Here is a 65,054-nt window from a genome sequence, read left to right on the forward strand (position 1 = left end):
ACTTCACGATCAAACGGCGTCACTTACTCATGATCATCTTCACCATCAGTTTCCACCACTCGTTCCACAATGCCTTGACATTCTAAGGGCATCAGCTTGGGAAAGCCTGATATCAATGTCGACAAAGTCATCAAGCTCAGATGCAGATGCACAAACCAATCACATCAACGGCGGCCAAAATCACGTTTCTTTTGGTTATCATCATGATGTTCATGAGCATGGCGTTAATATCATAAGTAATTTTGAGGGTCCAACGTCGGATCATCAGTTCTCAAGCATGACGGAATGTGATGATTCACGGGCCATGTCATCAATGACGACTGGATCGCTGGGTTTGAATGAGCTTATAGGCCAATATTGTGGGAAGGAATGCAGTGAATTATTCGAGGCACTCCAGCAATATATGGGGTATGAAGTTGAGGACGGGGATGCTTGGACTAGTTTGGAACAATTGTTGTGATATATAATGGTGGGCATCAAATCATGACAGGCATTTCATGATGAAAATGTGATCGAGCTAGAGAGAGAGGTTAACAAACGTACGGAAGTATATATCTATCTATCTATGGTAGTTCTGATGAATGAATCTCCACCACCTGCATAAAATAATATAAATAATTAGCAGAGCAGGTGGTGGTTTGTTTGGGGTTTATGAAGTATTATGAATTGTGGACCATCGAAACTAATCATGTAAAAGTTTGCTCTCCCGTTTAATTTCTAATTGTTGTGTTTGTTTTATTCTTGTTGTACATTATATATCATTATCATCTAAAGTCACATAATGAAAGAGAGAGACTCGTATAACCAATCACTCTTATTTTCTCGTATAGTACCCAACCAATAAATAAAATCAGAGAATGAAAAATGAGAAATAACCCATAATAAACTCATAAGAAAAACAGGCTATGTTGGTATATATCAATATTGTTGTTTTGGATTCTCTCCCTCCCTATATATGACTATTATTATCTGAAATCGTGCACGTATTTTACTGTGCTCCTGGGCATGGACGACAATCAAATCAAGGATTGTACGTATAAATGTTGTCCTACTTCCCAGATACATATGGAGCTGTGACGTCTGCATTGAGTAACCAACCTACCAATTCCCATTCAAGTTGAGTATTAATTCCTTCAACATTGTGCTTGCGCCGACATGCACTGAAATAGTAAACTGCTTTATTTATTTAATCAAGATTTGCCTTAGCCTTTTTATTTTCTGGCCTGAAAAGGTATCTATAATGGCAGCAGCCCCCGTCACTTTCACACATGTTGAAGGGCTTGATGATGGGATGGGTCCAGACTCTAAGACATTAGGTGGGAGTCAGGTTTTTGGGGTTGATCGATCTGTACTACTTGAAAATCACTTTTAAGACATTAGATACTTACTGCTAGTTTGTGTTGTACTTGTTTTTTACCGCAAACTTGAGTGCCATGTGGGGAGAGAAAATCCACCACCCCTATGGTGAGAACCCATTAGCCTTTTGGTATTGCTTCGTATACATAGGAAGAAGTTCTGTTTATAAACCCTTATTTTTCTTTCAAAGCACGTAGATATTTTTATTCAAAAATCTAAGTGCTTAAGTACTTTTCGGTTCTTCTTTAGAAACCGCTTTTATAGCTCATAAGCACTTATAAGGTTTATTTTTTGTCAAACGCGGTAAAAATCACTTTTTAGCCATTTCAAAAGCAATCCCAACGAAACCCTAAATGAACACTGGGCCAATCATGAATCGAACTTAGACAGTAGTTTTGGGCCGAATAGTGCCCTTGATGGTGAAGTGTGCGTAAATTGCTTTCTTAAACCCATTTGATGGTTGGGTATAGAATGACTACATTGACCCATCTGAGAACATTTGGGCTCTCTCCATAAAACCCAAATCTTAGCGTCTATTGCAAACATTCCAAGCGTATGCTTCAAACCCATCTCCATTGACTTTCCCACAAAAGATCCACTCACCATGTTACACGTGTCACATTTCTTCAAAGCCGATCGCTACGAGCCAATGAGCGTGCCCTCCTTTTAAAAGGAAACAGTGTTTGCTCCCAAGTCTAGCGAGTCTGTTGTTGCCGTTGTCACTTTCTCCTGTCACTTGCGCCAATATTTTCAGTAATATTGGGCTCAACGCCTCCCCCACGCCCAAAGCGACTCTCACACTCACTCACAGACGGCAGACTCATCATCATCCCTCTCTTCTAAGCACCATGGCAACGCCTGCTCCTCCGGCAGCGACGAGCTCGTCAATGGCGTCCACGTTCAGAGCCTACTCGATGCCTCTGATTCTCTTTGCCGCCGCCATGTTCTTCCAGCTCTTCGTCATTCCCAAATCCTTTCCTCCTTCTAATTACGACAGTAACTCTCTCTCTCTCTCTCTCTCTCTCTCTCTCTCTATATATATATATATATATATCTGTTTCTCTCATATATATATATATATATGTATGGGTGAGTGTGTTAATGTATTTGGTTTTCAAACGATTGCTTTGTTTGGTGAATTGTGGTAGTTCTTGGTATAAAGATGTATAGCTCAATTGAAGAAGTGAGAGAGGCCTACGAAAATATTTCTTCCGCTTGGTAAATTTTCTTTTTTTTTCCTTGTCTACTTTCATCGACATGTCGTTTTAGTGATTTGAATCACACAATTCGTTAGTTTTGACAATTTCTAGAAGAAGAAGACTCTGTATATCAAAGTTTTTGAAACACTCAAAGCACTCTGCTGTTCTTACATAGCTGTGACATGTCGTTATTTTCAGGAACTCAGGCGAGCGAGCTCCTGTTACTCTTGATTTTATCAAGGTCAGTGAATTTTGGTTTGTCGTCTGAACCTAATTTTTTAGTTACATGTAGATGAAATAATTTGTTTAGCTTAATTGAGGTCAAATGAAGAAAGAATGGTTGAATTTGGCATTTTGAAAAAGTTGATGATAAGAAAATGATATATGCGAAGAAGGGGTTATAAAACATGGACACAACAACTATTTTTTATTTATTTTAAAAAATATGCTTACAATATTCAAAAGAGACTTGTAGCTTTCTTAGTCAGTAATTGGGCTTGATTTCTGTTATTTAGTTAATACTTTTGCTCTAAGCATGGGATTGGGATATGAATTGCAGATTCAATATGCTTATGAGTTGCTGACGAATCCGTTGTGGAAGAGGAACTATGACATATTTGGCATTGATGAGCAAATAGTGAGTTCTTGCTCCCATTCCAAGACTTGAAGCTTTGAATGTCTAGTTTGTACTGCTCTCCTTGTTCTTTTTCTTTAAGCTTTGCCGAGTGTTACACTGTTTTATTAATTGCCCTATTTGGACCATAGGATGTAATTGAGAAGGTCAAAGAGCAATATGCAGGAGAAAGCTTTTCAAAGATAGAACTTCCTTTACTTGACTCTGTTTCTTCAGGTTGGAACTTAAGCTGTTAATTGTGTTAAAATTACAATTACTTTATTGTTTTACTGTTTGAATTATTATTAAAAGAGTTTGTTGCAGAGTTTCCATTTTTTCTAGGCTGATGAATAATCTTTTCTTTTATTAGATATTCAAGATCATGATCTTACAATCATTACCTCCAAGGATTTCCAGACCATGTTTCAGGGTAACATGCCAGCGCTAATTCAGGTAAAATCACTTTATAAGTCATGCTGCATGTCATGACAAATTTAACCAGCTTATGCTTTTATCTTTTCCTTGATTTCCCTCCCCTTCCACCAATGGTTTACTTAATAGAGCTATTTTCCTCTTTTTCCACCCTTCCGTAACTTAGAGAGTAATATGGATAACATAACATAAAGACATTTTGATATAAATTTCTATAAACACTGAACCAGAATGTGCATATCTTGTGCTTTCTTATTCAGTATAGAGTTTTGAGGCTGTTTCAGATTAAATCATTTGTTTTCATTTTTCAAAACTTCTTGTTATCCCCGTTATATATGTACTGACTATTAATTCATGTTCGTTGTGATTTTGACCAGTTGTGCTCATTTGGGAGCAAAAGCTGTGATAAATTTTCCGATGCGTGGAAAAAAATTGGTATGTTTTCATTTTGGAGTACCTGATTTAGGATTCTTTATCTGAAATGGTTTCTTGACAAGTTTAGATTGTGGCTAATCCTTGCAATTGATTGAGTGAAGCCTTGTGTTTTTTACCACTTACTACCACTTACCACTTGGTTTGTTGGTTTCGATTACACAAGTCCTTTAACCATTTAGTTTCACTGGGGCGTATTGTTTCTATTCTAAATTGTATCGCATGATTGCTTGTTTGTAGGTTGTTTTTTCTTTCTAATAACTAAATTTACATATATTCCAAGCATTGTTGTAGTTACAAGTTTACAACCCATTCTTTTGCCTCGTTAAATTTCAAAGTTTAACTCAATATATTTTTATGAACTAATTTCTCTCTCTCTCTCTCTCTCTCTCTCCCATTTTGTTTCCTTATCTTCTATATCCAGCTGCTCTGTTGGGTGGTGTGGCAAATACTGGTCTTTTGGAACTTGGGGAGCTTCAGCTAGCAACACATCTTGCTGAGAGAAAACCAACTGGACAACCTTTCTTCAGGAATGGTGAGTGGTTTTCCAAATGATCAATTTTTCATTCTGTTGTACAAAGTAGTAGTTGTTTGTGCACATTAATAAGATGTTTTTGCACTTTTCTTCTGCTTCATAATTGATACGGTTCCTATCCATGATCATCATTACTACTGCACCAATTGGTGCCAGGATTAAGGTGCTGCAAAACTACTGGAAATCCTAAATTTGACTATGAATTTTTTGGGTGGAAACTGTTTTTTGTTGGAAGTCTTTTCATTTTCTTTTGTTTCTTGTTTCTGACTGCATATCATTCTCATTTTTATCTTTTAAATGTTTTGTTCCTTTTTTCTGACTACCTATCATTCTCTTACAGGCCTTCCTTCTCTTGTTGCTTTTCCCCCGGGGTGTAAAACTTCCAATTGTCTTGTTAGGTGAGTTTTCAGTTAGCTCTAAGATCATTACTATGCTTGAATCCATGTACTTGGTTTAATGACAGAAGTTTTTAGATGCTCTGCTACAGCTACATAGGCAAGGTTTTTTGTCTTTCCCCTGCTTGCTTGATATGCTCCAACGCATCATATTTCCTAAATTAGTTTGGAATGGTATCTCAGTCTGATCTTTTGTATTAGGTACGAAGGAGAGCTTTCGGTTGATTCAGTTACAGATTGGTTTGCAACAACCATACTTGGTTTACCTCGTATTCTTTACTACTCAAAGGAGTCGCTGGTAATTCTATGGAATAAAATTCTCTTCGTCTCCTCTCTAACTTAATAGTAAATGCAACCTATGTTCAAAAGATAACTCAAGGTTAGATTGTTATGAGAAGGGGCTTTACGGTCATTAGAATTTGTATATGAAGGAAGTTCGGGAGTGGAATTTTGTTTCTATGGTTTAAGGTGTGGTTTAATTGGAATAAGGGTATAACAAATTAGATTGCTTTATGAAGGAAATAAGAATGGAGAATAGATAACCCTGGAAATCACTAAAAGCACTAGCTTAACCTTTTCCTAAGATATTATAAGACAGACAGCTATGTATAGAGACACACACTCACCTCCAGAACCTGGATGGTGTAATAGGCTGTTATTCTTGTTTCAAGTACAGAAATTTAGATGCAGAGGTAATTTTTTTTTCCTCCAAAAAGTTAGTTAATGCATTCAGATGTAAGGTAATTGATGATACTGGAATTTTGTTACACAAACAAATAATGCAGTCTTGACTTGGGAATGGGAAGATTTGGGGGTTATTTCATCTGAAAATTTCTATTTCTCAAAAGAAACAAAGCAATTTGTACTACACTCAATGTATGCTGTTTATTTTCTGTCACCTTTTAACGTACCCTAAACTGATATGAATGTCTACTTCAATTTTCAGGGGCAGAAGTTTCTAGCAAAAGTTAGTCTTCATAAGGTACACTGTAGATACAATACTCAGCATAGAATTCTGCAATGTCCATATGAATCGTTTTTGTTTACTTCCTTCTGAATTTGATTTCTGATCATATTTACAAGAATGCTATATGAAAGAGGGATAATTCATCCATTTATTGTTTAAAAAAATTATCAAAGATGGTTACTCTAAAGCAACAAAGACAATATAACTGACATTGTCATGCATCCTCGTTGGTAGTTCTTTAATGTCACTTCATTACTTGTGCATCTCTTCCTTAGAAAGAAGTTAGGGTCATTCCTAATGCATTTGTATCGCACACTCTCATACAACTCAAGACATTTGCAACTTTTACGTGACTGAAACTTTCAAGTATTTGTACTTTGTACAGTTATTAATATATATTTTTCTAATGCATTTTACTCGATTAATGTATAAATACATGCGTTTGTAACATGCTGTTATCCAATGTTATACTTATGACCTGCCACTTGGATGATTTTGTTGTCCTGGATCACAGGTAAAAGTAATTTTCTTCTCCAAAACAGGGGAGCGTGCTGCTCCTTTCATACGCCAAGCTGCTAAAAATTATTGGACCCATGCTTCTTTTGCATTTGTGCTGTGGCGAGAAGAGGAATCTACCTTTTGGTTTAATTCGTGAGTGGCTAATCCTAATTTTAATCTTCATGAAAGGGGATAGTTTTTCAGAATTTCTAAAATCTTGTGATAACACAGACACTAATACTGTGAGATGAAACCTTTTGAAAGTACACTATTATTAAAAAATGGTGAACAAAGTATGCAGCTTTGATTTCAGAGGAATTTTTTTTATTGACAACAGGTTTGAGGTGGAATCTGCACCTGCTATAGTGTTTCTGAAAGATCCTGGTGTCAAACCTGTTGTGTACCATGGCACGTTTCTCTCTTAACTTCAGTCCTCAAGAACAATTTAATAAACTTGTGTGATAAGCAAAGCTGTACATTTTTGATGCAGGATCTGTTAACAATTCATGGTTCTTAAAGATCATGGAACAGAATAAACAGCAAGGTACTGTTTTCTTACACCATTCTTCATCTTTTTTTTTCTTTCTGTAGTGGTACACCTTGGTGAATCAGGGGGAGCTCCTTTTTGATTTCTGACAGTTTGTTCTTTCAGAGCTTCCACAGTTGAGGAGTACGACATCCATGGAATTGGGTTGTGATCCCCGGGGCTATTCCCGTGCTGGACACCATACCGTTACTTGGTACTGTGCTGTGATAGCAGGAAGGCATAGCCCAGAACTCAGTACTATGCGTGGAGTAAGTGTCTTTCCTGTCATTTTGGTCCACAACATTGCGCTTAGTCTGTGTTCAGAGAATGAATTTATGATTTATATGAGACATCTAGCATTCATATTTTTCAAATTTAGCAATTGATGCGAATGACATAAGTTTGATAGACCATGCGTAGGGTTGATGAAATCTTATCGAATGAAGTTGAGTCAAGATCAGCTGATGAAGAGCAATCTATAGCACCAGCAGCAGGTGCACTTAAAAGCAAACGACTGACATTTGCTTGGCTTGATGGAGAAGCCCAAAAGGTGAACATTTGTGTGTTTGTCTTTTTAAGTGTTATTTCATCATGCATGCACTCGGAAACAATATCGATTCTGCAATCTACTCTGTATGTTACTATGTAGTAGTAAATTTAAAGACATCAAAAATTTCTACAGCGTGGTGAACTTAGAACCAGTTTGGTTCAAGGAGCCATATTATAGCCGAGTTTTGTTCACTTGGCCACCAACCATTAGATCAAAATCCAAAGGTTGTCATTCAAAGTTGGTTTCAATCCCAAGGAAGTGCTTTGCATTATCAGAATTAATGCCAACCATTAGGTTTTGATCCAAGGGTAGTTGACCACCAAATTTTATGATAAATTTCTCTCTCAATGGCAGATTCGGTACATCATTTTGTATCCATATAGGGGATAAAGGAAAATTGTATTAATTTGACACATTTGAATGGATATGCTTGTTTTCTACACCATATTCCTTAGAAGAGCTGATATTCCGTTTCAGAAATATTGTCTCTTCTTCCTCCAATCTGAAACCAGCCATGAAACTTGTGGAGAAAGGACAGATATGACTGATGTACCTCAGTTATATATCGTACGCTACAAAAGGAATGTGACAGAAGAGGGTGACAAACCCAAGGAAAAGCCGAAAAGCATATGGGATGCAGTACAAGATCAGGAATTAGATCCAGCATCACAGCTTGTGGCAAAGTACAATGGTTCAAATGAAATTCCGGAGGTATCTAACTCTATGTTTTGAGAATTTCTTGACTTTGAATGATGCTTTAAACTACAATTAATGCCTTCAAGGGAGCATATGTTCTTAGTTGGTTGCTTCGTTTTCACCTTTTTTTCATCTTCTTCTGCAGATTATGAAATGGATCTCGCAAATAATCAAGGATGGAGACTCCAGAGATCTTCCTCATTATGTAAATATTCTTTGCCTGTTCACACAATCCAGTCTTTCTAGGGAATTAGATGGTTCTAAGCACCATTCAAGACTGACTAGTCCCATTGTCTGATTTTCAAGTGTCAGATTCTCTGCACCTTTTGAGCGCTCCTCTTCTGTACCCTTACATTTAAAGTCTGTTTGCAATGCAGAGAACAAGAACTCCTCATCTGGTTCCTGAGGATTCAGAGCCAATATGGTCCGCAGGTGTCCAAAGCATTCCTTCAACAAATACGATCAAGCAGAGCATCCGTAGCATTTTACGTGGATTCTATGATCGCATCGGAGGAGATCCAAGGATTGGTCCGATTTTGCTTCTGGCGGCATTGATGTCTTTTGGTGCCATCTGGCTTCGGAGAAGCCAAGCAACTCCAGTGTCGAATCAACCAAGTCAACCAAATTCCAAGGTGAACATAAGAAGAAGAAGAAGAAGAAAAGAAATAAGAGCAGACCATTGCTTCAACTTTTAGTCCTTGAGTGATGTGTTAACTTTAATCTGCATCTTACAGGAAGCAGGTAGACCAAGGAGATACCGGCCTCGAAGAGAGACTAACGAACACCTTCCTCCTTCCATCACTGATATGGAACCCAAAGATTCTTATCAATGGTCACTATCAGGTTCTGATTCTGATTAGTGGGTGCTCACTGCTAGGTTTTTGTTTTTGGAGGTTTCAAGCGAAAAAATACCAAATCCTTGGCTCATGTTTCAAAGACCAGTTGCAAACGCATTTGTTGAAGGCATGAACAGTTCCCCAGATATATCCTCAAACTGAAGATGAAAGCTTTGGTCAAATTTCTTAACTCATTATGAGAAAATAGTTAGTTTGTGTTACACCTATTTACTTTTTATATTTTAAGAAAAAGGTTCTTAACCTCGGCCAATCCAAATTTCTGTGTATAATTCAAAACATAGCATGCGAGTTTATGCTGTGTGATGATCACACATGAACATCATAGCCCTTTTCTAATTTTGCCATCTTCCTTGGTGATAGCTTTTGTGAAAACGGCATCGTATGAGAGCAAACACTGCTGCCAACATTCGAATTCATGGGCATTATTGTAAATTAATCAGATTGTAGGCATGCTGCCTGTACACTATTAAGTTTGGGAGCTCAACGGCAATCGAGCTCGTGTTGGAATATAAATTAAACCATGTAAAAAAATAAAAGGTGGATGTAAACAACCAAAAATGTCGATTCAATGGCACGTCTAGGGATTTAACATATGGTGCCTCAAGTCAAGGCTCTCAGAAAGTTTAAACCAATGTTGTTCGAGAAAAAATTATGCTCTTCCTTGCAGAAAAAGAGTTGAACTTGAACATCAAAATGATGGGCTAGCTAGATGAAGATAAACAAACTAGGGCAGTAGCAGCACCCACTCTTCTGAATTTTCAAAAGTTTATTCTCAGCTTCTGCAAACGCAAGTGTGGCATCGGAAATCTTCTTGCTCTCATTCACCCTCCGTAGAACTTTAGATTGCTCTGCCGTATGAACAATCCTCATTTTCTTCAGTTTTTAAGCATGCTCGAGGACATAACTTGCAAACTCAACAGCATTAGATCCAATTAGCATATGAATGTCTACCTCCTCAAGCTTATGAACAAAAGCAAGGTTTAGCGATTTCCAATATCTCGTATCAAACTCGGAACAATTCTATGAAGGCAAGAACAAACGATTAACAATTTTCCAATGAAATATAAATATAGGACATTAAGTTTTTCTTGCTTACATCAAGATCCGGCCAAATTGAAGTTATGGCCAAAGTAGTCAAATTAGGGATTCCTCTAAAAAGAGAGGCCATGGCCGGGACAAGGACATCACACAAGCAATAAATATGCAAGCATAAATAAGAAACATTCTCTAATGCTGGAATGGAACCTCCCTCAAACAGAACCTGCAAGTTATAAACACACAACGTTAATAGAACAAGGAAGAAACCCAAAGTAAGAATATGGTAAGAAATAACTACATGCAACATTTACCCTGCTGGTCTCGTGTTTTAGAGTAAGATGTTTAACCGTGCTTATACCCCGAAGAACCTCAAACAAGACCAGAGCATCATGTTTCTGAGGTTGCAGAAGCAGCTCAACTTTTTCTAAGCGACTACATTTCTCCACATTTTGGAACACAAACATATTGGCCTTCCATGCCACACACTTGAGATTTGGAGCAATAATGTTGAAATCGGAGAGGTCATCATCGTCGTATATGTACCTAAATGATTCCAAGGAGGAGCTCTGGATGGTGATGCTTTCTGCCCTGCAGTTGTCAAGACTTAATTCCTTCAGGCATTTGCAGGATGATGACATCCATTCGAAAAACCCTGTGTATCTCAACGTTTTGCAAGTCCAGGCGTTGGAGATTGGAAGAAAAACTGGAGGAGGTTAAGAACTTTGGGATAATTCATGCCAAAGTCCAACTCTAGAGTCTTCAAAGATCCGCATAGAAAGACGCAGGACGGAACCAAGGGATCCTGGCCGCATTGCTTTCATCTATAAAGATTTCAAGATGAAGCACTTCAACTCCACTCCTTACTGCAATTTCCACCCATCTCACAATCCGAGAATACTCCTTCCGACACTCGCATGCTTCTAGCTTTGTGTCTTATCAACCATCCATTTGATCTTCTTCTCCACGCAATGACACTCCAAACGAACACGAAAGCGCTGTATCTTATTATCCCCATGACGGCTCAAGAAACTGTCCAAATAATTCAACAACTGTATCCGCTTTTCGCAAGTGGATGCGAAAGTGTAGTCACTGGCAGATAGATCAAAATCCAATGATGGAGATGAGAGAGGAAGCTCCTGCGTCTTTTCGACACGCAGCCGAAACGAGTGAGGTCTGTTATGGCGAGGAAGGAAAGAATACGATGGGCAACTTCGTCTGGAACATTTGGGGGGGGGGGAAATGATGATTACAAATCAAATGTAGAGTTATGCTCCTATAAACAAGCTAACAGCATGAGCAAATCGTGGAGAGTTTAAAACTCAAATACAAAACACAACTGAAATCAATTTGAACAAGAAAGAACCGTTCAAACTGATGTATTGGGAAGAGTTTGACCTACGTACGAACCTGGTGTTGGGAAGAGAATGGGGAGAATGGGGTCGTCGTGTTGTCTAGTGTTTTGGGCTAAAGAGATCAATAACAGTTGTTCAATGTCTTGTGCTTGATTCATATAGGAGGCGTGTTACTAACTAAAGGTCATCTCAGACCAAAAAATAAAAAAACTAAAGGTCATCCAAGAAAAAACTATGTATCTATATATATAAAGCAAAAGGCAGAGAATGATGAAACATTCAAAATACCAACAAATGTTATTGGTTAATTCAAATACTAAGAATTGAAATTATTAATTAAATGATGATAATATGGTAAATTCACATTTTTCATATTTAGAAAAAAATTAAAATTAAAAACAAAATCAGATAATAGGTCATACTTTTATGGAACATAACTACCCATATTATATTTTCTTAATTCTAAAACTAAAATAAAAAATAAAAAATAAAACCAATTGGCACATGCTCATGGTAAAACATTCAAAATACCAGAAAATGACATTGGTTAATGCAAATATTAAAAATTGAAATTATTAATTAAATGAAGATAATATAGTAAATTCACACTTTTTTATATTAAAAAAATTAAAAATAAAAGAAAAATCAGATAATATATCCTATTTTTATGAAACACAACTACTCATTATTTTTTTTAATTCTAAAATAAATTAAAATTTTTTATTTAAAAAAAGCCTCCTGCAAGTGCGGAAGCACATGCGAAGAGGCTAGTACTAATTAAGCATCCAATTCCATATTATAGCAAAATCAAATTAAATGTATACTAATTCAATGTCTGAGAATGGTTGATTGAAAACTTTGTTTTCGGGTCTTTGAACGATGCAATAATTACACCCTCAATCAGAAACAATCACAAAAAGGCCTACTTACCAATTACAAATATTAGGGTCAACTATAATCTATTTGTACCAAAAATTGCAATAACTTTTGTCAATTTCTTGCCAAAATACGTGATCTAGAATATTTGTAGAAAATTCGTTATTTTGCATATCAAATAGATAGAAATTTATTCAAATAGATAGAAATTTAAGGCCCAAAATGTGACAAAAGCTCGTGTAGATGAGAAAGACTTCCATGAAACAGGAATAGCACTACTTTGGTATCCCCAATCAATAATGTTTTTACACGCGTGACAACATTTCCACATGACATAGTATTATTGGTCAGTGATGACAAAATAGTGCTATTCCCATTGCAACTAAGTTTTTTCTCTGTATGGAAAGACTAGTTGAAATTGTATATTAGAAGATATTTTAAAGTTACCAAAATTTGTTGACAGAATCAAAAAAATTCAAATGTCAAAATGAATTGAGATTCTTTGTACTGCGAATAAATGGACATTAATTTTTCATAATAGATCTTGTTTCTTCTTTGCACAATTTTTTTTTTTTTCACATCATGGTCTCATTTCAGATGATTTGATGCAAATAAATTAAGGAAAAAAGACTTGCACGACCCAGATTTTTAAATAGTTAGCCAAAGTTTTTAAGTAGAGAAAGCCGAATCACCATGTGAACTTTTCTCTAAATACAATTTAAGGATAGATTATGAACAGAATTATTCGAATCTGGTATATACAGATTAATCTTCTTTTTCTATTGGCAACAGTTCACATCTGTCTATGCAAACTTTCTGTTTTTCTTTCAGAAGCTTTTGTTTTTGTCAAGCGAAATAGTTAGAAATTTTGTTGATTAGGTTATCTTTAGCTAAGGATTAATTTGGCTGGTTAAGTTTTGTTTTTGTCTATGCACCCCTAAATCTTTTTTTTTTTTTTTTTGGCTGGTTAAATTAAAAGATTTATTTGAGTAAAACAGATAAAATGAGTGAGGGTTAAGAGTACAAATTATATGTGCCGGTGGATTAATCAAAGGGCTTTTATTAAAGAGGACCTTACAAGTCCCCATATTTAGCGGGACTGAATAATTATGTGTGTATTTGGATTAATCCAAGGGCTTTTATTAAAGAGTATCTCACATATCCTCAAATTTAGGGGGAGTTAATCTTTAATTATTGTGGAGAACGCATAATATCATAAAAACGAGTAACAAACCCGAATAAGGGGAATGTTAGCAACCTTCTTTTTCGGGCATTCTCCATTTTTCTTATGACATGCGACACTTTTTTTACCCTTAAAACAATGTCATTAATACAACAAACAAGCTAGTTTTTATTTTTCAAGTTTACCCTTCATTAATAAACACATTAACACAAATAGTAAATTTAGGTTTTAGCCACAAATTTTTTTTCACTTTTGGAAAAAGCCAAAACTTTTTCAAAAAAGACAGAAAAACCTCTCAACTTTCAAACCAAAAACATGTAAATGTAAAGGATTCTTCAGGAAATTCAAAAATAAATAATGGCAATTTTGTCCATTTTGGCTTCTTTTAAAAAAATTATCTCTCCTTCGTTTTTTCCAAAGTCTCCCAAGGGAGCTGGGAACTTACACGTCAAAATAACCTAGAGATGCAAGGATGTTGAAGGCATCTTTGTTGTCAACGTATAGAGTCCGATAAGGCACCTTGTACACTCTTATAGTTGCCAACTATGCCAGCCATCTGGAAATTGAGAAAGGTGTACTCTTTGGGTAGCAATTCAAAAGCATTTGGCAATATTTAATGGCCCATATTTAATATGGGTAAATTTGAAAAATAAAAGCTAAATTGTTTTATGTATTAATGATATTATTTTAAGAATAAAAGAAGTGTCACATGTCTTAAGGGAATAAGAGAAGGTCTAAAAGAGAAGGTTGCTAACAACGGGTAACAAAGAACATTGCATGATGAAACAGGTAACCAAAAACATTACATAATAAAACAAGTAGCAAAACACGAAATTTTAAAGGGATATTTTATGAGTTGTGTGGTATAATAAATAACTAGTTGTTTTATATTATTACAAAAAGAGAAGAAAAAAGAATAACAGCCTCTAGAATTTTTACACGAGTTGGAAACTTTCCTCATATCACACCCCCAACCAAGCATAACGAAACTTTCCTCATATCACACCCCCAACCATGCATAATAAAACTCCCCTCTACAGCGGCATCCCCAAACCCTAAATTCCTTGTGCCTCAATTTGCATTCTCAATAGCAAGGCTCTATCATCTGGTATCATGGGGTATCCGCAAAAATCTCAACCTTTCGCCTCCGCCGCTGATCTCACCTCCAGCCAAGATGATCTCCAGGGGAAGTTACAGGATATGGAGAAATCTCCGGGCAATGTAATATTGAAAACCCAAAAGTTCGAATTGCAAACGTCAATATTGGAGCCACTTCCAGTGGTATTCCCTCAACCCGGCCTATGATGTCTTCGCCGGGCCATACTACGACTTGCGCCTTTGGCAGAGTCCATTGCCGGATCGCATCGCCTTTCATGCCTCTATGGTAGGAGGTCATATGAATGGGCAAGTAAATAATAAATTCCTAAATCTATTTACAGTAGGAAATCAAGAATTAAAGTAAATCAATTACAAATAAAATAGGAATCCTTGGTGTGTAAGGAAAGTAAGTCAATATCCACAAGTCACGCCAACAGGAGTTTCGCCTAATACTTGCTATCAACTTTCAATCCAAAAGGAAGAAGACTCCAAATTTCACTGTTCCCGACCGTGAGCCCTTTAATCCTTACCCAAGGTCAGCGCATCATGGCTTAGTGGATTTCATCTTATCTTCTTAATTTTTGCATTCATCTTTAATAATATTCAAAGATTCTTGCTTGGACTATTTTTGTGTGTGGCTATTTTGATGCTACAGGAGGTTTTGTATCTCTTTATTACCAGTCAGTTCACATGTGTTACGTATTCTTGAATTTGAATTGGATTACCAGCTCGGCCTTTATCTATTTTTATGAGGTGTTTTCTTGCAAAAACTGTGTTATATTTTCTGAGGAATCGGATGTTATATTTTACAATTCTGATCATGCATCATATATTCTATAAATTGAATTGAACTTTCCATTTAACTATGATCGATCTATTACTCTGTAATATTTAATGATGATGATCTACTCCAACACTTCCATACTCAGTTTGTAGGAAAATGGAAAAATTTATATATATATATATATATTGCCATTTTCACTGTTTAGTTTGTATTTGTTTCTATGCATATATGCTTACTAAAGTAGTTAGTGCAGCTATGACCTTGCTTCATTCATTAAATCTATCTAGGTAGGACGTTGGTGTTTGAAAATATTAACTTGACTTGTTCTATATAACTCTCTTTTTTGTCCAGCTTTTCTATGGTGGAGGATGCATCGACGGTAAATCAGGGGGAAGATAGATCTGTATATTTATTGGTGTCTTTTTATGATGGCCGATACACTGATTCAATCTATCAAGTTACATTCAAACATGGAGGAGTTACTCATGAACCCCCAGTAGTTGAACTTGAGGAGGAGTTTTATGACGGTTTTTACGTTCAGGGTGCTAGAATTTCCAACCGCTCCAAATTTTACATCCTTCTACAGAATGGTTATAATAACCCTTTCGAGGGATACTCTCGGGTACCATCAGGATATAGTATTGAACCAAAGACTTGGTCATATCATTCCTCTCTTCCTCCTAACATAACATCTAAACCACTAGCAACTCTTGTGTCTGCGTATGACAAGCTTTACTATATTGCATCTCCAATGTGTTTACCACCAATTAAGGAGCCCTCCTTCGAGAGATATGATCCTACTCAAAACCTTTGGGAGCGAATGCCTTCTTTTCCATTTTATCATGATGATGGGACCCGTATAGAAATAATTGGTTATGCCGTTTGTTATGGTGTTATTTTGTTTTCATTGTGGAACTTCGACCTGAATCCCAATGTCATTGCTTTTCATGAGAGAATAAACCAATGGAGTCAAGTGACTTTTGCATCTTATGCTCCTTTTCGAGGAAGGGCCGTGGTTGTAGGTGACACTATCTATGCCGTACATGCACTTATGGTGGAGCATATTATAGCATTCTCCTTTAAGATGGACAAAGGTGAACATGGTCACATTACATATTCCCTAAGCCCATTGTTTATATTGTGTGGCTTGGAAATCGTGTGTCCGCCAGTGCCATTGTGTGAACTTAAGACAGGGTATTTAGTTCATTTGGGTAACCATGACTTTTTTCATGTCATGACTGGCAGTCCCAATAGCGAAGCACGTCCCGAGGTTCAATATCTTTGTATCACCACATTTCAAATTGTTGTTGGAGAAGGAGGAAGACCCATGATCAAGACCATACAGTCAACTGTTCATCCTGTGAATATCAAGGGTCGTGATTGGTTCTTCCTTGAGTTCTGCTTCACGCCGTAAATTTCCTTCATGTTTCTTTTGTTTACATTATTATAATTGTGTTTGTAGGTTGGAATTATGTTACCTTTTGTATGTAATATGGTTTCTCATTACTCAGTGAGTGCGGGGATCATGAACCCATAGAAGGGGACATTATGACTAGTATGAATCAGCCAAAACAAGAAGAAACCATTATGAATGAACATGAAACAACTCAGGATGAGAATGTTTTGACTTGGGAGGTGGCTCGTAGCGAATTCCTTGCTCGCCGGTGTCAAAGGTGAAAGAAATGTGTTTATAATGAAATATTTTTTATTTATTTAATGACATTAAATCAAGAGACTCAATTGTTTGCATGTCTAAGTTTTTTTCAGTCCTTGAGTCTAGTTTCTCAAAATAATTATTTGGTTTTGCAGAAAGAGGCCAAGAAAGAAGCCAAGCTGGAGTAACCGCCATGTAGTATGAGTAGGTGCCAGGCAGTATGAAAAAACCAACAAGAAAAGGCACAGGAAGAAGCTGTAATGTAAGAAGCTGTTACATGCAGAGCTATATGACGAATGATGAGTTCCGCAGAAATTACTTATGTAATTGTCAACTTCGGATTATGGGTTATTGCAATTTTCATGGAGTTAAGCGTTTGTACCAAGCAAGATTATTGGCTTGGCATTTGCTGCATATCTTCCTAACCCAGTGCTATTTTTTTGAGGGCATATGACGAATGATGAGTTGGGATGAAATTACTTATGTAATAATTGCCAATTTTGGATTACGGGTTATTGCAATTTTCATATGGTTAAGCATTTGTATCAAGATTATTGGCTTGGCATTTGCTGCATATCTTCCTAACTCTGAGTTTTTTTCCGACTGTGTCGGATTCGTGGCACTATGTTTTTTACATAAATTTTGACACTATGAATAGATGTGATTAAAGTTTCCACTCTATTTTCTCTATGCTAGCAACTTTCTCTTTAACCTTTTCTTTTGGACTTTTTCCATTCTCTTCATGACATGTGTTACTTTCTCTACACTTAAAATAATGTCATTAATACATTAGACAATGTATGTTTTATTTTTCAAATTTACCCTTATTAAATGCATTGGACAAACTAACTTTTATTTTCACCTTGTTACAAAATTAAAAGAGAATTTTAAAATCTTCCACAGAATTAACATCAGTTTTTTTTTTTAAAATTAATAAAAAAATTCTGTTTACTACTTTTTTTTTTGGTGAGGGTAGGGAGAATGGATTTTGAGGTATGGATTGAAGGAGGAGAGTGAGAAGTAAAGTGCACGGTGGGTTGGGTTTTCATTTTTTTTTTTTCTGTTTCTTTTTATCTTTTAACTTTTTTAATAAATTATAATGTTCATTAATTAAAAAAAATATTTATCTGTATTTTTTTTAAATTCCATAATTTTGAACGGTTTTATTGCAATACTTATTTTTGAAACCAAAAAAAGTTTGTTTTAGGGAAGTATACATCGTTTTTATTTTCAAATATTTATTTAATTGAACTTTTAATGTTTATTTTTTAAATTTAATTGTTTAAGTTAAGTTGTAAATTGAAGGAAATATAAAGTTAATACATTTAATAAGGGTAAATTTGTGAACAAAAGATATATTGTCTAATGCATTAATGTCATTATTTTAAGTGTAAAGAAAATGACACATGTCATGAGGAGGAGGGAGAAGGTCCAAAAGGGAAAATTAGAGAGAAGGTTGCTAGCATTCCCCTTTATATTTTCACATCTCTTTGTAAGTGAACTGTATTTGCTAGATGAAAAAAATCATTACTTCTCATTGTGTTTTTATGGGGAAATGTTATCCTTCCCAAAGCATTGTTTCTTTCTCCATTTTCCTCCCTCTCTCTTCCACTTCATTTGCGAGTCAAACTTGAAACTATCTACCAAAAAAAACTCAAAACTAGAAACGGGAAAGTAGAACAAACTTTTGATCGTGAAAATGACATTTTTTTTATGAGTGTGCTGAAGGTTTTTATGAATCCTATTATTTTTCTTAGAGCCTGAATATGACATTTATTTATTTTATTAATGTGCGTATAGTTTTTTATGCGTTCTATATTTTTATTTAGAGCCCGAAGATGACATTTTATCAAAGAGAGGAGATTTTGACAAGTTCATGCAAGAGAAGATTATTGTAAACAAGATTCCATCAATGGAATTTCAATCGTTTTTTGTTTTTTTGATGAAATAGGTGGTCAAAGTCAAACCCCGGAAAACAACATTCGTTTATTGTCTTTTCGGTTAACAAATTCTATCAATCTTCACATAGATCATGAATTCTTCTATAAGATTTGTCTTCAAATGCTTCGAGATTAAAAGATAATTAAAGTTAAATATTGAAAACTGATTACGAGAAGGCCACATTTTAGAAAATCCACAATGAACTCCATAAACTACTTTCTTATATAAAATTTAGGGAGGAAGTGAGAAAATCCACCTCCAACCATGCTTCCTATCCAACTTTTAAAATAAGGAGACCTTTAGGAGCTCCTAAATTTGAGGAGAGATAAATGACTCATAGCGGTTCACTATAATTAAATGCTTCTTTACTTTAATGCTATTTTAAGTATACAAATTTATAAATAAACCCAATCTTAGACATGTATTTATAAAAAAACCCAAATAATATTTAAACATAGAAACACACCCAAAATCAACCCCAAAGTCAACAATTGTATATTTTTTGGGTGTGTTTATAAATGATTTTGAGTGTGTGTAATGATGGGTTTTGGATGTGTTTATAAAGTGTTTTGGGTGTTGGGGTTTTTTTTTTATAATTTCAGCTCCCATTTTGGGTGTTTTAGTGAAACTCCCTTTTAAGTATTTATTTAATGCTATATATATATATTTTTTAATATGAAGAGATAGCATTTATGCTAAATTAAAAAAAAAATTATTTATGATTCCCTAAATTAGGGAGCATGGTTGGAGTTGAATTTTTTTTAAGAAGCTCACAAAATAGCTGTGTAGTGTTTTTAACTAAATTTTAACTAAAGAATAAGAAGCATTTACAAAACTAAATGCAATTGTGAATCTTTTTAATCTTCCCCCTCCTTGACCCTTCTCTCTTCTCTCTCCTCTTCCCCACACTCTCTCTGTCACTTTGTTTCTCGTCCAGCCCTTTGAATGTCCACAGCTAAATCGTGGCCAATTAAAAACTGGGTATGCAAAAGGGCGTGGCTTGAGCATGAGATTGAAAAGACAAATAAATAAAAATAAAATCCGCATTGTATTATTCATTAATTGGCATGATATGACCCCATCAACTGTTACATAAGGTGGCCAATTAATGTGGTCAATCTTGTGTGTCTAAATAGCATTATTGGTATTTTATTGACGATGATGGCCGAAATAAATACAAAAATCAGATCATTTCCTAGAGAATTAGGCCAGTATCTTTACCAAAAAATGATAGATACAAACACCAGAAAATGTTGGCTGATCAAAATAGTAAGATGACAACTCCCAATAGAGAAATTATAGAGTAGTACGATATCACTACGTCAGCTGGTGATACTTCCACATATAATTTGCCACGTGTACTTTTAAAAAGAAAATTTAAATTATTTTTCAAGCTAGACATTGGGTTTCAATTTTACCCTTCAAAATTAATAAATAAATAAAAGCCAGACTACCTTCAACCTTTATTCAGTTCGCAGTCCCTCTCCACCGTGCCTTCCCTCCCACCTTTATCCAGTTCGTTGTTCCCCTCTGCTGCACCCTCTCTCCGTTCGATTACTTCCCCCAATACTTCAACCTCCTCATCCAGGTTGCTTTCATATACCTCAAAACCTCCAAATCCAAGTGCTCTTTATCCAATTTTGCTCTCAATCCCGTATGGGCCTGACAAGAGAAGATCCGAGAAATGCATTCACAAAAATGTGTAAAGCAAACTTAACTAAAAAGCCCTCAGAAATTCTTGATAGATAACTTTTTGGGCCCCATGAAATGTGATGATAAAAGCCAACTATTAAATAAAGTGATTCTTTATTGAGAGAGATGGAGGAAGATAAACATTGATGAAGGAAAAGAGTGGGAGGGGTAGAGGCATTGCAGATCTTGGTTGCAATCGTCTTCCTATTTTATAAAGGGTAAATTGGAACCCAATATCTAGCTAGAAAAACCGTTCAAATTTTCTTTTTAAAAAAGACATGTGGCAATATTTTAATGGAAGTATCACTTAACATGGTGATACCGCACCAATCTGCCCAGTAATCCTATCAAGTTCTTCGATCAAATCAACCCTGTTCTCTGAATCCTACCACGCCTACATCCCAAAATTAATATCAGAAAATCCCCAGAACAAAGAAAAAGGGAGGGAACCAAAATTGATCATATATGGGTCAAATTTTCTGCAAAATCAAATGAGGTGCAAAAGAGAAGAGAGCAGAGAACAAACTGGCCAGCAACATGGAGACCAAGCATTGGAATCCCGGATTGGGAAACACGTTCAAAAATTTGATTACGCATGAATTACAACAATGGATCGATATTAAATTGAAATTTAGGGTTAGAAAAAAATAACAATTGGGGAAAAAGAAGAGAGTTGACATAGAATTAGGATACGTACTTCTTCAGCTGATACGGCGATCTCGTTGGCCTTTTCGTCGGCTTCTTGGCGAATGAACTTCACCATGTGCTGGATCTCCTTTGAGACATCCGCGTCGCTGGGATTTAAGGGCTGGTAAGAGAGGAAAAGAGAAATCTATGACCAAAACGAGAGAGAGAGAGAGAGAGAGAGAGAGAGAGTGAAATCGTGAGAAAATAAGGTGAAGGAAGAGGTGGTTGAGAGGGATATGGTGAAAACCAGAGAGAGGGAGAGATCCTTACCCATTCGTTCGATTTGCTGAGAAGGGAGAGCATGATTCATCGATTTGCTGGGCAGGGAGAGAATGAGGCTCAGAATCGATTGTCTAGGGTTCCAACGTTATCCCTGCAGTAGTCGACGGCGTAGCTGCATTGATGGTGTCGCTACCTCGCAGTGATATGAAGATAGGTAGTTGAAGACTTCAGAGAGGGGAGAGAGAGGGTTTGAACGCAGATTGGGAGTGAGGGTTTCATTGAGAGGGAAGGGACTTTTCGGTCTCGTTTGGGACTGCTTTTCTGGGAAGTATTTCTGCTCAGAAGCGCTTCTAACAAAAGCGCTTTTATTATAAAAATCTTGAATGTGCTTCTCCAGGAAACATTTCTATGACTCAAAAGCGCTTCTAAACTTTTCTGCCAAACGCTGTCAGAAACGCTTTTAGTTATCAGAAAGCGCTTTTGACCCTTCCAAAAGCACTTCTAAACATGCCCGAATTCGTCTAGTGGGGCTGAAAAATTAGGTTGAGAGAGAACTTAAGTTTAGCGTGTTTTTGAACCACGTCGTTTTTTTTAAACCGACGTGCTTTTGACAACTTAAGTTCAGCGTGTTTTTGATTGACATCGTTTTTTCTTGAGAATCAACGTGCTTTGATACCCTATCACGTCGTTCGTATATATAACTACCGACATGGTTTATAGCATATTTTACAATCACGTCACTTATATGAAATTCTGACGTCTTTTAAGTAACGTTGTATTCATTTAATATTCTAACTGCTCAATCTTCTTCAGAACATAATTAAGCTGGCTTGCATGCCTCGTGTCGTGGGTAAACAGCCCTTGACAATTCTCGACAAGAAATTTTTCACCTTTTGCACCAACTTTGCACCCAAATTAAATTAGCTTCTGTCATCACTCATCATCCTTTAGCTTGATTGACGGAAGTAGGTAATGGAATGCTCCGAAACTAAGTCAAATGAAACCCGACGGCAATATTTTTGATAAGTAACCGTACAAGGCGTACGTCATAGTACTATAAATCATAAGAGAGATGGAAACCCCAACGGCAAAATGCTCAGAAACTATATGAAGCCTAGGACAACTGTTCATCAAGCTGAAAATAGCTTTTTTAAAGGTAATAGATTAAGAAAATCTAATATGATCCAACATAAAGTCATTATCTTTTAAACAAAAAATTAAAAACCAACCACATATTTCCCACACAAAATCATTATCTCTCTAACATAAAACCTAAACCAAGATAAACAACCGCAAAACGAAAGATGAGCAACATTAGCATATTTTTGATGTTGAGAACAGGACGTGAACGCGATCCAAAAAACCCCCTCAATGCTTTCTAACAGCAGCTTCCACTTGCACAATATCCACTTCCTCAATGTCCTTTTTTGAACGATCCATACAATGCTCATAGACATTTCGTAGGAACCTTAGAAGGTCTGATGGCTGACGTTTATACGGTTTAACTTCCTCATAATTAAAAACTTTAATAAAAAACGATTCCAAAGAATTGATGGCTACTGGTTCGTTCCAATCGAAGAACTCTAGAAAATCATCTGAGTTCAATTTTTCGCGCAATTCGCTATGCGTGCTTTTAAGTTTATGATGAAGTTCACCAATGTACTGCATCCTCTGACTAGGAGCCATAAAAAATGGGTGTTCCAACAATTTCTTAACGTACCTTGGGTAACTGAAAAGAGAAAAAACAAAATTCATAAACGCATGTAATGACATATCATATTCCACAAAAATAAAAAATTAAAAAATTCAATCGCTCACTCTTGTAATTTAGTGTTGAAACAACCAAGAAAGCTAGTAAGTTCTGGCCATTGAGTATCGCAACTCAAAAACGGTTCAAATAGAGATCGCAGCATCCGACTAAAATCCTTGAAGTCTTGGAAAGCAACTTTGTCTTGTTCCTTAAGTCCTCCTCCTATGTTCATCACCTTGAGTGTGTCACCCACAAAAACATAACTTGTCATTGTCCTCAAGGAACCATGGAAAATCCCCTCAGCATGGATGTGAGAGATCAAATCAATTAATTGTCTGTCAAACCATGAAATACATAAGTTAACCATAATACAAATTAATATATCAAAAACATAAATTATTATTAAACTCACCGTATTGTACGACACCAGTAATCACAAAGGCAGCGAAACCCAATCTTCAAATCTACCTTGTTTGGATCAGAAAGTTCTTCTGATATTACCTTAACTTTCCAATCAGAAAGTGAAATGTCGAATCTATCATAACAGAGACTCCACCATCCGCTCGTACCCTCCTTATTCTGTTTGCAATATGCAATCATCCATGGACGGATAAGTATTCTGTCGGATACCTTTGCGTGTAAATGAAAAATTTGCTCAGCTATTTGTTCTTGTTCATCTCCATCACCGATATTCAAGAAGGAAACATCTATCGCTTTACCGTTCCTTTTAAATATGAGCTCACCATGATCATACAAACTTTTATTCCTTGAATAGTTACTGGAAAGTTTATAAAAGATCACATGTGCACCCTTAACCATGTCACTTGAATCATCACTGTCGAAATATTGGTCATTGATGTACTGGAAAAAGTCAATTGGAATTTCCATTTCCTGGAAACATTAGAATTAGAATCAGGACCCCAAATACTAGAGAAAAAAGAACCCTAAGCAAATGAATGTAAATTTTCAAATTATTCTAAGAAATCTGCATGCCGCAAAGAGTAAAAATCTTAATTTTATCACCGTTAAAAAAAAAAGTTTATAAATATAAAATCTCTAATTATAATAGGAAACATAAAATTTCAATTAAAAAAAAGACTCGTTTTAACAATTTAATAATTTTCCAACAAAAGAAAAATAAATATAATAATTTGCATAGTCCAAATCACCAAAAATAAAAGCCCTTGGATCTTTCTTTTGACTCAATTTGGCAGACGCTCCAATTCAAAGAAATCTAACATAAAAAAAATAATCCACAAAAACTCGAATGGGTTAGATTAGAAACTAGGGAAGAAGAGAACAACATCAGCAACAAGCGATGAAACTGAGAAAACAAAAGACTACAGTCAGTCAATCTGGACGAAGAGCCCCACAACAGCATACTGTACCAGACCCGAAACAACAGACAAAAATAGATAAAACGACTCATTAGAAGCCTTAAGGCCATGAGAGATCTCCAAGCTTGAGAACTCTTGGCAGGACGCAATTTAATTTAATTTTTTTGATAACACAGACAGCTATTATTCCCAAAATAAAATACTTTGTCCCTCATGAGATCTCCAAGCTTGAGAACCCTTGGTTTCAAATTTTCTTGTCGGAATAAGGATTATGAAGGCACATGTTTATTTTATTGGACAACGTCTCCGATTTGCATGGCAAATTGCAGTAAGTGCTCAATTTAAATAGTTTAAATTTAATGCTTGACATGAGCCAAGTTATTTGAGACTCAAATAACTTGTGTCCCTAGTATATATTATTGGTGTGATAAACAAGTATTGTCGGTCAATCAATGTTCAATAGACAAAAACTACTCATACTTCAAAAGAAAACAGATAAAGATGTATCGTTGGTCAACCAATGTTTCAAAAGACAACACAAAAGCTATTCAAATGTTCAAGAGAAAATATAACATAAACTAGATTATAAATGAGAAAGCATAATGTGACCTTTTAATTATCTTGGACAATGAAGCAACGATATGTAGTCAGAGAGAGATCATTGATTAAGGAGAGCGATATTGAGTCAAAGAAAGATGATAGATTATATATAGAGTTTGAACAGCCCCAATCTCATAAAACGAGTAACAAACTCAAAAAACGGGTAACATAAAACATTGCATGATAAAGCAGGTAACAAAAACACAAATTTAAGAAAGGGAAACTAAATAGGATAAAAAATGACTAGTTTTTTTTATTTTATATTATTAAAAATATAATAAAAAGAATAGCAGCAGCCTTTGGAATTTTACACGAGTTGGAAACTTTCCTCATATCACACCGCCCGCTTATTAAAAAATAAAATAAATAAAATCACACCGCCCCAAGTATAGAAACTTTCCTCATATCACACCCCCAACCAAGCATAACGAAACTTTCCTCATATCACCCCCCCAGCCAAGCATAATAAAACTCCCCTCTACAGCGGCATCCAAACCCTAAATTCCCTTTGCATCAATTTGCATTTCAATAGCGAAGCCCTATCATCTGGTATCATGGTGCATTGGCAAAAATCTCAACCTTCCGACGCCGCCGCTGATCTCATCTCGGGTGAGGCCATGTCTTGACCATGAGTTCCCGCCAATATGATCCACAGGGGAAGTTACTGGAGATGGAGAAATCTCCGGTCAATATATCGGAGATAGGGAAAACCCAAAAGTTCGAATTGCAAACGTCAATACTGGAGCTGCTTGGCCTACTAAGCGCCAATGGTGGTATTCCCGTTCAACCCGACAGTCCCAGGCTGACGATGGCTTCCGCGGCCGCTGATTTCACCCCTGCTCAATACCGTGCCTTGACGAAGTTATCGGAGGTGCTTTCCGCCCAGCTTTCTGCACAACTATCGGCCCAGCTTTCTGCACAACTATCGGCCCAGCTTTCTGGCCCAGCAACTCCAACTGGCCGATTCGCAGAAATCAATACTGGAGGAGCTTCGTTTAATACGCTCCAGTAATGCTACCCCGAGTCAATCCACGACGACTCCAAATTTCACGGTGGTTGACGACAGTCCCAACCGTGAGCCCTTTAATCCTCACCCAAGGTCAGTGCATTATGACTTAGTGGATTTCATCTTATCTTCATGATTTTGTTTCTCCGTAAAATTGTTGATGTTCTTCTTTCGCATTGCTGCAGTCGTTTTTTTTTTCTCTTAAAAAAATTCGATCAATTTTCTTTTGTTTAGTTTTTCGGAGAATTTTGCATGCATCTTAGTTATATTTAACGATTCTTAGTTGGACTATCTTTTCGGCTATCTTGATGCTACAAGAGGTTTTATATCTCTTTACTACCATTCAGTTCACTTGTGTTACATATTGAAATTGAATTGGATTACCAGCTCCTATTTCGAGCGCCTTTATCTGTTCCTTTGAGGTGTTTTCTTGCAAAAACTGTGTTATATTTTCTGAGGAATCCGATGTTATATATTCTATGAATTGAACTTTGCATTTAACTGTGATCGATCTATTACTCTTTAATATTTACTGTTTTGTTTGTATTTGTTTCTGTGTATATATATGCTTACTAAAGTAAATGGTGCAGCTTTACGTTGCTTCATTCATTAAATCTCTTTAGGCAGGTAGGTCTTTGAAAATATTAATTTGACTTGTTATATATATCTCTCTTCTCTGTCCAGCTTTTCCGTGGAGCCAGAGCATGCATCGATGACGATAAATCAAGGGGAAGATAGATCGGTATATTTATTTGTGTCTTTTTATGATGGCGAATACACTGATTCAATCTATAAAGTGACATTCAAACACGGAGGAGTCAGTCATGAACCCCCAGTAGTTGGACTTGTGGCGGAGTACTATGACAGTTTTCACATCAAGGGTGCAAGGATTTTCAACCGCTCCAAATTATATATCATTCCACAGGATGGTTATAATAAAACTCCTGGGGCCAAATCTTGCAGGCCATTAGGATATAGTATTGACACAAAGACTGGGTCATATTGTTCATCTCTTCCTCCTAGCATAGCCTCTAAACCAGTAGGAACTCTTGTGTCTGCTTATGACAAGCTTTATTATGTTGCATCTCCAGCGTGCTCACCACCAATTAAGGAGCCCTCGTTCGAGAGATATGATCCTGATCAAGACCTTTGGGAGCGAATGACTTCTTTTCCATTTTATCATGACTATGGGAGCCATACGAAAATAATTGGTTATGCCGTTTGTTATGGCATTATTTTGTTTTCATTGTCAGACTCCTACTTGAATCCCTATGTCGTTGCTTTTCATGAGAGTAGAAATCAATGGAATCGCGTGACTTCTGCTTCTTATGCTTCTTTCCGAGGGAGAGCCGTGGTTGTAGGCGACACTATCTATGCCTTACATGCGCTTATGGAGGAGGTGATTATAGCATTCTCATTTAGGATGGACAAAGGTGAAGACGGTGGCATTGCATTTTCCCTAAACCCACAATTTATATTGCGTGGCCTGAAGATTGCTCATCCACCAGTGCCATTTCGTGAGCTTAAGACAGGGTATTTGGTCCATTTGGGTAACAAAGACTTTTTTCATGTCAGGACTGGCAGTCCTGATGGTGAAGCATGTCCCATGGTTCAATATCTTTGTATCACCACGTTTCAAATTATTGTTGGAGAAGGAGGAAGACACATGATCAAGACCATACATTCAACTGTTCATCCTATGGATATCAAGGGTCGTGAATGGTTCTCACTTGAGTTCTGCTTCACACCGTAAGTTTTCTTCACATTTCTTGTGTTTTCATCAATAAAATTACATTTGAATGTTGGAATTATTTTACATTTGGTATGTAATAAGGTTTCTCGTTATTATGCTCAGTGAGTGCGGGGATTACGAACCCATAGAAGAGGAGAGTGTGAATCAGCCAAAACAAGAAGAAACCACTTTGGATGAACATGATAAGCAGTTTTTGATCCATGAGGGGACTCATCGTAAGCTTCTTGCTTACCCATGGCTAAGGTGAAAGAAATGCGTTTACAATAAAATCTTTTTATTTATTTAATGACATGAATCAAGAGAATCAATTGTGTGCATTTCCAAGTATTTTTATAGCCTTTGAGTTTAGTTTATCGTAATATATTATTGGGTTTTGCAGAGAGTAGCTAAGCTGGGGTAGCCGCTGTGTATCATGAAATAGGCGCCATCGCCGCCATGCATCATGAAAGGCCAAGCACAAACAAAAAAATAAAAATAAAACCCAATTAGGACCGCAAACCGAAAACATGGAGGAGGGAGTGATTACGAGTGGAAGACAATAAAAAACCCTGTAATGTAAGAAGGTGTGGCATTTGCTGCATATCTTCCTAACTCAGTGCTATCTTTTCCCCCACATATATATAAATATATATTTGTTTATTGAATTACGATATGGGAGGGTTATTTAATCTATGGATTGGTGATAATTGATTTCAGGTAAGAATTTATATGTTTGCTTATATTCTTAGGTCTCTAACGGCAAAGTAAATTTTTTGGCTTTCAATGTGATCCAATGTGACAGAGCTGTAGAGCCTAAAACTTGTATATGCTTCTTGAGAGCATATAAAATTAAATTTTAAATTTTATTTAAAAAAATTATCTTCTTTTGTTGATAATTTAATACTTTTTTTCTTTCTAACAAGTGAATTATTTTTTACTTTTATTTATTTACTGTGTTCAGGGTTTTGATTTTGAGCTGTGCCTTAGGTGATTGTACTTGGAGTTGGTAGGTACATAGTTACAGCAAAACCAAATCAAATGTGTACCAATTCAATTTCTGAGAATGGTTGATTGAGAAGTTTGTTTCGGGTCATTGAACAATGGCATAATTACAGGAGACATCGAAAGCAATGATGTCTTCGTTCTTATCGGACCCTTATTCTCGCTTGCTATTGTTGTTGTTGAATCATAAAAGGGTTGAATATACTGCCAATGATAAGCTTATTTAAGGGATCGTTAAATATTTTGTAGGCTTCATTCCGCATTATATTTCACTAATCTAAATCATCTATTTTGTAGATATTCATTCAAAGATTATCTACAAATATATATATATATATATATATATATCACTTGAATTCGATATCATTTGACCACTTAATTAAATTATTGAAATTCTGGTACTTTTTTGAAGCATTGTGTTCATTGATTTTGTAGAAAACAATTAGATGTCTAAACGGTTTTCAATTTATCTAATTTAAAAGGATGATCCATCAATGAAAAAATGCTTAGGAAGAGAGTCATACATGAAGTGTGTACAATGTAAATACACAAACACACATGGACCACGGTGGTGTACCTAAAAATATGCAAATATTATTTACAAATTTATAAATAAACCTGATCCTAGACATGTATTTATAAAAAAATCCAAGCACTATTTAAACATAGAAACACACCCAAAATCAACCCCAAAGTCAACTTTTTGGGTGTGTTTATAAATGAGTTTTGAGTGTGTGTAATAATGGATTTTGGGTATGTTTATAAAGTGTTTTGGGTGTTGGGTTTTTTTATAATTTCAACCTCCATTTTGGATGTTTTAGTGAAACTCCCAATATTATTCATGATCGAAGCTTGACAGAAGTAGACAGACCAGGAACTTTACATATATGCATCACTCAGAAGTAGATTATCAGAACCTACGAATACCTACCTATTATGTTTTCTAGTTAAATCGATGCACTAGATACTAAGATATAACAAATTTTGATAAGAGTTTAAATTAGGTTACACCTTGAGGCCTAAACCTAGTGGAATAAGAAAAGATTTTGAAGCCTATTAAGGGGTCCTATTTATTTCTTCTTTTGTGTGAACCGTTGTTGGGTGGGCTTGGAAGATTAGTCAAGTCACCCATCGGTGATGAGTAGAGACGACTTGACCTAGCCCTGTATAAGCTTAAGGCCTTGCTCTCGTCAGACACATTCTCTAAACCTAATCTCATCATAAAGAGAGAGCTGAAACATATTCTGAGAGAGAGCTGAAGTCTTGAGCCGTTCTTATTTTTGCTGGAATTGTTGCTGCTGTAGTTGAATGAGTTCAGATGGTCATGTACTCAAGAAAGATGGCGCTATGTATGTCTTTACGTATTTCAGATTGTTTGAAGGATCATGAACACGCATATAAAGAAATCTAATGGTTGGTATCATAGCACATGATTATTCACACACACTGAAATCGTTTTTTTTTAAAGCATGCCTATTACGATTTCTTATGTGATTATGCCATGATGAGTTTTGGTTATGTTTAAAATTTGAAGATGGATTAAACATGTTTTTTTTTCTAAATATCAAGAATATTAAAGAATCTAGAAAAATATGTTGTTAATTTGATTTTTCATATATTCAAAACTTTAAACTCAAAACTTTAAACATGTTTTTGACCTAGCAGATGACCTTAATACCCTAAAAATTCTCATATGCCATAGCAAAGCAATGAGTTGTGTTAATTAGGTTATTCTCTATTCATAAAGGTATTTTGCGTAAAAAACAGACACAAAAATCCCTAAAACACTGTACACGACAGAAATTACTATTCACTGCAATTTAGGGTTTTCTCTCTTGAACTGTGCAATTTTGCGTCAAAAATAGACACCAAAAACCCCTAAAACACTGTACATGACAGAAATTACTATTCACTGCAATTTAGGGTTTTCTATCTTGAACTGTGTTTGTTTGGTTATTTTCTGAGCTAGATAGGTGCTTGTCTAGGTGCTTGTCCTATAAGCTCGAGCCTAAAACGATTAGCTTGTCATTTTATAGGTTATCCCACAAGGTTAATGTGTCACATCCGGGATCGGCTTCGCCGTAATACGATATTGTTCGCTTTGGGCCCTCTTTTTGCTCTCATGATTTTGTTTATGGGAACTCATGAGCAACTTCCCAGTGTGTCACCCATCCCAGGATTGCTCTAGCCCCAACTCGCTTAACTTGAGTTCCTATGACTCAAGTCGTGAGCTCCTAAAAGACCTCGTGCTAGATGGAGGTGGGCATGCACATATAAGGCACATCACCCCCTCTCTGTTGGTCGATGTGAGATGTTACAATCCACCCACCTTAGGGACCCGACGTCCTCGTCACACTCGCACCACACGATAGAATGGCTCGATACCAAGTTGACAGGACCCGAATTCTTCTGAACCCGAGACTAAATCTTGTGAAAAATTCTTACATCACCCTAATGCCAGGGCCACTTACTAATACTAAAGCCTTTTTTTTTCCAAATTAAGGAAAAAGCGGAGACTTTGCGAAATTTAGGTGAGTCTCCTGTAAATTGGACTTTACCAAATTTTCCAACCTGTTAAAACAAACACAGTTTATTCACAACTAGCAAAATGCATAAGATAAATCATGTGGTTTACATATAGGGCTATGGCCTTCAAATAATTCGAAGCCGAACCACCAACAATGCTCTTAAATCAAATAATGAAATTAAATGATGCAATTAGTGAATCAAACTAATTATGCATTCTAATTGTAATCTACTTAATATAACTTCCCGATTTCCATCATCTGATATTTAGCAACCACAATCGCAAGTAGATTAAGGACTCGGTTTAAATTGTACAACGATCCAAAATGGGTTCCAAAAATGTATTAACCACAACCACATTTTAACAACACTCACTTAGCCGCACGGGAAAATGTAAAATCAATCAATCAAGCCTCATTTTGAAACGAGTTTAATGACCATCGACAAAGTCGAAACCAAATTCATCCAAAGACCAAAATAACTTTAGTTCGCGGCTGCACCCGGGTGGGACCCCAGACTACCTACGTACCCTTACTGAGAGATCAAGCCACACGTAGTTCTTCCATCCATAATCATGAACTAGATGATATACAACCGTTTTCAGTAATACAAATAAGTTATTTCTAGAATTATATTTCCCCTTTAATTTAAATCACAACACACTAAACATAATTCTTTTCTAATATTAATCTATCCCCGACATAGTAAAATAATCCCTTTTTCCTCTCTCTGTTACTTTACTACATGCCGAAGAGTCCAACGCCATGCGTAGTAAAGTAACAGTAACCCAAGTATACAGATCCTCTATCACACGCCAGATAATCTAACATCATGTGTAATAAGCTAATAACATAACAATACATGCCCATACGTCTGATAATCCAACACCACGTGTGGCAAGGTAACTAATATTTCAATAAGCCCACACGCCGGAAGATCCAACGCAACGTGTGGCCCAACCAAATCATGTTTTATGCGCGCAGACAACTTCATCACACGCCGGATCATTCCAACGTCACGTGTGAGTACAACAACTATCCATATATGCCCCCACACGCTGGAATCATCCAACACCACGTGTGGGTATAACAACCAAAGAAAGGTACGTAACATGGTATAATTGCATTCACGAATTCCAACACGATCCTAAGAATGCCTAAATTCACATATAATAAAATGGAGTCGATCCAACGGTCCGAACATATCAAACCCAGATAACGCCTAATATGCGATGTCCGATCAACGATCAAAAGGTAACCAAATTCCTATCCGAACATACCATTGTGCTCAGGACGATATGATGATTATTTTAGGACTCAAAGACCGGCCAAAAAGTGGACCACACGCCGACAGCGCGTATGACTCAAAGGCAGAACTATAGAGGGGCTCATAGGCTTTGGCCCAAGGCTGATTTTCCAACTTAATCTTAAAGGTATATAAAAAAATACCCTACAATTAAATATTAGCCCACCGTTTAACACACACAACACCTTTTCTTTTTAGGGAGATTCACGATTATACCCAATATAAGGACCCAAATTATAAAAATACCATATATGAAATGAATTTTAGAATCACATTCAAATTACATTTACAACATAACAAAGGCTTTTAACTTCTTATAAATTACAAAACTGTCATCGATTTCTTAAAACAAGCCCATCCTCAAAAGCTCATAAAAAAAACTCAAAACACTCAATAGGGCATCAGAGTAATTTAATAATCAAAATTAAATTAAATAGAGCCAACTATTATTTTTTGAATTTGTTTATAAAAATTAAATGAGTAGGGTTTGCTTATATTTTTTGTGCTAAGAATGAGTATATTACTAAATATCTCTTCTTTTTATCAGCCCACGGAAAGGATAAGGCTAGACAGCAACTAGTCTTTGAGGGAGAACATGACCTCATTCTTTTATTCAGGTAGCCTTGCCTTGGAGGTAGGCGTGGCAATGGGTTGGGTCGTGTCGAGTTCGTGTCGTGTCGAGATAATAAACATGTCAAAAGTATTCAACCCGAACCCGACTCATTTAATAAACGTATCATGTCGGGTTCGACTCGTGTCGAGATAATAAATGTGTCAAAAATACTCAACCCGAACCCGACTCATTTAATAAATGTATCATGTCGGGTTCGAGTCGTCTTAAACAGGTGACTTGGTTGATAACATGTTTACTCACTCCTAATTTCCAATTTTAAAAGGGGAAACATAAAAATAAAAAAAAATAAAAAAAAAGAGGAAACATGAGATTACATTAAATTTAAAAAATATTTATTTAAAAAAAAAAAAAAATCAGGGCGTGCTTCCTGATTCCACAATAGGAGCCTTTAGTTTGGCCCTCTGGATCTCTTCACTTGGATTTCATGCACAGTTTCTTAGGGCTCATCACTTGAGCTCCCAAGAATCACAGCCTTATCTTAAGCATAACTTGTGTCGTGATCTTGATGGTTGCGTTTACCTAGTAGATCCAGGGCCTCTAGTTGCTTGTGTCGTGATTTATAGACTTACAATGATAGGAAGGTAACCCACAAATTATGAGTTAAAGACTACTAATTATATAGGTTACAATATATCGAAAGGTGAAGGTAATGAATATAATGGTGGTCATCCACATACATATAATGTATTGTATTGTATTGTATTGTATTCATTTCATATTTTAACTTCAGAACATAATTTAATTAAGCTGGCATGCATGCCTCGTGTCATGGGAAACAGCCCTTGACAATTCTTCTTCACCTTTGGCACCAACTGCGCACCCCAAATTAAATTAGCTTCCATCATCACTCATCATCATCTACGATTCTATTCCCCTTGAGCTGGTTGACGGGAGTAGGTAATGCTCAGAAAACTATGTCAAATAAAACCCAAAGGCAATATTTTCGTTAAGTAACCGTACAAGGCCTACGTCATAGTAGTAGTATATCATAAGACAGACGGACAAAACCAAAGGCAAAATGCTAAAAAACTACATGAATTATTAAGCCTAGGACAACCGTTCATTAAGCTGAAAGTAGCTTTTTAAAGGTAATATATTAAGAAAATCCAAACCAACATAAAGTCATTATCTTTTAAACAAAAAATCATTATCTCTAATATAAAACCTAAACCAAGCTAAACAAACGCAAACAAAACTTGAGCAACATTAATTTGTTGAGAACAGGAAGTGAATGCGATCCAGAAAACCCTCCCAATGTCTTCTAACAGCAGCGTCCACTTCCTTCATGTCTACTTCCTCAATGTCCATTTCCTCATTGTCCACTGTTGAACGATCCATAAAATGCTCATAGACATTTCGCAGGAACTTTAGAAGGTCTGACGGCCGACCTTTATATGGTTTAGCTCGCTCATAATTAAAAACTTTAATGAAAAACGATTCCAAAGAATTGATGGCTGCCGTTGTGTTCCAATTGAAGAACTCACCAAAATCTTTTGAGTTCAAGTCAGAGCGCAATTCTTTATGCGTGGTTTTAAGTTTATGATGAAGTTCACCAAAGTACTTCATAACAAAGAGAAAGTGAAATGTCGAATCTATCATAACAAAGAGTCCACCATCCGCTCGTACCCTCATTATGTTTGCAATATGCAACCATCCAGGGGCGGAGAAGTACTCTGTCGGATACCGTTGAGGTTAAATTAAAAATTTGCTCAGCTATTTGCTCTTGTTCATCCCCATCACCGATACTCAAGAAGGAAACATCTTTCGCATGATAATACTGGAAATATTGTTCATTGATGTACTGGAAAAACTGAATTTGAATTTCCATTTCCTGGAAATATTAGAATTAGAATCAGGACCCCAAATATTAGAGAAAAAAGAACCCTAAGCGCATGAAAGTAAATTTTCAAATTATTCTAAGAATTTTGCATGCCGTTTAAAAGCAAATTAAATTTATTACCGCTAAAAATCTCTAATTATATTAGAAACATAAAATGTCAATAAATAAAAAAGACTCGTTTTAACAATATAATAATTTTCCAACAAAATAAAAACGAATACAAGAATTTGCAAGTCCAAATCGCCAAAAGGAAAAAGGCCATTCTTCGGCAACCAAATTACATAAAATGTATAGAGTTGAACTAAAGCTCCAATCTCATAAAATGAGTAACAAACTCAAATTTCATAAAACGGGTAATAAAAAACATTGCATGATAAAACAGGTAACAAAAACACAAATTTTAAAAAGGGAAACTAAATAGGTTAAATAAATAATATTTTATGAGTTGTGTGTGTTTTTTATTATTATAAATATAATTAAAAAGAATAGCAGCCTAGTTGACTCTAGAATTTTGCACGAGTTAGAAACTTTCCTCATATCACAGCGCCCCCTTATAAAAAAAATAAAAAAAATCACACCGCCCCAACCAAGCATAACGAAACTTTCCTCATATCACACCCCCAGCCAAGCATAATAAAACTCCCCTCTACAGCGGCATCCCCAAACCCTAAATTCCCTTTGCCTTTGCATTTCAATAGCAAAGCCCTTATCATCTGGTATCATGGTGCATTGGCAAAATTCTCAGCCATCTGCCGCCGCCGCTGTTCTCATCTCGGGTAAAGGCCATGACTTCCCGCCAATATGATCTAAAGGGGAAGTTACAGGAGATGGAGAAATCTCCGGTCAATATATCGGAGATGGAGAAAACCCAAAAGTTCGAATCGCAAACATCAATACTGGAGCTGCTTCGCCGACTGAGCGGCAGTAATGATATTCCCGTTCAACCCTGCAGTCCCAGCCTGACGATGCCTTCCGCGGCCGCTGATCTCACCCCTGCTGAATACCGTGCCCTGATGAAGTTATCGGAGGTGCTTTCCGCCCAGCTTTCTGCACGGCTATCCGCCCAGCTTTCTGCCCAGCAACTCCAACTGGCCGATACGCAGAAATCAATACTGGAGGAGCTTCGTCTAATACGCTCCAGTAATGCTAGCCTCAGTCAATCCACGACGACTCCAAATTTCACGGTGGTTGACGACAGTCCCAACCGTGAGCCCTTTAATCCTCACCCAAGGTCAGTGCATTATGGCTTAGTGGATTTCATCTTATCTTCATAATTTTGTTTCTCTGTAAAATTGTTGATGTTCTTAATTCGCAAAAAAAAAAAGAAAAAAAAAAGAAAGGATCAATTTTCTTTTTGTTTAGTTTCTCGGAAAATTTTCCATGCATCTTTAATTATATTCAAAGATATTGGCATTTTTACTGTTTTGTTTGTATTCGTCTCTATGTATACATGCTTACTAAAGTAGATGGTGCGGCTTTGACCTTGCTTCATTCATTGAATCTCTCTAGGTAGGTAGGTGTTTTGAAAATATTAATTTGACTTATTCTATCTCTCTCCTCTCTGTCCAGCCCAGAGCATGCATCGATGACTACACATCAGGGGGAAGATAGATCTGTATATTTATTGGTGTCTTTTGATGATCGCAAATACACAAATTCAATCTATAAAGTGACATTCAAACATGGAGGGGTCACTCATGAACCCCCAGTAGTTGGACTTGTGGCAGAGTACTATGACGGTTTTAACATCAAGGGTGCAAGAATTTTCAATCGCTCCAAATTATACATCATTCCAGAGGAAGTTTATGATAAAACTCGCGGGGACAAATCTTGCAGGCCATTAGGATACAGCATTGACACCAAGACTGGGTCATATTGCTCATCTCTTCCTCCTAGCATAGCCTCTAAACGAACAGGAACTCTTGTATCTGCTTATGACAAGCTTTACTGTGTTGCACTTCCAGGGTCCTCACCATCAATTAAGGAGCCCTCCTTCGAGAGATATGATCCTGATCAAGATGTTTGGGAGCGAATGACTTCTTTTCCATTTTATCGTGACTATGGGAGCCATACGGAAATAATTGGTTATGCCGTTTGTTATGGCGTTATTTTATTTTCATTATCGGACTCTTACATGAATCCATATGTCGTTGCTTTTCATGAGAGTAGAAACCAATGGAATCGAGTGACTTCTGCTTCTTATGCTTCTTTCCGAGGGAGGGCCGTGGTTGTCGGCGACACTATCTATGCCTTACATGCGCTTATAGAGGAGGTGATTATAACATTCTCATTAAGGATGGACAAAGGTGAAGACGGTGGCATTGCATATTCCCTAAGCCCACTGTTTGTATTGCGTGGCCTGAAGATTGCACGTCCGCCAGTGCGATTTAATGAGCTTAAGACAGGGTATTTGGTTCATTTGGGTAACAAAGACTTTTTTCATGTCAAGACTGGCAGTCCCAATGAAGAAGCACTTCCCGTGGTTCAATATCTTTGTGTCACCACATTTCAAATTACTGTTGGAGAAGGAGGAAAACCTATTATCAGAACCATACATTCAACTGTTCATCCTGTGGATATTAAGGGCCGTGAATGGTTCTCACTTGAATTCTGCTTCACGCCGTAAGTTTTCTTCACGTTTATTGTGCTTTCATCAATAAAGTTACATTTGTACGTTGGAATTATTTTACGTTTTATTTGTAATAAGGTTTCTGATTATTATGTCTCAGTGAGTTCGGGGATTATGAACCCATAGAAGTAGAGAGTGTGACTAGTATGAATCAGCCAAAACAAGAAGAAACCACTTTGGATGAACATGATAAGGAGTTTTTGATCCGTAAGGGGACTCGTAGTAAGCTTCGAGCTTGCCCATGGCTAAGGTGAAAGAAATGTGTTTACAATGAAATGTTTTTATTTATTTAACTGATCATGAATCAAGAGATTCAATTGTATACGTTTCTTCAAGTGTTTTTATAGCCCTTGGGTTTACTTTCTCGTAATATTATTGAGTTTTGCAGTGGGAAGCTTGAAGTATAAGGCGCCATGCATCGTCAAAGGGCCAAGAACAAAAACACCCAATTAGGACCGCAAACCGAAAACATGGCGGGAGGGAGGGATTACGAGTGGAAGGAATTTGACTTGTAATGTAAGAAGGTGCTTCATGCATCTATATGACGAATGATGAGTTGGGAAGAAACTGCTTATATAGTTGTAAATTTTGGATTATGGGTTATTGCAAATTTTCTTGTGAGGAGTGAGTTAAGCATATGTACCAAGATTATTGGCATGACATTTGCTGCATATCCTCCTAAGTTCTCAGTGCTATTTCCCCCCCATATATATATATATATATATATATATATATATGTAAATTTAATATATATTTGTTGATTGAATTACGATATGGGAGGGTTAGTTAATCTATGGATTGGTGATAATTGATTTCTGGTAAGAATTTATATTTTTGCATATATTCTTAGGTCTCTAGTGGCAAAGTAAATTTGTTGACTTTCAATTTGATCCAATGTGCTAGAGCTGTAGAGCCTAAAACTTGTATATGCTTCTTGATAGCATATAAAATTAAATGAAAAAAATAAAGGAAAATACTATAGAGTGCTGCTATTTCACCCATGGTCTTATTTTTCCATTCACTTTATCTTTCCACCCACCATGTAAATTTGAAATAACACAATCCTGTTTTACTACCCACCATTATTCCTAAATTACCTTTTAATTATTAATTCAAGCAAATTATTTAATTATTCATCCATCGATCTTCATGACCAATCACTAGCATGGGAAAATCCCACACAATTTATCTGTGTTTTTTTTTTTCCTTTCTTATGGGCATAAAAATTCCAGTCATATATGTGATTACCCATACTCAGACAGTACAAAGAGCATCGTGTACTGGAGTCGGTGAGGGAAGAATCAAGAAGATACAAAATAACATGATGAGTACGAAAAAAAAGGTTCAGTGGGTAATTATTTTGCATTTTTCGGAAGTGATTGCGTGTAATTTTCAATAACTTTTTCTTTTCCAAATTTTCTTTGTTATTTTATAATCCAAAAATCAAACCATCTATGATTTGCTAGGAGTTACTAGAACTCGTCTAGTTTCTGCTGATATGCTGGTGTAGGTTGTTCTTTGGGATTTATCTCCCCTTTTTCATTAAAAAAATTAAAAAAAAAAATCTCTTCCTAATGCCATACAAACGAAGTTCTTGTTCCAAACGGGTATAAATATTGGCAAACATTTTTGAAGGGGTACCTGCAACTGATAATGTCAAAGGGGTTGGGTTAAGTGAAATTCCTAACAAAGGCAATTGCTAGAAGTGAGAAAGGGAGCTTAGAAGTTGGGATTTCATTTTGCCAAAGGGGAAAAAATGGATAAGAAAAAATAAAGAAAAACAAATGGATGGAATTGTGGGCTTCTTTTTTCGGTGACTATTGATAGCCACTGGCGGACCAAAGAATTTTTTAGCGGAGGTGCAATTTTGAAAGGTTAAAAACTCTTTGTGGATTGAACATCTAAGGCTTTTTACCTAGATTGACCTTAGGTCCATTTATTCATTCATATCATACATGAAAAATTGTTCTATGTAAAAATATTAACTAAATATGAAAAATGGTTTTTCGGAATAATCATTTTCTCAATATAATTTTTGGCGGCTTTTATTCCTTACACATCAAATAAGAAAACTTGATTTTATGGGATTTTATTATGAAGTATATATTGACTTAATGAGCTATCATTTTTAGCACTAAAATCGATTTTTCAAATTTTGATTTGGGGGGAATTTGATTTTCTAGTATTTTTATTTGAATCTAAATGGGGGGTACTTCCTTATTTACATTGTAAACTTAAGTAAATAGAGTAATATAAAAATAAATGAAAGTAAAAAGACAAAGACATTTACTTAAATGTTGAAGATGGAATTAAGGAGCAAAGGGGCAATTTCAAGTACCAACAATAGTTTTTCTGGCGAGGAGAGGTGCAGCTGCACCTCTTTGCTCCTTAACAGATCCGCCAGTGTTGACAGCGAACAAATCACTAAATTTGTAGAGGCAATGAGAAGAAGATGAAACGACAGAAAGAGTATTAACATGTGTTGAGGTTTTTTCTTTATGTCCTTAGAAGTCATTTTATAAAAGGGTAAATTTGTCTTCAAAAATTTGAAAATAAGGTGGGTGGAGAATTAAGACAAGAGAGTGAAAATAGCAACACTCATACTATAATGTCTTATCTTTGTTTTGATAATTTAATACTCTTTTTCTTTAGGCTTTTTATCACAAATGGTCCTTCAGGTTTACAAAATTATCACGAATAGTCCCTCAGGTTTTTTTGTGACACTAATAGTCATTTAGGTTATCATTCACCCATCAAAATGGTCATTCTGTTAGTTTCTGTCAAAACTTCCGTTAAAATAACATGCTCAGCTTGCTTTTTGAAATAATAATATCATCATTCCACTCAACCTTCGACCAAACCCAACCGTCAGAACCCTTTCCCTCTATTTCCACATGGTCCTTCCATTTTAGCGCCCCTGTAGTATATAACCAATCAAAAAAGTAAACTTCTGAAGAAATTGAAACAATCCAAGCTCAAGAGAAAGACCAACAATGGAGAACTCCAGAGAAAGACCAAAATCATGGATCAATTTGAAAAATAGAAGTCCTACAAATTCATTATCAATGGCATATCAAATACAGAGTCCTAAAAAATTTATTGAACCACATCAGTACTCAAAGAACCAGTGCACCACATCAAAGACATCAATCTTGAGCAAGTCCTAACACAATATATCAAAATGAACTTCCCAAATCCTAACACAATACATCAAAATGAACTTCCCATACAATACATCAAAATGAACTTCCCATACAATACATCAAAATGAACTTCCCATACAATACATCAAAATGAACTTCCAAGTCCTAACTCAAACTCTCCATGGACTTCCTCTTTTTGCTGGAGACTCAAGTCTTTTTTGCTGGGTTTGTAGTGTCGTGCCTTGGTTTGATGAAGAAGGTTGTGAAAGAGGAGGCTGTGAACCCACTGTTGGTATCGATGTATGAGATTGTGCAGTTGTTGTCCTGTTATGGCCTCCTCTTGCCACCTAAACATATTAATGTACTAGTAAAACGCCAAAGAAAATGATATTATATTTTGACCATAGAAAATGACATATGAAAGTGAAAGAACCTTTAACTTTTGTTTCCTTTGCCTAACTAGCTTATCTTTGGGGTCCTTTCTGCCAATTTGAGGCTGCAAATCAAATCTGAACATTATTATGAATTATATAAGGTCCCACATATTTATACCTTTTTATATTGAAATGAAATGTGCAAAAGAATTTTATACCTATTTGGTAGCTGCATTTGTGCTAGAGGTCTCACATGTTTTCTTATTGTGTCCATCCTTGCCACATTTGATGCATTTGAATTTATCATAAACCCATTTTCTTAGTCTATTTCTTGATGTTGCAGCTGGTGGCTCTCCTTGTTCTCTGACACGTTTCTTTTTAGATATCCAAACTTGCTTCTTATATAAAGGAGGCAACAATGGGTTAGGATCATGTCTTTGCCATTGATCTATGCTGGGCATTGGTGATATAATAGGGTTATAAGACTTCAGATAAGCAGCCTTTTTGCAACATTCATCTACATAGTCAAAAAGGTCTTGCCTTCTTCTACTAATGCAAGCGATTGCATGAGAACATGGGATCCCACAAAGATCCCATCTCATACAAGAGCATGATCTTTTTCCAAGATCTACAGCATATTGTCCCCCTTCCATATTTGTCACTTGGTACTTCATATCCCCATATAATATTGGAATGCAATACCCAAACTCAACCTTGTTTTTTTCAATCCTTGGTCCCACTGACTTTTTCCATTTAAATGCAGCAACCCTCCTATTTGCCATTCTCACCATGAGATTGGTCCTTATACTCTCAAGCATTTGAAGAATTGGCTTGTCCCGTGCCTTCACTATGGAAGAATTAAAGGCCTCACACAGGTTGTTTAACAACATATCACACTTATAATGGGTTTTAAAGTGAGATCTACTCCAATGTTGGGTTGGCTTTGGATGCAGCCACTGCCAAGCTGCTTCACTTTCCATCTTCATCCTTTCCATTTGACATTTTCACCAAGGGATTGTTGTTGCTCTAGTTGCATCCCACAAAATTTGCTTCAATGTTAATCCAGGATGTGATCCCTTAAAGTTGTTGTAGAAATCCCTCACGCAATGTCTATGTTCTGCATTGGGTATCAACTCAGCAATTGCAATGCTGAAACCTTTTTGTTTGTCTGATATAAAAGCGTAAGCATGGCCATTTTCAATCCTCAAATCCCTTATCAAATGTTGGATGAACCATACCCAAGTTTCCTTATTCTCAATCTCCACAATTGCATAAGCTATAGGAAATATTCCATTGTTCCCATCTGATCCAACTGCTGCCAATAATTGTCCAGGATGTGGTCCCTTAATAAAAGCTTCATCCATACCTATTAGAGGCCTACATCCTTCTATAAACCCTCTCTTGCAAGCATCCAAACATATGTATAGCCTATGAAATCTTCTTTGATCACCATCCATCTTTGTTTTAAGCACCACTGTGCTTCTTGGATTTGCTTTCTTTAATTCCTCACAGTAGTCATGCAATTTGTGGAATTGATCCACAAAATCACACTTGTTCAATGTACATGCCTTCTTTCTAGCTCTATAGATTTGCTAGGAAGAAGGTTCCAACCTAAAATCCCTTTGAATTGTAGCTGTAAATCCCTTTACAAACCAGTCTGGATCTGCCCTTAACTCATTGGAATATTTCTCAACCATAAAGGTTGAATTCATCCAAAACAACTTCTAATCAACTGAACAATCATGCTCCAAATTCATTGTTTTAATCACCACGGTTGGTGACTCATCAATTCTTGATGCATATATTACAAATGGACATCCTTCCTCACATGCAGCCGTCAACCTATTCTTGTCATTCTTCTTAAACCAAATTTTCTTCCTAACTTGCAACCATAATGAATCACAACCTCTTTGAACTGACTTTTGTTGGGAAAGTGCATACCAATATCAAAGCTTTGATTCCTCAACATAGACTCTCTCTTCCATTGTCGATAGTTAGGAACTACTTTGGTTTTTTTCTTCTTGCTACTAACTTCATCATCCACATACCCATGTTGCTATGAAAATCCTCAGAGTTTGCCAAATGATCTGAAATCTCCCCTGCAAAACCCATCTCTTCAGGCTCATCTTCAATCGGATTATCTATATTTTCCTCAAACATATTATTATCGATCTCAATCTCTTCAGCTTCTCCTATTTGCTCATAGTCACTGTCTATGAATTCCATATCCAATGGGTCTTCCTCATCTTCATCTTGTTCCTCTTCAACCTCACTGTCGTTTTGCCCCTCATATTGTACCTCAAAAGCCTCATTTCCCCCCTCAGTAGGTAGGTCCCCAAGCTGCCATTGATTTCTGCTTGAATTCTCTTCTTGTCTTTTAAAGGTATCAAGGTTGTCATCATTCCAATCAATAAACAAACCATCCCAATTCAAAGATTGGGCCACATGAATCTCTTGCACAAATGGTATTTCGTTATCAACAATGTTCATAGGCATACAAGGTTGACTTACTGGTTGTTGTCTAACTACATATAAAGGCATATTTCTACTCTTAGGCATGGCTGCAACCATCTTCAACACATGCTCATCATTTTCTAAGATTTTAAAATCCTCATTGTCCACCTTGCAAAAAAAACTAACTCATTCCTTTCATATCCTAATTGTTCTACAATCCTCACAAGCTCAATACATGACATTTTATCTCCATCTACGTGGTTAAGAACAAGCTAATAACATGAGCAAATCGGGGAGAGTTGAAAACTCAAATACAAAACACAACTGAAACCAATTTGAATAAGAAAGAACCGTTCAAACTGATGTATTGGGAAGAGTTTGACCTACGTACGTACCTGGTGTTGGAAAGAGAATGGGGAGAATGGGGTCGTCGTCTTGTCTAGTGTTTTGGGCTAAAGAGATCAATAACAGTTGTTCAATGTCTTGTGCTTGATTCATATAGGAGGCGTGTTACTAACTAGAGTAATGCTACACTTACCACATTTATATCCCACATTTTCATACCACCTTATGTGGCGGATAAAGTGGACAATCACATCAATTAAAAAGTGTCAATAAATCATAAAAGATAAGAAAACTTTAAATTAATTTTAATTGATGTGTTGTCCACTTCATCTGCCACATAAGGTGGTATGAGAATGTGGTATACAAATGTGGTAAGAGTAGCATTATTCTACTAACTAAAAGTCATCCAGGAAAAAACTATGTATATATATATATATCTATATATATAAAGCAAAAGGCAGAGAATAGTGAAACATTCAAAATACCAGAAAATGCCCTTGGTTAATTCAAATATTAAGAATTTCCTTTATTAATTAAATGAGGATAATATGGTAAATTCATTTTTTTAATATTTAAACAAAATAAAAATAAAAACAAAATCAGATAAGAAGTCCTATTTTTATGGAACATAACTACCCATGTTATCTTTTCTTCATTCTAAAAATAAAATAAAAAATTAAAAGTATTAAAAAAAATTAAAATTAAAAGAAAAATTAGACAATGGATCATATTTTTATGGAACACAACTATCCATTATTTCTTTAATTCTAAAAATAAAATAAAAAATAAAAAAAGAAAGCCAATTGGCACATGCGTGAGCATGTGCAAATGGGCTAATATATATAAAGCAAAAGGCAGAGAATGGTGAAACATTCAAAATACCAAAAAATGTCATTAATTAATGAAAATATTAAGAATTGAAAATATTAATTAAGTTAGGATAATGTGGTAAATTCACATTTTTTTCATATTAAAAAAAATAAAAAGAAAAATCAGATAGTTGATCTTATACTACCCATTATCTTTTTTAATTCTAAAATAAATTTAAATTTTTTCCAAAAAAATCCTCTTGCAAGCGCAGAGAGGCTAGTAAAGCAAAATGTAGAGAATGGTGAAACATTCAAAATACCAAAAAATGCCCTTGGTTAATTCAAACATTTAGAATTGAAATTATTAATTAAATGAGGATAATACGGTAAATTCATATTTTTTATATTAAAAAAATTAAAATTAAAAACAAAATAAGATAACATGTCCTATTTTTATGGAATATAACTACCCATGTTACTTTTTTTAATTCTAAAAAGAAAAGAAAAAAAAAAAAAAAGGAAAACGAATTGGCACATGTGTGAGCATGTGCGAAAGGGCTAGTATATATATATAAAGTAAAAGGCAGAGAATGGTGAAACATTCAAAATACCAAAAAAAGCCATTGGTTAATTAAAATATTAAGAATTAAAATTATTAATTAAATGAGGATAATATGGTAAATTCATATTCTTCATATTTTAAAAAATTAAAATTAAAAACAAAATCAGATAATAGGTCCTACTTTTATGGAACATAACTACCTACATTATCTTTTCTTAATTCTAAAAATAAAATAAAAAAGAAAACTAATTGGCACATGCGTGGGGCTAGTAAAGCAAAAGGCAGAGAATGGTAAAACATTCAAAATACCAAAAAATGCCATTGGTTAATGCAAACATTAAAAATTGAAATTATTAATTAAATAAAGATAATATAGTAAATTTACACTTTTTTATATTAAAAAAAATTAAAATTAAAAGAAAAATCAGATAATGGATCCTATTTTTATGGAACACAACTACTCATTATTTTTTTTTAATTCTAAAATTAATTATTATTTCTTTTTTAAAAAGCCTCCCGCAAGTGCGGAAGCACATGCGAAGAGGCTAGTACTAATTAAGCTTCCAATTCCATAATTACAGCAAATCAAATTAAATGTATACTAATTCAATGTCTGAGAATGGTTGATTGAAAACTTTGTTTTCGGGTCTTTGAACGATGCAATAATTATACCCTCAATCAGAAACAATCACAAAAGGTCTACTTACCAATTACATAGCAAAATATTAGGGTAAACTATAATCTATTTGTACCAAAAATTGCAATAACTTTTGTCAATTTCTTGCCAAAATACGTGATCTAGAAGATTTGTAGAAAATTCGTTATTTTGCATATCAAATAGATAGAAATTTAAGGCTCAAAATGTGACAAAAGCTCGTGTAGATGAGAAAGACTTCCATGAAACATGAATAACACTATTTTGGTATCCCTGATCAATAACGTTTTTACACGTGTGACAACACTTCCATATGACATAGTATTATTGGTCAGCGATGACAAAATAGTGTTATTCCTGTTGCAATTAAGTTTTTTCTCCGTATGGAAAGACTAGTTGAAATTGTATATTAGAAGATATTTTAAAGTTAACAAAATGTGTTGACGGAATCAAAAAAATTCAAATGTCAAAATGAATTGAGATTCTTTGTACTGCGAATAAATGGACATTAATTTTTCATAATAGATCTTGTTTCAAATCATGGTCTCATTTAAGATTTGATGCAGGAAAGACTTGCGACCCATATTTTTAAATAGTTAGCACCAATCACCATATGTACTTTTCTCTAAATACAATTTAAGGATAGATTATGAACAAAATTATTCGAATCTAGTATATACAGATTAATCTTCTTTTTATATTGTCAACAGTTCACATCTGTCTATGCAAACTTTCTGTTTTTCTTTCAGAAGCTTTTGTTTTTGTCAAACGAAATAGTTAGAAATTTTGTTAATTAGGTTATCTTTAGCTAAGGATTAATTTGGCTGGTTAAGTTTTGTTTTTGTCTATGCACCCGTAAATCTTTTTTTTTTTTTTTGGCTGGTTAAATTAAAAGATTCATTTGAGTAAAACGGATAACATGAGTGAGGACCTTACAAGTCCCCATATTTAGCTGGACTGAATAATTATGTGTGTATTTGGATTAATCCAAGGGCTTTTATTAAAGAGGATATCACATATCCTCAAATTTAGGGGGAGTTAATCTTTAATTATTGTGGAGAATGCATAATATCATAAAAATGAGTAACAAACCCGAATAAGGGGAATGTTAGCAACCTTCTTTTTTGGGCCTTCTCTCTTTTCCTCATGACATTTGACACTTTTTCTACCCGTAAAACAAGGTCATTAATACAACAAACAAACTAGTTTTTATTTTCCAAGTTTACCCTTCATTAATAAACACATTAACAAATTATGACTTTTCCTCTTCCTAGCTCCCTTACACGTCAAAATAAACTAGAGATGCAAGGATGTCGAAGGCATCTTTTTGTCAACGTATAGAGTCCGATAAGGCAGCTTGTACACTCTTAGAGCAACTCCACTCATTTGCTCTTAGCCATGGCAAGGGGGGAGCTATGGTAGCCACTATTCACGTGAATAGTAGTTGCCCTTGCAAATAGTATTTTCCGTTTTCACCTGTTGCCATGGCAAATGGCAATTACTATTCTTTTTTTTATTATTTTTTTCACAACTTTTTTTACCTCAATAATTAATTTCAATAATATTTTTGGATAAGATTTTCAGGTTCCTACGTGTCAATACTATTCATATCTCATAATCGGATAAAATTTTCAATTTCAAATTTCAGAGAATTTTTTTTTAAAAAGGCTGGTATTTATAAAAAAAAAATTCATTAATTTTTGGGTATTTTTAAAAAATTTCTGAATTTTTTATAGTATTTTATTGCAAAAAAATTGGCTACCGTTGGATTGGAGGAAAAAACCAAATCGGAGAACCCAGGATGACGCCAAGTGGCAATGAAAAAAATCAAATGAGTGGGTGACACCACTGGCGTCAAGACTAGCGTGCGTTTGGACCTCGGCTGAACTAGCCTTCGGCCAGAGTTGCGTGGGACCCACTCCACCCGTGCTTGGGCTCACCGCTGAAACCAATTTTGCAAAACTCCCCAGCCCGAGGCAAGGGTCCTCGTGGAACTGCTTTATACTTGCGATATGCCAGCCATCTGGAAATTGAGAAAGGTGTACTCTTTGGGTAGCAATTCAAAAGCATTTGACAATATTTAATGGCCCATATTTAATATGGGTAAATTTGAAAAATAAAAGCTAAATTGTTTTATGTATTAATGATATTATTTTAAGAATAAAAAAAGTGTCACATGTCCTAAGAGAAAAAGAGAAGATTAGAGAGAAAGTTGCTAACAATGGTAACAAAGAACATTGCATGATGAAACAGGTAACAAAAACATTACATGATAAAACAGGTAGCAAAACACGAAATTTTAAAGGGATATTTTATGAGTTGTGTGGTATAATAAATAACTAGTTATTTTATATTATTACAAAAAGAGAAGAAAAAAGAATAACAGCCTCTAGAATTTTTACACGAGTTGGAAACTTTCCTCATATCACATCCCCCAACCATGCATAATAAAACTCCCCTCTACAGCGGCATCCCCAAACCCTAAATTCCTTGTGCCTCAATTTGCATTCTCAATAGCGAAGGCCCTATCATCTGGTATCATGGGGGATTCGCAAAAATCTCAACCTTCCGCCGCCGCAGCTGATCTCACCTCCAGCCGAGATGATCCCCAGGGGAAGTTACAGGATATGGAGGAATCTCTGGGCAATGTAATAGAGAAAACCCAAAAGTTCGAATTGCAAACATCAATATTGGAGCCACTTCGCGCCAGTAGTGGTATTCCAGTTCAACCCGGCAGTCCCCGGCTTACGATGGCTTCTTCAGCCGTTGAACTCACCACTGCTCAATACCGTGCCTTGACGAAGTTATCGGAGGTGCTTTCCGCCCAGCTTTCTGCACAGCTATCCGCCCAGCTATCCGCCCGCTCGATTCGCAGAAATCAATACTGGAGGAGCTTCGCCTTATACGCGCCAGTAATGCTATCAACTTTCAATCCGAAAGGAAGAAGACTCCAAATTTCACTGTTCCCGACCGTGAGCCCTTTAATCCTTACCCAAGGTCAGCGCATCATGGCTTAGTGGATTTCATCTTATCTTCTTAATTTTTGCATTCATCTTTAATAATATTCAAAGATTCTTGCTTGGACTATTTTTGTGTGTGGCTATTTTGATGCTACAGGAGGTTTTGTATCTCTTTATTACCAGTCAGTTCACATGTGTTACGTATTCTTGAATTTGAATTGGATTACCAGCTCGGCCTTTATCTATTTTTATGAGGTGTTTTCTTGCAAAAACTGTGTTATATTTTCTGAGGAATCGGATGTTATATTTTGCAATTCTGATCATGCATCATATATTCTATAAATTGAATTGAACTTTCCATTTAACTATGATCGATCTATTACTCTGTAATATTTAATGATGATGATCTACTCCTACACTTCCATACTCAGTTCGTAGGAAAATGGAGAAATTTATTTTTGTATATTGCCAGTTTTACTGTTTTGTTTGTATTTGTTTCTACGCATATATGCTTACTAAAGTAGATAGTGCAGCTTTGACCTTGCTTCATTCATTAAATCTCTCTAGGTTGGTTGGTGTTTGAAAATATTAACTTGACTTGTTCTATACATCTCTCTCTTTTTTGTCCAGCTTTTCTATGGTGGAGGATGCATCGGGGGAAGACAGATCTGTATATTTATTGATGTCTTATTATGATGGCCGATACACTGATTCAATCTATCAAGTTACATTCAAGCATGGAGGAGTCACCCATGAACCCCCAGTAGTTGAACTTGACCAAGAGTTTTATGACGGTTTTTACATTCAGGGTGCCAGGATTTCCAACCGCTCCAAATTATACATCCTTCTACAAAACGGTTATAATGACCCTTTCAAGGGACACTCTCGGCAGGTGCCATCAGGATATAGTATTGAAACGAAGACTTGGTCATATCATTCATATCTTCCTCCTAACATAACATCTAAACCACTAGCAACTCTTGTATCTGCGTATGACAAGCTTTACTATATTGCATCTCCAGTGTGCTTACCACCAATTAAGGAGCCCTCCTTCGAGAGATACAATCCTGCTCAAAACCTTTGGGAGCGAATGCCTTCTTTTCCATTTTATCATGATGATGGGACCCGTATGGAAATAATTGGTTATGCCGTTTGTTATGGCGTTATTTTGTTTTCATTGTGGGACTCCGACCTGAATTCCAATGTCGTTGCTTTTCATGAGAGTATAAACCAATGGAGTCAAGTGGCTTCTGCATCTTATGCTCCTTTTCGAGGGAGGGCTGTAGTTATAGGTGACACTATCTATGCCGTACACGCGCTTATGGTGGAGCAAATTATAGCATTCTCCTTCAAGATGGACAAAGATGAACATGGTTGCATTACATATTCCCTAAGCCCACTGTTTACATTGCGTGGCTTGGAAATCGCGTGTCCACCAGTGCCATTTTGTGAGCTTAAGACAGGGTATTTAGTTCATTTGGGCAACCATGACTTTTTTCATGTCATGACTGGCAGTCCCAATAGCGAACCACGTCCCGAAGTTCAATATCTTTGTATCACCACGTTTCAAATTGTCGTTGGAGAAGGAGGAAGACCCATGATCAAGACCATACAGTCAACTATTCATCCTGTGAATATCAAGGGTCGTGATTGGTTCTTCCTTGAGTTTTGCTTCACGCCGTAAGTTTCCTTCACGTTTCTTGTGTTTACATTATTATAATTGTGTTTGTATGTTGGAATTATATTACCTTCTGTATGTAATAAGGTTTCTCATTACTCAGTGAGTGCGGGGATCATGAACCCATAGAAGGGGAAATTATGACTAATATGAATCAGCCAAAACAAGAAGAAACCACTCTGAATGAACATGAGACAACTCAGGATGAGAATGTTTTGACGTGGGAGGTGGCTCGTAGCGAGTTTCTTGCTCGCCGGTGTCAAAGGTGAAATAAATATGTTTACAATGAGATCTTTTTATTTATTTAATGACATTAAACCAAGAGACTCAATTATTTGCATGTCTATAAGTGTTTTTTACTTTGAGTCTAGTTTCTCGAAATAATTATTTGGTTTTGCAGAAAGAGGCCAAGAAAGAAGCCAAGCTGGAGTGACCGCCATGTAGTATGAATAGGTGCCAGGCAGCATGAAAAAACCAACATGAAAAAGCCCAGAAGATTTATATTAAAAAAAAAAACCTGTAATGTAAGAAGCTGTTGCATGCAGAGCTATATGATGAATGATGAGTTCCGCAGAAATTAATTACTTATGTAATTGTCAATTTTGGATTATGGGTTATTGTAATTTTCATATAGTTAAGCATTTGTATCAAGATTATTGGCTTGGCATTTGCTGCATATCTTCCTAACTCAGTGCCAGTATTTTCCCGGCACACGGGCGCGGATCCATGAAAACTACGTTTTTTACACAAATTTTAATACAGTTTTCACAGTTTTGACACTATGAATAGATGTGATTAAATATCACATGACAAATTAATTCTTATTTTTAAAAAATCATTATGTACTGAAAATAATCTTTAATTAAAATTTCCACTCTATTTTCTCTCTCTTACATTTATATTTCCACTCTTTATATTTTCTCTCTCTGCAATTGCTAGATGAAAAAAATCATTATTTCTCATTGTGTCTTTACGGGGAAAATTTTTCCTCCCTTCTCTTCCTCTTCAACTGCAAGTCAAACTTGAAACTAACTGCTTAAAAAATTAACTCAAACTGAAAACAGGAAAGTAGAACAAACTTTTGATCCTGAAGATGACACTTTTTATGCGTGTGTATGAAGCTTTTTGTGGATCCTATTATTTTTCTTAGAGCGTGAATATGACATCTTTTATTAATATGCATGAAGTTTTTTATGCGTCTCAAAGGCAAAACTACAGAGGGACTCAACTAGGCTATGTCCCAGGGCTGATTTTCCAACTTAATCTTAAAGGTATATAAAAAAATACCCTACAATTAAATATTAGCCCACCGTTTAATACACATAACACCTTTTCTTTTTAAGGGAGATTCACTATTATACCAAATAGAGGGACCCAAATTATAAAAATACTCCACATGAAATGGAATTTAGAATCACACCCAAATTCCATTTACAACATAACAAGAGGCTTTTAACTTTTTATAAATTACAAAACTGCCATCGATTTCTTAAAACAAGCCCAACCTCAAAAGCTCATAAAAAAAACACAAAACTTTCAATAGGGTATCAACGTAATTTAATAATCAAAATTAAATTAAATAGAGCCAGCTGTTATTTTTTGGATTTGTTTATAGAAATTAAATGAGTAGAGTTTGCTTATATTTTTCGTGCTAATAATAGATATATGACTAAATATCTCTTCTTTTTATCAGCCCACGGAAAGGATAAGGCTAGACAGCAACTGGTCTTTGAGGGAGAACATGACCTCATTCTTTTATTCAGGTAGCCTTGCCTTGGAGGTAGGCATGACAATGGGTTGGGTCGTATCGAGTTCGTGTCGTGTCAAGATAATAAACGTGTCAAAAATACTCAACCCGAACCTGACTTATTTAATAAACGTATCATGTCGCGGGTTTGAGTCGTGTCGAGATAATAAACGTGTCAAAAATACTCAACCCGAACCCGACTCATTTAATAAATGTATCATGTCGGGTTCGAGTCGTCTTAAACCGGTTATTAAATAGGTTACTTGGTTGATAACATGTTTACTCATTCCTAATTTCCAATTTAAAAAAGGGAAACATTAAATAAAAATAAAATAAATAAATAAATAAGGGAAACATGGGACTACATCAGGTTAATAAATGGGTTATTTCACATTTTAAAAAAAAGGAAAAAAAAAAGGAAACATGAGATTACATTAAATTTAAAAAATATTTTAAATAAAAAAAATCAGACGCGCTTCCTGATTCCACAATAGGAGCCTTTAGTTTGGCCCTCTAGATATCTTCACTTGGATTTTCATGCACAGTTTCTTAGGACTCATCACTTGAGCTACCAAGAATCACACCCTTATCTTAAGCATAACTTGTGTCGTGATCTCGATGGTTGCGTTTACTTGGTAGATCCAGGGCCTCTAACTGCTTGTGTCGTGATTTATAGACTTACAATAATAGGAAGCTAACCCACAAATTATGAGTTAAAGACTACTAATTATATAGGTTACAATATATCAAAAGGTGAAGGTAATGAATATAATGGTGGTCATCCACATACATATAATGTATTGTGTTGTATTCATTTCATATTTTAACTTCAGAACATAATTTAATTAAGCTGGCATGCATGCCTCGTGTCGTGGGAAACAGCCCTTGACAATTCTCCACAAGAAATTCTTCACCTTTGGCACCAACTGCGCACCCCAAATTAAATTAGCTTCCATCATCACTCATCATCATCTACGATTCTATTCCCCTTGAGCTTGGTTGACGGGAGTAGGTAATGCTCAGAAAACTATGTCAAATAAAACCCAAAGGCAATATTTTCGTTAAGTAACCGTACAAGGCCTACGTCATAGTAGTAGTATATCATAAGACAGACGGACAAAACCAAAGGCAAAATGCTAAAAACTACATGAATTATTAAGCCTAGGACAACCGTTCGTTAAGCTGAAAGTAGCTTTTTAAAGGTAATATATTAAGAAAATCCAAACCAACATAAAGTCATTATCTCTAATATAAAACCTAAACCAAGCTAAACAAACGCAAACAAAACTCGAGCAACATTAATTTGTTGAGAACAGGAAGTGAATGCGATCCAAAAAACCCTCCCAATGTCTTCGAACAGCAGCGTCCACTTCCTTCATGTCTACTTCCTCAATGTCCACTTCCTCATTGTCCGCTGTTGAACTATCCATAAAATGCTCATAGACATTTCGCAGGAACTTTAGAAGGTCTGACGGCAGACCTTTATATGGTTTAGCTCGCTCATAATTAAAAACTTGAATGAAAAACGATTCCAAAGAATTGATGGCTGCCGTTGTGTTCCAATCGAAGAACTCATCAAATTTTTTTGAGTTCAAGTCAGAGCGCAATTTTTCATGCGTGGTTTTAAGTTTATGATGAAGTTCACCAAAGTACTTCATCCTCCGATGAGGAGCCATCAAAAATGGGTGTTTTAGCATCTTAACGTACTTTTTGTAGCAGAAAAGAGACAAAAAAACAAAATTCATAAACACATGTAATAACATACCATATTTCACAAAAATTAAGAATTAAAAAAATTCAAAAGTACTTACTCTTGTACTCTAGTGTTAAAACAACAAAGAAAACTAGTGAGTTCCGGCCATTCAGTATCGGAACTCAAAACCGGTCGAAATAGAGATTGCAGCATCCAACTTAAATCCTTGAAGTCTTGGAAAGCAACCTTGTCTCCTTCAGTAAGTCCTCCTCCTATGTTCATTATCTTGAGTGTATCACCCGCAAAAACATAACTCGTCATTGCCCGCAAGGAGCCATGGAAAATCCCCTCATCATGAATGTGAGAGATCGCTTTAATTAATTGTCTGTCAAATCATGAAATACATAAGTTAACCATAATACAAATTAATATATCAAAAACACAGATTATTATTACACTCACCGTATTGTACGACACCAGTAATCACAAAGGCAGCGAAACCCAATCTTCATATCTACCTTGTTTGGATCAGAAAGGCTTTTTGAATTTACCTTATCTTTCCAATCAGAAAGTGAAATGTCGAATCTATCATAACAAAGAGTCCACCATCCTCTCGTACCCTCATTATGTTTGCAATATGCAACCATCCATGGGCGGAGAAGTACTCTGTCGGATACCGTTGAGGTTAAATGAAAAATTTGCTCAGCTATTTGCTCTTGTTCATCCCCATCACCGATATTCAAGAAGGAAACATCTTTCGCTTTACCGTTCCTCTTAAATATAAGCTCACCATGATCATACAAGCTTCCATTCCTTGAATAGTTACTGGAAAGTTTATAAAAGCACACATGTGCACCCTTAACCATGTCACTTGAATCATCACTATCGAAATATTGTTCATTGATGTACTGGAAAAACTGAATTTGAATTTCCATTTCCTGGAAATATTAGAATTAGAATCAGGACCCCAAATATTAGAGAAAAAAGAACCCTAAGCGCATGAAAGTAAATTTTCAAATTATTCTAAGAATTTTGCATGCCGTTTAAAAGCAAATTAAATTTATTACCGCTAAAAATCTCTAATTATATTAGAAACATAAAATGTCAATAAATAAAAAAGACTCGTTTTAACAATATAATAATTTTCCAACAAAATAAAAACGAATACAAGAATTTGCAAGTCCAAATCGCCAAAAGGAAAAAGGCCATTCTTCGGCAACCAAATTACATAAAATGTATAGAGTTGAACTAAAGCCCCAATCTCATAAAATGAGTAACAAACTCAAATTTCATAAAACGGATAATAAAAAACATTGCATGATAAAACAGGTAACAAAAACACAAATTTTAAAAAGGGAAACTAAATAGGTTAAATAAATAATATTTTATGAGTTGTGTGTGTTTTTTATTATTATAAATATAATTAAAAAGAATAGCAGCCAGCCTCTAGAATTTTGCACGAGTTAGAAACTTTCCTCATATCACAGCGCCCCCTTATAAAAAAAATAAAAAAAATCACACCGCCCCAACCAAGCATAACGAAACTTTCCTCATATCACACCCCCAGCCAAGCATAATAAAACTCCCCTCTACAGCGGCATCCCCAAACCCTAAATTCCCTTTGCCTTTGCATTTCAATAGCAAAGCCCTTATCATCTGGTATCATGGTGCATTGGCAAAATTCTCAGCCATCTGCCGCCGCCGCTGTTCTCATCTCGGGTAAAGGCCATGACTTCCCGCCAATATGATCTAAAGGGGAAGTTACAGGAGATGGAGAAATCTCCGGTCAATATATCGGAGATGGAGAAAACCCAAAAGTTCGAATCGCAAACATCAATACTGGAGCTGCTTCGCCGACTGAGCGGCAGTAATGATATTCCCGTTCAACCCTGCAGTCCCAGCCTAACGATGCCTTCCGCGGCCGCTGATCTCACCCCTGCTGAATACCGTGCCCTGATGAAGTTATCGGAGGTGCTTTCCGCCCAGCTTTCTGCACGGCTATCCGCCCAGCTTTCTGCCCAGCAACTCCAACTGGCCGATACGAAGAAATCAATACTGGAGGAGCTTCGTCTAATACGCTCCAGTAATGCTAGCCTCAGTCAATCCACGACGACTCCAAATTTCACGGTGATTGACGACAGTCCCAACCGTGAGCCCTTTAATCCCCACCCAAGGTCAGTGCATTATGGCTTAGTGGATTTCATCTTATCTTCATAATTTTGTTTCTCTGTAAAATTGTTGATGTTGTTGATTCGCAAAAAAAAAAAAAAAAAGAAAGGATCAATTTTCTTTTTGTTTAGTTTCTCGGAGAATTTTTCATGCATCTTTAATTATATTCAAAGATATTGGCATTTTTACTGTTTTGTTTGTATTCGTCTCTATGTATGTATGCTTACTAAAGTAGATGGTGCAGCTTTGACCTTGCTTCATTCATTGAATCTCTCTAGGTAGGTAGGTGTTTTGAAAATATTAATTTGACATATTCTATCTCTCTCCTCTCTGTCCAGCCCAGAGCATGCATCGATGACTACACATCAGGGGGAAGATAGATCTGTATATTTATTGGTGTCTTTTGATGATATCAAATACACAAATTCAATCTATAAAGTGACATTCAAACATGGAGGAGTCACTCATGAACCCCCAGTAGTTGGACTTGTGGCAGAGTACTATGACGGTTTTCGCATCAAGGGTGCAAGAATTTTCAATCGCTCCAAATTATACATCATTCCAGAGGAATTTTACAATAAAACTCGCGGGGCCAAATCTTTCAGGCCATTAGGATACAGCATTGACACCAACACTGGGTCATATTGTTCATCTCTTCCTCCTAGCATAGCCTCTAAACGAACAGGAACTCTTGTATCTGCTTATGACAAGCTTTACTATGTTGCACTTCCAGCTTCCTCACCATCAATTGAGGAGCCCTCCTTCGAGAGATATGATCCTGATCAAGATGTTTGGGAGCGAATGACTTCTTTTCCATTTTATCGTGACTATGGGAGCCATACGAAAATAATTGGTTATGCCGTTTGTTATGGCGTTATTTTATTTTCATTATCGGACTCTTCAAAGAATGCATATGTCGTTGCTTTTCATGAGAGTAGAAACCAATGGAATCCAGTGACTTCTGCTTCTTATGCTTCTTTCCGAGGGAGGGCCGTGGTTGTAGGCGAAACTATCTATGCCTTACATGCACTTATAGAGGAGGTGATTATAACATTCTCATTAAGGATGGACAAAGGTGAAGACGGTGGCATTGCATATTCCCTAAGCCCACTGTTTGTATTGCGTGGCCTGAAGATTGCACGTCCGCCAGTGCGATTTAATGAGCTTAAGACAGGGTATTTGGTTCATTTGGGTAACAAAGACTTTTTCCATGTCAAGACTGGCAGTCCCGATGAAGAAGCACTTCCCGTGGTTCAATATCTTTGTATCACCACATTTCAAATTACTGTTGGAGAAGGAGGAAAACCTATTATCAGAACCATACATTCAACTGTTCATCCTGTGGATATCAAGGGCCGTGAATGGTTCTCGCTTGAATTCTGCTTCACGCCGTAAGTTTCCTTCACGATATTGTGCTTTCATCAATAAAGTTACATTTGTACGTTGGAGTTATTTTACATTTTATTTGTAATAAAGTTTCTGATTATTATGGCTCAGTGAGTTCAAGGATTATGAACCCATAGAAGTGGAGAGTGTGACTAGTATGAATCAGCCAAAACAAGAAGAAACCACTTTGGATGAACATGATAAGGAGTTTTTGATCCGTAATTGGACTCGTAGTAAGCTTCGTGCTTGCCCATGACTAAGGTGAAAGAAATGTGTTTACAATGAAATCTTTTTATTTATTTAAATGATCATGAATCAAGAGATTCAATTGTATACGTTTCTTCAAGTGCTTTTATAGCCCTAGGGTTTACTTTCTCGTAATATTATTGAGTTTTGCAGTGGGAAGCTTGAAGTATAAGGCGCCATGCATCGTGAAAGGGCCAAGCACAAAAACACCCAATTAGGACCGCAAACCGAAAACATGGCGGGAGGCAGGGATTACGAGTGGAAGGAATTTAACTTGTAATGTAAGAAGGTGCGTTTCATGCGTCTATATGACGAATGATGAGTTGGGAAGAAACTGCTTATATAGTTGTCAATTTTGGATTATGGGTTATTGCAAATTTTCTTGTGAGGAGTGAGTTAAGCATATGTACCAAGATTATTGGCATGGCATTTGCTGCATATCTTCCTAAGTTCTCAGTGCTATTTCCCCCCCATATATATGTAAATTTAATATATATTTGTTCATTGAATTACGATATGGGAGGGTTCGTTAATCTATGGATTGGTGATAATTGAATTCTGGTAAGAATTTATATTTTTGCATATATTCTTAGGTCTCTAGTGGCAAAGTAAATTTGTTGACTTTCAATTTGATCCAATGTGCCAGAGCTGTAGAGCCTAAAACTTGTATAAGCTTCTTGATAGCATGTAAAATTAAATGAAAAAATAAAGGAAAATACTATAGAGTGCTGCTATTTCCACCCCTGGTCCTATTTTTCCATTCACTTTATCTTTCCACCCACCATATAAATTTGAAAAAACACAATCTTGTTTTTGTACCCACCATTACCCTTTAATTATTAATTCAAGCAAATTCTTTAATTATTAATCCATCGATCTTCATGACCAATCACTAGAATGGGAAAATCCCACACAATTTATCTGTGCTTTTTTCTTTCTTATGGGCATAAAAATTCCAGTAATATATGTGATTACCCATACTCAGACAGTACAAAGAGCATCGTGTACTGCAGTCGGTGATGGAAGAATCAAGAAGATACAAAATAACATGATAAGTATGAAAAACAAGGTTCAGTGGGTAATTATTTTGCATTTTTCGGAAGTGATTGCGTGTAATTTTCAACCACTTCTTCTTTTCAAATTTTCTTTGTTATTTTATAATCCAAAAATCAAACCATATATGATTTGCAGAGGCAATGCGAAGAAGATGAAAGGAGAGAGTATTAACATGTGTTGAGGCTTTAAGTCCTTAGAAGTCATTTTATAAAGGAGTAAATTTGTCTTTAAAATTTTGAAAATAAGGTGGATGAGGAAATAAGACAAGGGGGTGAAAATAGCAACACTCATACTATAATGTCTTATCTTTGTTTTGATAATTTAATACTCTTTTTCTTTATAACAAGTGCCTTATTTTCGACTTTAATTTATTTACTCGTTACAAAATCATTGAAGAAAAAACTTAATTACAAAATCATTTAAGTATCCAGTTACATAAAACCAAATCAAATGTATACGAATTCAATGTCTGAGAATGGTTGATTGAGAAGTTTGTTTGGGTCTTTGAACAATGGCATAATTACAAGAGACATAAATATTATCCATAAACCCTAAATTCCTTGTGCCTCATCTGGTATCATGGAGTATTCGAAAAAATCTCAACCTTCCACCGCCGCCGCTGGTCTCACCTCGGATCAAGGCCATGCCTTGACGATGGCTTCACGCCAACATGATGTCCAGGGGAACTTACCGGAGATTGAGAAATCTCTCGACAAGATATCAGAGATCTAAAAGTTTGAATTGCAAACATTAATATTGGAGCTGCTTCGCTTACTAAGCATCAGTAGTGGTGGCCCCGTTCAACCAGTCAGTCACATGCCGGCAATCACCTTGACGATGGCTTCCACCGTTGAGCCCACCCCTAGTCAATCGGAAGTGGAGAAATCTCTAGCCGAGCTTTCCGCCCAGCAGAAATCCATAATGGAGGAGCTTCGCCTGATACGCGCCAGTATTGCTAGCCTCAGTCAATCCCAAAGGACAACGACTCCAAATTTCACGAAGATTTACGAAAGTCCCACCCGTGAACCCTTTAATCCTTACCCAAGGTCAGTGCATTATAGCTTAGTGGATTTCATCTTATCTTCTTAATTTTTGTTTCTCTATAAAATTGTTGATGTTCTTCATTCACATTGTTGTTGTTACTTTTTTTATTTTTATTTTTTAAAACTTTCTATTTTTAAATCTCTCTAGCTTTGACCTTGCTTCATTCATTAAATCTCTCAAGTTTAATTTTGATACTATGGGAGGGAATAGTAACAAAAGTTTAAGGAAAAACTAAAAACTGAAATCTATTTGAAGTTGTTTTCACTTTCAAGTTTTTGTTTTCACTTTTGTTACTCCTCCCTCCCATCCTCCCTCTCACATCCTCTCTCTCAATCTCATATTCACTCACATTCTCACTCTCATCTTCCTCTATAATCTATCACAAAAAATAAAAAATAAAAACTAAAATTGAAATGACAATATGTCATTTTAAAAAAAGATACGTGGCAATATTTCAATATTTCATGATCACACATGAACATCATAGCCCTTCTCTAATTTTGCCATCTTCCTTGGTGATAGCTTTTGTGAAAACGACATCGTATGAGAGCAAACACTGCTGCCAACATTCGAATTCATGGGCATTATTGTCCCCGCTTTCTGTTTAGTTTACTGCCATCAGAATAGGAGGAAATATGAACAACGAGACTCCTTCCCTCTTGGCATTCCCGATCTCTCTTTTGCATTAGTAACTCGGTGTGCCATCAAAATGGATTTGAAGAAAGCCTACGACTCAGTGCATTGGGATTTCATTGGCGCGTGCGTGTAGGAAGGTCGACCACTACATAAGCTAAAAGACTACGACTACAAGCCAAGCCGGAAGCGACTCGCTTCTATTCTCGTTGGGATTGAATATAGAAGGGGAATCTATAGATCGTAGTAGTTCGCCAAATCATTTGGACAGGCCAAGGCTATATGTGCTTAGGCCTTTTGATGGCTGTCATTTTCTAGGCTATTTGGAAGGAATCCTTTTGTGAAACAAATATTTTGTTACAAATTTAGTTTATAACTTATATATATAATTATCTTGGTACGTGTTATATTTTCAGAAATTTATATTATTAGTTATTAAAAATAGTAATATTTATATGTATTGTTTTTGACAGCTTTCTCTCTTTGTTTCTTGCCGACCAAGTTCAATAGCTTAGTTGTTATCCAAAACATACTTTAGACTCTAAGTGTCATTGTACCTAGATGAGTAAGCTCTATTTGAGCATGAGGTGTTGGCACTCCAATAACAACTATCTAAACTTGGAGCCAAACCTTATCAACTGTCATACATTGGACCAATTGAAGGAAAGTAGTTGCCGCCTATGTAGTAGCATGAATAGGAGCCATTTCCTATTATTGTTTTCATGGCATGCGTAGTAGTACATGAAGATAGATGGACAGGCTATCTTGCCAATTTATTTTAAGGGCTCTCATTATCGAGGTGAATGATTTATGTAATATGTTCTAAAAGTTCTTATTTTGTGATAAAATATGAAAATCATGAATTATCGTGAATATTTACAAATATCTCTCTATTTTAAGTCAAGCATGTCTAATTTGGTGCAATCTTTCACACTATATATATATATATATATATTAATTGGAATATTTGTGAAGTATGTATTGTTCATGGAACATGAGAACTTAAATGTTGGGGTATCCGAGGGATAGATGTACCACACGGGGACATAGGGCAGTAATGCCAATAGGGGTCTCGTGGTTGGTTACATGCTATGAAGGATAACCGAGATATGAAAGGATGATGTGATATGATTTGGATTGGTGTGTCTTTTCATGATATTTTATAGAGTGTGTAAAACGGCATTGCTTGATTGGTATATTACATAATCTACTCACTGAGCAGTGGTTGCTCATCCATCACCCTATTTAATTTTTCAGATGATTAGTGGGCAAGACAATGACTAAATCGGTTGAGGCTGAATTAGATGAGAGTAATAGAGCTTTATTTATTTCTTGTAAATTTGTAAGATTTTGGGAGCTATATTTTATAAGAGAAGTTTACTTTAAACCCATATTTCGGCATCTTTTTATTTTATTTTAGTTTTTATTTTATTACGCACTGGGTGGGGTTTCCACCGACCCCCGAGTCCGTGGTGTGACACCTTTTCCTTCTTCTTGTTGCTAGATATCTCGTTCGTACACATCTTCTCTTTGTTTCTTGAGCCTAACTTCGTTACTAAACCCCGGTCTCGCTCCGACAGTGTCAGATTGTAGGCATGCCGCATGTACACTAATTAGGCTTTTCTTTTTATTTTTATCAATAAAGAACTCTTATTTCTTTTTTATCTTTTAATTATTCACATTTTAATAGTTTATTGTTTTGACCTATTTGTCCCAATAAAATGAAGTAATTGTATTTTGAAATTTTTTCTTAAATGAGGGAAATTTTGGGTAATTTGAAAATCTAGTCATAAAGTTTGCTTTATATGGTAGATGTAAATTAGAAGACAAAAGATTTGTTGGAATGTAAATTAAACCGTGTAAAATAAATAAATAAATAAAAAGGTGGATGTAAACAACCATAAATGTCGATACAATCGCACGTCTAGGGATTTAACATATGGTGCCTCAAGGATCTCAGAAAGTTTAAATCAAAGTTATTGGAGAAAAAATTATGCTCTTCCTTGCAGAAAAAGAGTTGAACTTGAACATCAAAATGATGGGCTAGCTAGATGAAGATAAACAAACTAGGGCAGTAGCAGCACCCACTCTTCTGACATTGTCAGTGTTCATGCTGAACAATCGTCCACCATCCATTTACATCGTACAGTTAATCAGGTAAGATTTCCCTCTTATCCTTGTCATTGAGGTAGTGTACAAAAACTCTTCTGCTTGGAATAAAGGAAGAACATTACCTAAATTCCAGAGAGGAAGTAGGTAAAGCTTAGAAACTATGTCAAGTCATAGTACTTATAAATCAGAAGAGAGACAGACAATCCCAACAGCAAAATGCTCAGAAACTAGGTAAATTAAGCTTACGACAATTGTTTATTAAACCACCCTCATCTAGCTGAAAATAGCTTTTTAAAGGTAATAGATTAAGAAAATTCAACATAAAATCCAATCCAACATAAAGTCAATTTATTATTTTAAACCGGCGGTGAAGGTAATCCACAAATTCCCCCCAATGGCTTCTAACAGCGTCGTCCACCTGCTCAATGTCCACTTCTTTACTATCCATATAATGCTCATAGACATTTCGCAGGAACTTTAGAAGGTCTGACGGCCGATTTTTATATGGTTTGTCATGCGTGTAAACTTTCATCAAAAACGGCTCCATAGAACTGAAGACTTGAGGTCTGTTCCAATTGACGAACTTATCAAATTGTTTTGAGTTCAACTCGGTGCGGAAAGATTTATGAGTGGTTTTGAGTTTATGATGAAGTTGAGCAATGTACTGCATCCTCTGATCAGGAGTCATCAAAAATGGATGATTCCGCAATTTGTTAACATAGGTGGGGTAACTGAAGAGAAAAAACAAAATTCATAAACACATGTAATAGCATACTATATTTCACCAAAAAAGAATTCAAAAGTACTTACTCTAGTTTAGTGTTAAAACAACTAAGAAATCTAGTAACTTCCGGCCATGTAGTGAGGGGTCCCAAAATCGACTGAAACAGAATTTGCAGCATCAACCTGAATTGCTTGAAGTCTCTAGTTTGGAAAGCAACGATATTTGCTTCAATAAGGTCCTCAATACGTCCTCCTTCTATGTTAATTATCTTGAGTGTATCTCCCACAAAAACATAACTCATCGTTGTCCCCAAGGAACCATGGAAAATCCCCTGAGCATGGATGTGAGAGATCACATCAATTAATTGTCTGTCAAATCATGAATACATAAGTTACCCACAATACACATTAATATATAAAAAATAAAAATAAAAACATAAATTATTATTACACTCACTGTATTGTACAACGCCAATAATCACAAAGGCGGCGAAACCCAATCTTCAAATTGACCTTATTTGGATCAGAAAGTTCATTTGTCGACAGCTTCTTTGCCCAATCAAAAAGTGATATGTCGAATCTATCATAGCAAAGACCCCACCATCCGCTCTCACCCGTACTCTGTTTGAAATGCTTAAACATCCATGGACGGAGAACTCCTTCATCGGATACGCCTAAGGATGAATGATAAATTCGCTCAACCATTTGTTCTTCAACCGCCTCGCCCATATTCAAGAAGGACACATCTATTACTTCACCGTTGGTTTTATATATAAGCTCACCATCATACGAACTTTTATTCTTCGAATAGGTAAAGGAATAAAAGAACACATGTGCACCCATAACCACGTCACTTGAAGGATTATCGTAATATTTTCCAGTGATGTACTGAAAAAACTCAATTTGAGTTTCCATTTCCTGAGAGTTATAGAATTAGAATCAGCAAAGCGAATGGAAAGTACAAGATGATGACTGTATCATTTTTCTTCCACGCCAAAGCGAATCAAAGAAAATTTTCAAATTATTCTCTGAAATATGCATGCCATTTAAAAGCGCAAAAGGTACAAATCTTAAATTTATCACCGTTCAAAAAGTTTAAGTTTATAACTATAAGATCTTTAATAATTATATAAGAAACTAAAAATTTCAATTAAAAAATATAAAAGACCAGTTTTAACAATATAATAATTAACACAATAAAAAGGAAAATGTTTTAAAAAAAATCGAAAAACAACCAAGCTTCTTTCTTTCTTTCTTTCTTTTTTCTTTGGGTATATCAGTTATTCCCAAAATAAAACACTTTGTATAACAATAAAAGTAA

At 35.8% G+C, this 65,054-nt stretch overlaps 8 protein-coding genes and 1 long non-coding RNA gene across 9 annotated transcripts in view; 7 read left to right on the forward strand and 2 right to left on the reverse strand.

Moving 5' to 3' along the window:
• The window catches only part of LOC103338486 (transcription factor MYB16-like), a 1,573-nt gene extending 968 nt beyond the window's left edge, over positions 1–605 (forward strand). The window contains exon 3 of the mRNA XM_008241697.2: positions 1–605. This exon is cut by the window's left edge and continues 267 nt beyond it. Coding sequence (XP_008239919.2) covers positions 1–460 — 460 coding nt within the window. The 3' untranslated portion in view covers positions 461–605.
• A 1,454-nt stretch (positions 606–2,059) lies between these two features.
• LOC103338485 (DNAJ heat shock N-terminal domain-containing protein) lies at positions 2,060–9,312 on the forward strand. Its single transcript, XM_008241696.2, has 20 exons — positions 2,060–2,352; positions 2,505–2,574; positions 2,754–2,796; positions 3,115–3,192; positions 3,321–3,405; positions 3,539–3,621; positions 3,978–4,035; positions 4,457–4,567; positions 4,908–4,965; positions 5,164–5,260; positions 5,909–5,944; positions 6,444–6,580; positions 6,765–6,835; positions 6,918–6,971; positions 7,080–7,222; positions 7,363–7,503; positions 7,981–8,214; positions 8,345–8,404; positions 8,577–8,831; positions 8,934–9,312. Exons 1-20 carry the CDS (start codon positions 2,205–2,207, stop codon positions 9,057–9,059), a joined length of 2,088 nt encoding a protein of 695 aa, XP_008239918.2. The 5' UTR covers positions 2,060–2,204; the 3' UTR covers positions 9,060–9,312.
• A 5,306-nt stretch (positions 9,313–14,618) lies between these two features.
• Positions 14,619–17,064, forward strand: LOC148915384 (uncharacterized). Its single transcript, XM_089041902.1, has 3 exons — positions 14,619–14,746; positions 15,739–16,797; positions 16,899–17,064. Exons 1-3 carry the CDS (start codon positions 14,619–14,621, stop codon positions 17,062–17,064), a joined length of 1,353 nt encoding a protein of 450 aa, XP_088898028.1.
• Positions 17,065–20,159: 3,095 nt separating this feature from the next.
• LOC103338483 (uncharacterized) lies at positions 20,160–21,955 on the reverse strand. Its single transcript, XR_016122150.1, has 3 exons — positions 21,632–21,955; positions 21,372–21,482; positions 20,160–20,644 (listed from the first exon to the last, which is right to left on the reverse strand). It is a non-coding gene; the product is annotated as an uncharacterized LOC103338483 (long non-coding RNA).
• Positions 21,956–25,709: 3,754 nt separating this feature from the next.
• On the forward strand, positions 25,710–28,679 carry LOC103338554 (uncharacterized). The gene is made up of 5 exons (XM_089041586.1): positions 25,710–26,194; positions 26,232–26,369; positions 26,961–28,025; positions 28,132–28,272; positions 28,409–28,679. The coding sequence occupies exons 1-5, from the start codon at positions 25,899–25,901 to the stop codon at positions 28,413–28,415; spliced, it is 1,647 nt and encodes a 548-aa protein (XP_088897712.1). The 5' UTR covers positions 25,710–25,898; the 3' UTR covers positions 28,416–28,679.
• Positions 28,680–35,903: 7,224 nt separating this feature from the next.
• On the forward strand, positions 35,904–38,615 carry LOC103338551 (uncharacterized). Its single transcript, XM_008241763.3, has 4 exons — positions 35,904–36,546; positions 36,885–37,937; positions 38,045–38,194; positions 38,333–38,615. The coding sequence occupies exons 1-4, from the start codon at positions 36,101–36,103 to the stop codon at positions 38,349–38,351; spliced, it is 1,668 nt and encodes a 555-aa protein (XP_008239985.3). The 5' UTR covers positions 35,904–36,100; the 3' UTR covers positions 38,352–38,615.
• Positions 38,616–41,679: 3,064 nt separating this feature from the next.
• Positions 41,680–42,471, reverse strand: LOC103338552 (uncharacterized). The gene has a single exon (XM_008241764.2). It carries the CDS (start codon positions 42,454–42,456, stop codon positions 41,680–41,682), a length of 777 nt encoding a protein of 258 aa, XP_008239986.2. The 5' UTR covers positions 42,457–42,471.
• Positions 42,472–49,882: 7,411 nt separating this feature from the next.
• LOC107881578 (uncharacterized) lies at positions 49,883–51,193 on the forward strand. The gene is made up of 2 exons (XM_089041903.1): positions 49,883–50,926; positions 51,028–51,193. Exons 1-2 carry the CDS (start codon positions 49,884–49,886, stop codon positions 51,191–51,193), a joined length of 1,209 nt encoding a protein of 402 aa, XP_088898029.1. The 5' UTR covers position 49,883.
• Positions 51,194–55,895: 4,702 nt separating this feature from the next.
• Positions 55,896–58,674, forward strand: LOC148915385 (uncharacterized). Its single transcript, XM_089055896.1, has 4 exons — positions 55,896–56,538; positions 56,872–57,924; positions 58,031–58,180; positions 58,319–58,674. Exons 1-3 carry the CDS (start codon positions 56,093–56,095, stop codon positions 58,173–58,175), a joined length of 1,644 nt encoding a protein of 547 aa, XP_088912022.1. The 5' UTR covers positions 55,896–56,092; the 3' UTR covers positions 58,176–58,180; positions 58,319–58,674.
• The last annotated feature ends 6,380 nt before the right edge of the window (positions 58,675–65,054 follow it).

The sequence above is a fragment of the Prunus mume genome, linkage group LG7 (assembly GCF_029339155.1).
Source record: "Prunus mume cultivar Tortuosa linkage group LG7, ASM2933915v1, whole genome shotgun sequence".
NCBI lineage: Eukaryota > Viridiplantae > Streptophyta > Magnoliopsida > Rosales > Rosaceae > Prunus > Prunus mume.

What these genes read in the sequence shown, in the direction of transcription:
- LOC103338485 (XM_008241696.2), top strand. Translation starts at nt 2,205, where the DNA reads ATGGCAACGCCTGCTCCTCCGGCAGCGACGAGCTCGTCAATGGCGTCC. An exon ending in TTACTCTTGATTTTATCAAG is followed by an intron (nt 2,797 to 3,114) that starts GTCAGTGAATTT and finishes TATGAATTGCAG; the next exon opens with ATTCAATATGCTTATGAGTT. An exon ending in ACATGCCAGCGCTAATTCAG is followed by an intron (nt 3,622 to 3,977) that starts GTAAAATCACTT and finishes GATTTTGACCAG; the next exon opens with TTGTGCTCATTTGGGAGCAA.
- LOC148915384 (XM_089041902.1), top strand. Translation starts at nt 14,619, where the DNA reads ATGGGGTATCCGCAAAAATCTCAACCTTTCGCCTCCGCCGCTGATCTC. An exon ending in GTAATATTGAAAACCCAAAA is followed by an intron (nt 14,747 to 15,738) that starts GTTCGAATTGCA and finishes TTTTTTGTCCAG; the next exon opens with CTTTTCTATGGTGGAGGATG. An exon ending in CTTGAGTTCTGCTTCACGCC is followed by an intron (nt 16,798 to 16,898) that starts GTAAATTTCCTT and finishes CTCATTACTCAG; the next exon opens with TGAGTGCGGGGATCATGAAC.
- LOC103338554 (XM_089041586.1), top strand. Translation starts at nt 25,899, where the DNA reads ATGAGTTCCCGCCAATATGATCCACAGGGGAAGTTACTGGAGATGGAG. An exon ending in GCCCAGCTTTCTGCACAACT is followed by an intron (nt 26,195 to 26,231) that starts ATCGGCCCAGCT and finishes ACTCCAACTGGC; the next exon opens with CGATTCGCAGAAATCAATAC. An exon ending in CCCTTTAATCCTCACCCAAG is followed by an intron (nt 26,370 to 26,960) that starts GTCAGTGCATTA and finishes TTCTCTGTCCAG; the next exon opens with CTTTTCCGTGGAGCCAGAGC.
- LOC103338551 (XM_008241763.3), top strand. Translation starts at nt 36,101, where the DNA reads ATGACTTCCCGCCAATATGATCTAAAGGGGAAGTTACAGGAGATGGAG. An exon ending in CCCTTTAATCCTCACCCAAG is followed by an intron (nt 36,547 to 36,884) that starts GTCAGTGCATTA and finishes CTCTCTGTCCAG; the next exon opens with CCCAGAGCATGCATCGATGA. An exon ending in CTTGAATTCTGCTTCACGCC is followed by an intron (nt 37,938 to 38,044) that starts GTAAGTTTTCTT and finishes ATTATGTCTCAG; the next exon opens with TGAGTTCGGGGATTATGAAC.
- LOC103338552 (XM_008241764.2), bottom strand. Translation starts at nt 42,456, where the DNA reads ATGGAAAGGATGAAGATGGAAAGTGAAGCAGCTTGGCAGTGGCTGCAT.
- LOC107881578 (XM_089041903.1), top strand. Translation starts at nt 49,884, where the DNA reads ATGGTGGAGGATGCATCGGGGGAAGACAGATCTGTATATTTATTGATG. An exon ending in CTTGAGTTTTGCTTCACGCC is followed by an intron (nt 50,927 to 51,027) that starts GTAAGTTTCCTT and finishes CTCATTACTCAG; the next exon opens with TGAGTGCGGGGATCATGAAC.
- LOC148915385 (XM_089055896.1), top strand. Translation starts at nt 56,093, where the DNA reads ATGACTTCCCGCCAATATGATCTAAAGGGGAAGTTACAGGAGATGGAG. An exon ending in CCCTTTAATCCCCACCCAAG is followed by an intron (nt 56,539 to 56,871) that starts GTCAGTGCATTA and finishes CTCTCTGTCCAG; the next exon opens with CCCAGAGCATGCATCGATGA. An exon ending in CTTGAATTCTGCTTCACGCC is followed by an intron (nt 57,925 to 58,030) that starts GTAAGTTTCCTT and finishes ATTATGGCTCAG; the next exon opens with TGAGTTCAAGGATTATGAAC.